The 60,948-nt window shown below is 50.4% G+C and overlaps 5 protein-coding genes and 1 long non-coding RNA gene across 8 annotated transcripts; 5 read left to right on the top strand and 1 right to left on the bottom strand.

Moving 5' to 3' along the window:
• Positions 1 to 223: 223 nt before the first annotated feature.
• On the bottom strand, positions 224 to 2,682 carry LOC100821627. The gene is made up of 3 exons (XR_731575.3): positions 2,336 to 2,682; positions 2,070 to 2,254; positions 224 to 717 (listed from the first exon to the last, which is right to left on the bottom strand). It is a non-coding gene; the product is annotated as an uncharacterized LOC100821627 (long non-coding RNA).
• A 24,188-nt stretch (positions 2,683 to 26,870) lies between these two features.
• LOC100821325 (trafficking protein particle complex subunit 6B) lies at positions 26,871 to 31,694 on the top strand. The gene is made up of 4 exons (XM_003574033.4): positions 26,871 to 27,254; positions 28,914 to 29,031; positions 29,109 to 29,337; positions 31,278 to 31,694. The coding sequence occupies exons 1-4, from the start codon at positions 27,103 to 27,105 to the stop codon at positions 31,304 to 31,306; spliced, it is 528 nt and encodes a 175-aa protein (XP_003574081.1). The 5' UTR covers positions 26,871 to 27,102; the 3' UTR covers positions 31,307 to 31,694.
• A 2,486-nt stretch (positions 31,695 to 34,180) lies between these two features.
• On the top strand, positions 34,181 to 37,882 carry LOC100821024. 3 transcript variants are annotated; one of them, XM_003574032.4, is made up of 3 exons: positions 34,181 to 34,500; positions 35,371 to 36,107; positions 37,211 to 37,882. In XM_003574032.4, exons 2-3 carry the CDS (start codon positions 35,502 to 35,504, stop codon positions 37,670 to 37,672), a joined length of 1,068 nt encoding a protein of 355 aa, XP_003574080.1. In that variant the 5' UTR covers positions 34,181 to 34,500; positions 35,371 to 35,501; the 3' UTR covers positions 37,673 to 37,882. The 3 variants fall into 3 exon arrangements, with proteins under 3 accessions (XP_003574080.1, XP_010234833.1, XP_010234834.1); XM_010236531.3 differs by having other exon boundaries at positions 34,182 to 34,375; XM_010236532.3 differs by having other exon boundaries at positions 34,372 to 34,496.
• Positions 37,883 to 44,563: 6,681 nt separating this feature from the next.
• LOC100846627 (basic transcription factor 3) lies at positions 44,564 to 47,368 on the top strand. Its single transcript, XM_003574030.4, has 6 exons — positions 44,564 to 44,716; positions 45,669 to 45,736; positions 46,214 to 46,362; positions 46,448 to 46,504; positions 46,769 to 46,807; positions 46,979 to 47,368. The coding sequence occupies exons 2-6, from the start codon at positions 45,669 to 45,671 to the stop codon at positions 47,182 to 47,184; spliced, it is 519 nt and encodes a 172-aa protein (XP_003574078.1). The 5' UTR covers positions 44,564 to 44,716; the 3' UTR covers positions 47,185 to 47,368.
• A 2,387-nt stretch (positions 47,369 to 49,755) lies between these two features.
• Positions 49,756 to 54,431, top strand: LOC100833593. The gene is made up of 5 exons (XM_003571847.4): positions 49,756 to 51,053; positions 52,767 to 52,822; positions 52,977 to 53,520; positions 53,625 to 53,821; positions 53,939 to 54,431. Exons 1-5 carry the CDS (start codon positions 49,905 to 49,907, stop codon positions 54,093 to 54,095), a joined length of 2,103 nt encoding a protein of 700 aa, XP_003571895.1. The 5' UTR covers positions 49,756 to 49,904; the 3' UTR covers positions 54,096 to 54,431.
• A 5,065-nt stretch (positions 54,432 to 59,496) lies between these two features.
• LOC100846322 (40S ribosomal protein S17-2) lies at positions 59,497 to 60,267 on the top strand. The gene has a single exon (XM_003574029.3). The coding sequence runs from the start codon at positions 59,611 to 59,613 to the stop codon at positions 60,046 to 60,048; it is 438 nt and encodes a 145-aa protein (XP_003574077.1). The 5' UTR covers positions 59,497 to 59,610; the 3' UTR covers positions 60,049 to 60,267.
• Positions 60,268 to 60,948: the final 681 nt, after the last annotated feature.

The raw sequence follows: 60,948 nt of genomic DNA, 5'->3' as shown, positions 1-60,948 counted from the left end.
ATGCATAAAAATGTTAGATGTGATTCATCTGTGTCTCTCTTAAACAAAAAATCATTGTCCACATGGAAATAGATCATGATAAAAGAGATTAGAGTACCTAGACATCTTCGACCTGAGAAAGCTCCATTGCATGATTCAGGCACTTTGTCAGCACATTAATCCCCAGGCATCTGCAGCTACAATCTGAAAGTGTCAAATATTTTGGTTAAAAATATTTATGAGATTTTTTTTCTTCCTTACGATCAGCGAACTGATCGGGTTCCACTATCCAAGGATAACGGAACAACACAAAAGAGTTCACGCCCCACAGAGTTTGACACACACTTGCCGCCTACGGCTAACAAGAGACTCATAGTCTTAGCAACATGAAAGAAAAGAACAGGAACTGAAAGGCAAGTTCAAACGATATACAAACGATATCCACTATCGCCAGCCAAAATCTCAGAGCAGCAAGTTATCAACCAGCGTGCAGGCAACCAGCCAACGATTACTTTTCAACCAACACAGTGCTTCAACTTGACGATGCAGCACGTAGCACTTTCACAAAACATCAGATCTCCAGACCAGCCTCCCTTTACTTGCTCATGTCCTTGCCATTCTTGTCCAAGATGCGCTTCGTGTCCAGCGACGCTTGAACTAGGTGGTTCCTCAAGGCCTCCTGTTGCAGCATTCTAGCTCCTTCTATCAGCATCTCCCGATCGCCCTCAGCTTGTAGCCCTGCCCAGTATTTTAGAAATGCACAGGCATAGCAAATTAGCTCCGCAGGCGACCTGATCAGTCGATGTTCAAAGCAAGCCCTGTTTTTCAGTTTCCAGATGGCCCAACATATCCCAGCCAACCCAACTATTTGAATATTACTGCTTACCTTAGCATGTTTCGTAATCCAATCAAAATATTGCAAGAAAAAAGTTGGTCTGGTAAAAGCCCCAATGGCAACCCCCACTATTCCCCAGGTGTATCTTGCAGCAGAACAAGTAAAGAACAAATGATGTATAGATTCATGTGCAGAACAGAAACGGCAGGTAACATCTCCTTTCCAATTTCTACGAACCATGTTATTTTTTAGTAGCAATAGCATTATGCCAAATCAACCAGAGCCAGATTTTAATTTTCAGTGGGAGTTTGGCCTTCCATAACTGCCTAAAAGATCTATTGGTGCCTTGACTGGTTAATAAGTTGTACAGGGATTTAACAGTATATCTACCACTTTTGGACCATTTCCATATGGGTCTGTCCTCTTCATCATTCACCCCCATCCCCATTAGTTTGGAGTTTAACCTAGTATAGTCATACTGGCATTCCTCCTCTAGCCATCTTCTAAATGTAAGGCGCCACCTCCTACTTGCAATATCAGCAACAGAGCACCCAATATCATTGGAAGTTTCATATAACCTGTGGAATTGATCTTTCAATGGAGTATGCCCACACCATGAATCTCCCTAAAAGTCAGTTCTCCTCCCATTCCCCACAACCATGGCCCTCCCGTGTAGGTATAACTCTCTTAAGTGGAGTAAGTCCTTCCAACAAGCAGAGTCAGATTGCTGATTCTTTGCCAGATTTGCCAGATTTCATTTATGTTATGGATTCCCTCCCCTTTCAAATATTTCCAATCCATGATTCTTTGCCAGATTTGCCAGATTTCCAATTCTGCCTCCAATTTCCACCACCATTTACAGAGCAGACTGATGTTAAAAAGTTCAAGGTTCTTAACTCCCAATCCACCCTTAAGTTTTGGCTTACAGATCAAATATTATGAGATTAACACCGTAACTTCATCGATCTGTATTCTTCAATTCAACTAAGCTATCTAATTTCACACGCAAAACACCTAGATCATCATAGAAACCCACATGAACGTCCATCAAATCGTTAATGGCAAGCAAAGCCTATCAAGTACCAAAAGTTTTTCCCTCAAAAAAAAAGTACCAAAAGTTCAGACTTCAGAAACTTTTTTTTTGCGAGTCAAAAGTTCAGAAACTTGAGTGTGGGTTGTCCAAATCGGATCAAGGAAAGATGAATTTAACACAAACATAAATCAGAAATAAGTATTACCAGTAGGCGTGGCATACCTGTGACAGAGATTTATGGTGGAATTGGCTCTGTTGGAGTGGATGGAAGGGTGCCGTTACCGATAGGGGCAGATTTGGGGATGAGATTCTGGTCGCGGGGAAGTCATTGTTCCAGCGGTTTTCATACATCACCCGCCACCACACTGTAGGATCCATTGTTCCAGGGGTTTTCATACTCCACCCGCCTGGGAGAGAGGGGATGAAAGAGCGTATAGGGACGGGAGGCGGCGGATAGCGCACCAGAGGGCATAGCAAAGAGACCGTACCCGGATCTACGCTGAGGACATGATAAGAGCACCATCTCCCCATAATTCTCCGTGTTCAGATGAATTCCCGCCTTGCCTATGCTGCTGCACCTGCACGTGAAGGTGGGAAGGCAACCGCCTCCCGTCGCAAAACATTCATCAAATTAAGGCGATACATAATAATAATAAAAAAACTAGTCGTTTAGGTGTTCCATCCACGAGTCGCCCACGCTGTCGTCGCCGCCGCCGTTGTGGACGGAGCTGTCGAAGTTGAAGCCGGAGTCATCGTCGGAGTCGATGCGGATGACTCCCAGCTCCTGCTTCACCGGCACGAGTGCCGGCGCAGCCACCTTCTTCTCCTCCTTGGCAGCCTCGGCCTCGGAGGCGTACCCGACTTGCCGGCGCCGCTCCTTCGTCTGCCGCTCCGCCTCCTCCCTGCTATCGCGCTCGGCGGCGCGCTGACCCGGGAACTCCTCCGGGTTAGAGTTGCCGCGGTGGTTGATGGCGGCGCTCTCGTACTCCGGAGGAGGTGCTCACTCCTCCGGCTCTGGCTTCGACCGATGATGACCTTTGATGAGCCGGCGGGGGGGGGGGGGGGGGGGGCGCGAGGACGAGCCGAAGTCATCACCCAGGTAGCGGTGGCGTTCGGCCGGTGGAGAAGGGGGAAGGAGTGCCGGTGGAGGAGGGTGCGAGGCGCCTGCCGGCGCTGATGTCTTGGACGGCGCGGTTGTGCTCGTCGGCGAAGTAGCTGGCCCAGGCGGTGCCGGTCTCCCGGTCCCACTCCGTCGACGTTTGCTGCGCCGGCGTTAGGGCGACCCAGCGCTCCCAGATGCGCTGGTGTAGGCGAGCGCCCGTCGGCACCGGTGGGACAGGCCTACCGCCCCGACTGAGCTGCTAGCCATGGGGCAGGCGGCAGTCCGGCGGCGAGAGGCAGCCCCGCCCGAATCGCTTCAGCGTCGTCCCAGCGGAGCCACCGACGCTCGTCCCAATGGGCCATGGCGTCGGGCGAGGGAGAGAGAGGAGAGGAGGCGAGGGAGGAGACGGCCGAGGGTGTGGCAAGGGAGGTCAACGGCGCTGCCTTTTATAGGCCGTCGGGGTTGTGAACGCGGCGGGAAACGGCGTTGGGAATGCACGGGGGCGCTCCGCGTGGAAGCCGACGGGACTGGGCGGCGGTTTGACCCGGCAACCACCATAAACTCGCCTGGGAAGCCGATGGAGATTAATGGCGAAGCCGTTGAGGGCAGTAAATGGGCGCTGACAAGGCAGGCCCATGCCATAAAACGCGATGCCGGCTCCCCCGCTCGCCTTCCCTTGGGCTGGTTTCGGTCTGGGGGCGCCGGCTAACTTTTTGGGCCGCGCCAGCTAAGAAACAAATTGGGGAGGCTGGCTGGGTCCAAATTTTCACGCCGGCGCCCCGCAAGCCCGTTTAGGGGACCTTTAGGAGGGGCGGCTGGAGATGCTCTCACGCAACATCACCCGCATCCTCTGACCCTCACTGCTGCCGATTAGGGTTTCTCGAGGCATTGCTGTGCAGTAAGTGTTGCTGTGTGTAAGAGAGAGAAAGAGAGAGAGTAAGGGAGGGGATATGGGAGGAGACGGGAGGGCAGAAGGCTAAGCCTGATATCCGGTAGGTGGCGCGTACACCCAGATTAACCACAATCGAGGAGCAGTACCCACATGCGAGGTGATGAGGATGGGGAGATAAGACGGTGAGTAGAGGGGAAGGCAGGAGAGGGGTGTGTCAGTACTGCATCCTTTCTTCAGTTCAAGTGTCACTTTCTTCACTTATCTCTTCTCAAGCTGTGCACTCAGAAGCGAAGCGGTATCTTGCAATCTCAGGCGTTCATTTCAAAGCTGATGGTCCAGGCGGAGTTACTTTCCCGGGAAATTACTGTCTCTGTCACTTTTTATCACTGAAGCTTTACCTTTTAGCTTTTTACTGTTTTCCTGCCTATATAAGGCGACGTAAGCTCTGTTTGGGACATCTTTGATTCCCCTGTGAACACTAGCCGCCATAGCTGCGAGCTAAGATATATATAAAATACCAAAAACACCAAAATATCCCCCAAAAATTACCAAAAATAGCTATGTGTGTGTGAGTTCTGTTCTTGTTGCCCTGTTCTATTCTTTGATTCTATCTTAGATCATAACAGTGGTATCAGAGCCAACGATTCTCGGCCTTAGATCTGTTCTTGTGGTAGATTTGGGCAAGGGTTTGAGCACATGTTGTTCTGTAAAACTCCGGAGCCAAATCTATCCAGGAAAGATTTAGGGGCTTTGGTGTTGGAGTGCAACGGAGAAGGTTAGATTAGCACACTGCTTTTCATGTAAAATCCCCTATATTTTGAACCCACCCTCCCTTCCCATGACGAAGACCACATCTCCGATGGAGGCGATTGCTGAAGCTCTGGAGAAACTTACTACTTCCATAGATGACCTCAAGAAACAGCAAGCAGAGCATGAACAGAAGCAGGAAGCCAAGCTGCAGGTACAGCAAAATTTCAATCATTCCATCACTAATATTTTCAAGCACCAACAGGAGAATTTGGACTTGATCACTGCTCGTCTGAATCGATTGGAACTGCCTCCAGAAACACCACCACCACAGTAGATGATGAAGATGAACCTAGGATTCCATATCCTCACAATGGTAGAAACAACAAGAACTGGCATATTCCACATGATCAAACCAGATTACAAACTGTGTTGAAAGCCCCTAAGTTGAATTTCTTGAGTTTGAAGGGGATGATCCTAATCATTGGATACAAGTTTTAGAGCGGTACTTTGATGCTGCCAACTTACCTATATACCAGGGAACTGAGTTTGCCATCACACATTTGAAAGGAAGAACAGCCCATTGGTGGAGAGGTACAGGATTTAGAGCTCATAGACTTCCCTGGCAGAGGTTTTGCAGAGTTATTGAGGACAGATTTGCAGAAACTTCCACAATTGACAATGTCAGAACTTTCCATTCCCTCAATCAAACCACTACTGTTACCTCTTATATTGACCAGTTTGAATCAGCTGTTGGGCTGATGAGATGGGACAACCCAGCTATACCTGATGATTATTATGTCAAAAGCTTTGTAGCTGGTCTGACTAAATATATATACACAACATCATCTTCAATGCCACAAACCAAGAGACATACATGAGGCCATGTGGATGGCAAGAAGGATTGAGCAGTCAAATCCTATAAAAAGAATTCCTTATGGACATCATGGTCAGCAGTACAGAAGGAATTATCAACAGCAGGGAGCCCAACCTCTTCAACAGACAACTGAAGCTGCAGTAGCTCAACCTTTGACTACTAATCAACAGTTTCAAAATGCCAAGCAGAAAGGCATTTGCTAAAAATGCCATCTTATCACCCTGGCCATAAGCAAATTTGCAAGTTTCAGAAACAGATCCCTGCTTTAGTAATTGGTGAAGATGAAAATGGGGAACCTGAGATCATTTATACTGATGAAAATCTTGAACAACAACCAGACAATCCTGAACCAGAACAAGTCTTGCAACTCTCTGTGCATGCAGCTACCGGCATGAACACAACAAGCCATACCTTTACACTGAAGTTTCAGTTAGGCAACATGATGGTAATTGCGCTAGTTGAGATAGTGGCAGTTGTGGTACCTTTCTGGATGTTGACACTGCAATTAAAGCAAATTGTCAACTGACAAATTGTAAACCTGTTAAGGTGAGAGTGGCCAATGGAAATATACTCCGGAGCAATGCCAAGTGTCTGAATTGTCTTTATAATATCCAAGGTGTTGACTTGATAGTGGATTTCAGAATTCTGACATTAACTGGTTATGACATCATATTTGGTGCAGATTGGCTGCATAAATACAAGCCCATATTCATGGACTTTGTCACAAGACACCTAGCTATTACCTTAGCTTCAGGTGACATAGTTCATTTTTCTGAAGAAATTATTCCAGCAAAGTACTGCTTGTTAACAATACAGAAATTGCAGAAACTGTTGAAACAGGGAGCTAGTGGAGCAATCATCTATGCATGCCCATGAAATTGAGGCATTAACTGACACACTTCCTGTCAGTACACCTACTCTGCAGCCTATCATTGAGGAATTTAAGGACATATTCTAGGAACCTACTCAACTGCCTCCACAAAGAGATATTGATCACACAATTCCTATATAGAAGGACATAAAGCAGTAAATCAGAGATCTTATAGACTGCCACACCATCAGAAAAATGCTATGGAAACAATAGTAGATCAGTTGTTGAAAAATACTGTCATTAGACCTAGCCCCGGCCCATTCTCTTCTCCTGCAATTTTGGTGAAAAAGAAGGATGACACATGGAGAATGTGTGTGGACTACAGAAAAATGATCAGACCATCAAGAACAACGTATCCAATTCTTGTAATTGAAGACTTACTAGATGTCGGATTACGGGAGTCCCGCACCGGGGATGTTGGACACCCCCTTTTTGGTTCGGTGGAGGGCGAGGAGATTGCTCCGGCGATCATCGGCGTGACTAAAGACACTAAGTGTCGACAGCTAGGTTTACCCAGGTTCAGGCCACCCGGAGGTGTAACACTCTATGTCCTGCTTTTAGTTGTATTCACGAATTAGAGTGCTTACAGATCGCCCGGGGGGTTCCCGGGTTGGCTACTTAGGTGAATGCTACGCTATGTTCTAATAACTAAAGTTGGAACCCTTTGACCGGAGGCATTGGTCCTCCTTTTATAGACAAGGGGCAGGTGCCCATGCATGCCGCTTGACACGTTCCCATCCGCGTGTCCTCACCACAAGCTTTACATTACTGTTGATTCACGCTCAGCGTCATGCAGCGCCCAGGCCACTGTACACGGTAAATAAAATGAATTGTAGGGTAGCCGCTCTAGCCTTGCTGAGGAAGACTAGCCCTGCTGATGTGACCCATGTCGGTGCATTAAATGCACTGCGTCCGATGTCTCGTCATGTCTTCACTGCTCCGCAGGCCCCATTTGCGGGCCCGGACGTAAGTTGCTGGGAGCCCCTTCCCGGTGAGGGTGCCCAGTCCGTTGCCGGGGCGGTATGCTTTCCACTTCCCGGGACCAGGGTTCCCGGGTACCCGCCGAAGCAGGTGTTTCTCCTGTTCTGGTTCTCGACTTTGACTTCGCCAATGATTGCCGACTTTGACTTCGTCAATGATTGCCTCTTTGGGGGTGAGCTTCCAGCGCTTATCCGTCCCGGGAGGCCAACCTGGCGAGGTTTCGTCAGTTGCGACCCACGCGTCCCGTATCAGTGGGACCCCATGGGCCACTGGTACAACAGTAGCCCCAAGTGTGGGCCGGCAACCTTGAGTCCTCGAGTAGTGCTGTCCTCGGTTGGTTGCCGGGCCACGCCCTATCCGACGCGTGGGTCCCAGGAGAGTGTCCCGATCCCCGTCCTCGTGGGCCGCATCTTTAGTTCCACTCTTCCGAGCGAAACGGTCGGGCGCATGATCCCGTGCCTCATCCCCCATAATTACCAGGGAGTTAAGGCCACGTCGTGCACCCCCATCTTGATTCCCGATACTTTAGGGCACTTTATTGCTGATCGTGGGGGTGTCCGTTGCAGCCCGCCAGCCCCCGATAAATACCCAAGGCTGGCGGCGGGCACCCCCCACTGTTCCTTGCTTCTGCCATTGCCTCCCAAGCTCTCCACGCCCCAACTCTAGCCAAGCACACTCCCCACTCCCACCAATGTCTTCTAGGGGCCAGAGCCGACCCAAGGGGAGCACCAGCAAGGGAGAGAAGCGCGAGAAGGCCTCCAAGAAGGAGCTGTCGGAACGAGCGCGGAAGGATAAGGAGATGCGAGCCAAGTTCGCCTCCCCCCCCCCCCCCCCGGGTACAACGGCGAGGGGGTGGAGAAGTTGGTCTTGGCGCTCGCCACCAAGCACAACTAGCATGGGCTGACGCGGGTTCTTCCCGTCAGCACGGAGCCAAGGTATTCGCGAGGTTCATCCTAGCCGGGTTCGTGCCGCCTCACTCCTTCTTCCTTTCTGCCATCATGGAGTCGTACGGGCTCATCATGGCTCAGGTTCACCCCACATCCTTCTTCACTTTTGTTGTATTCCAACACCTCTGTGAAGCGTTCATGGGGGTGATGCCGTCGGTGGCATTGTTTCGTCACTACTACTACCCGAGGACGGAGGCGAAAGCTCCCCTGTCCTCAGGAATGGTATTTCAGTTTCGCGACAAGCTCAAGTCGGAGTTCATCTAGCTGGGGAAGAAGAAGATCGAGAATGAGTGGCGCCGCGACTAGTGCTGGATGCGCTCCGACGAGCTCCAGGACTTCCACGAGGAGCCCCTCAGGCCCCCAAAGGGCTCCGACGACCCGAAGGACAAGGAGCTGGCCCCGATCTGCGCCAAGATCAAGGCGCTCCGTGATGTCGGGCTCACAGACACGAACGTGGCACGCCACTTCATCGGGAGGCGCGTGGCTCCCCTGTAGTGGCGCTCACATCCGGTATGGATGTACACCGGGTCGAACGACCGAACCTAGCTGCAGCGTAAAGAACTCACGCCAGACGAGATTCAATTCTGGGTGAGGGGCATCACCGGCGAGGACAAGACCTTCCAGCTGCTGCCACTTGGAGCGCATGCGCTCCACGCGGGGATCCCGAACCCGGGAGCCCGGGATCTCCCACTCTGCGATGAGTGAGGGATCATGGAGGACCCCTCGTCACAGCTCTCCCCCCAGTAACCCACGTCTCGCGCCGGCAAGGAGCCAGCTGCCAAGTCGGGGGAGGGTGACTAGGACCGGGGTTCCGCCAGGCCGGAGGACTCGGACTCCGATGATTCCTCGGTGGGCTTCGGAGGAGACTCCGACAACGACGACGCTCCCTCGGAAGCCGACGGGGGTGCGCCGGAGGAGGACGACGATGAAGACGACATCCCCCTGGTGAGGCGGTCCGCTGCGGAGCGGGCAAGCAGGCGGGGAAGCCAACCCGCAGCCCCAGGCACCTCGGCTGGACGCAGGGACCGGGGTCTCCGCCAGGAGCGGGGCGGCTACGGCAGCCGTCCCTACTACTCCGGCGGCTCCGCCGGTTCCCCCCGCACGAAGTGGACCCCGGCGAGGAGCATCTTGGCAGACAGGATGCTCAAGCTCAACCCGCCGAGGTAAATTCAATGTCACTTTAACTATTTCAGTTTCCGCGAATTTTGCATACTCTGCTAATTTGCTTCTGCATTTTTCCCAGATCTTCAAGGAAGAGGGGGTAGTCCAGCACTTCGCCAGCAGCCCCGGCCAAGAAACGCCACCCGACAACAGGCGGTGATAACAAGGACGCTGCTGACGCGGTTGATACATCGGCGGCAGCTGCCGCTGGGGACGCACGAGTCCCCGACCCAAACATGCAGGGCACCGGCCCGGTAGCAGGTATCCCCGGGACCGAGCACCACTTATTCTAACTGAATTTCACTACTGCTTTCTAACACTGAGTTCCCCGCAGGATCCACGGTAGCCGGCGGGAGCATCCCGGCAACTAGCAGGAATGCGGCTGACGGAGCCGCACACTAGGCCAGTGACGGAACACAGCAAGGTATTACTTCGTTCTTTGTAATGCTTCTTACGTCAATCTGCATCATTTCCTGGGCTGACGCAGGTGTTCATGTGCAGTCGCCAGGGATGATCCAACTGCACCCGCGCCCACCGAGGTGAGGGTGATCGACCTCACCGGCGAGGCCGCCGCCGACGCCCCGGAGGAGGTTTCCTCCGCCGGAGCCCTTCAACAAACCGCCCCGGAGCTTGCCAGGGACGCAACGGTCACCGCAGGTGACGCCGCGTGGACTGCGCTGCCTGCGGTGGGTAACGTGGGACAGCCTCTGCCTGCCGAGGCAAGCAACGGCGCCTTGGAGAAGCCCCCGAGCCCCCGGCCTGCCCCCTCGGGCAGACAGGGAGCTGTGGGGCTCGGACAAGTCGGAGGCGCGTCGCCGAGCCCTGATGTAGCCTCGGGGTCGCAGACGGTCATGGCGGGGTCCTCCTCCTCCGCTAGAGCCGCCTTAAGCCTAGGAGCAGGGGAGCTCGCAGGGCGATCGTGGGGTCGAAGGTAATACCTTCGACCCCAGCGTGTTCCTGCAAGGGCACCAGGTGATAGACAACATCCAGCAGCAGCAGCGGACATTCGTCGCCTTCTTCAGCGACATGCAGCAGCATCATGCTCGCGTGATGGCGCAGCTGGGCACCGCACGCCGAGAGGTGGAGGAGCAGCGCACCGAGCTGCAACGGCTCCGGGAGGAGCTCCAGCAGGTGCAGCAAGCAAGGGCGGCGCCCACCGTGCAAGGAGTCTCGGAGGCCGTGGTTCTCCGGCAACTGTGGGACCTGTAGCAAGAGCACCAGCGGGAGCTCGAACTGCTGAAGGCTACAGACGGCAAGGGTGAGGAAGAGCACCAGGCGGCCCTGGATTCGTTCAGGAGCGTCTCCGAGAGAAGTCGGACTTGCTATCCAACTACTCCCTGGAGATCCAGCGCCTCCGGCGCGAAGTTGGAGAGCTGGAGATGGCGGCTACAACGGCAGCCGAAGCCTCGGCGCGCCGAGAGAAGGAGCTACAGGAGCAGTCTCGCTCCCGGGAGCGCGAGCTTGCGGGGCAGCTCAAGGCTGCCCAGGAGGCGGGCTCATCCCTTCAGGGCGAGCTCGACATGGCGCGCAAGAGCTTTGGCTTATTGACGAGGACAACACCAAGAAGGCGTTCGAGATCAGTAGGCTGAAGTCGGAATGCGGCGAGCACAAGCTACATGCCCAGGAGGCTCGTGGTGCATGCACCGAGCTGCGGGCCTGCAGGATGGAGGAAGCAGCCAGGCTGAAGAAGCTGGCAGACTCGGCGGTGGAGGCGTTGCAGGGGTTCGACATCCCCGTGACTTCGACGGGGCGAACATCGGCAGCTTCACCTCCTTCTTCGCGGACTACGTTGGCCGGCTACACGGCCAGGAGAACTACGTCATGGCTTTCGAGGATCGGCAAGTCGGATTTCGCAGCCGAGCAAGTCGCCGGGCAAATCCTCACCCGGGTCCACTCTGCCCACCCCGACTTTCCGTTCGAGTCGGTCTTCGACGCCTGGTCAGACGAAGAAGAGGCCAAGACCCACCGGGAAGTAGTAGAAGGCGTCGTGGACGAGATGGTGGCGCGGATGCAGAACAAGGCTGATGAAGCTGAAGCTGCTGACGAAGAAGCCGCCGAAGGGGGTCTCGACGTCGAGGAGGCGCCTGCCGCCGAGACTGCTACTCCGGGAGCACCTCCTGCATAGTTATACCGCTTGTTCCCTTTTTTATTTATTTTCCTGCAAGTGGCGCGAGGCGCCTTACAACTTATTTTGTCTTAGCCCCAATCATTTTATATGTACATCTCACGAACTCGTTTGTTACAACTTCGTTTTTATCCAATGAAAACTTGCTTGTTCTTTGTCTATAATTGGCTCGCCGGGGAGGGGCTCTGTCCTTCACGTCTTATACCTTGTGTACCCGGGGACTTGCCAGCTGCATGCCTAGCCAGACCAGGGACCCGGGACGGACCTGCAGTGCCGACCTGGGGCCAGACAACAGAGGCCAGTCACTCCACCTGGGGACGGACCCGCATGGCACGTGTGGGGAGCGTCCTCCCCCCACAAGTGTACTTCTTACACTCCGGCTACACGGGAACTGAGCTCACCCCGGTTAACCAATGCTGTCAAAGAAAGAACTAAGGACTCGAAGTGAAGTACTTAGCTTTTTGTTCTCTCAACGTTAAGCACCCATTTGAGAGTCGCAGCAAGGACGCGGTGACAATGCATCCTACAGCGGCACACGTCGTGGGATGCACCACCACCGCGTCTTCGCTACGCCTCTCGCCTCTGGTGTTTCCATCTATGGTGTTCTCTTCTAAGTGATGTGGCAAAGCCGTGATGGTGGGAACACCCTCGGCGACAAGCGCAGAGGGATGCACCACCATCGCCTCTCTACGACATCTCTTGCCTTCTTGCCCGTTGTTGGTATCGCGCTTGCCCCGGTCTTTAAATAGCCGAAGCGCTGCCCTCTCCGCCACACCCACTGAACCAGCAGCAAACGCGTGAAGGCACTGGCCTTGTCTCAGTTTCCTGCATCAAGCCTCAAAGTAATTGCCATATATGTACAACTTACTCGCAAGACAACGACACCCGTGACCGCCCCACGAGCATCACAATGTGCCTTCGTCCCATCTCAAAATGCACGAAAAACATCACAAACTGGGTAACTTCCTGCCTCACATCCCCCGGCCACAGAAGAGTCGACCTCAGACTTGGGTGTGAGCACTTTCATACTTCCATGGTGCATCGCTGGCACGTAACAAGTTGCGGACGGGTCCGGCAACTGCTAGGCCTCGTTCCGGGGCGTCCCAGCAACGAGCTTGGTTTTCAGGGTTCCAACAGCCCCCTGCTCACAGCCAAGGAGGAAGAAACAATTCTGTTCACCTAGAGTAGGAGACAGAAGCAAATATTAACAGGAAACACAATATCCATTGAAATAACACTTATCTTTATTCATCTTTGTGCTAGCGGATTACAATTGGGCCTTGCTCGACTACACTAGCTTAAAGAGGCACGCAGCCGCAGCGTCACTCGTGGATAAGGTGCCACCGTTTCACGGGTAGAACTTGCGAAGGTGCTCAATATTCCAACTATTGGCACCGGCAAGCCTTCTTCGATTTCCAGCCGGACAGCCCCCGGTCTGGTTACCTGCACTACCCGGAAAGGGCCTTTCTAGTTTGAAGTCAACTTGTTCCCGGCCTTCGTTTCTTGTATCCGTGCAGGACGAGGTCTCCAACCTCAAGCACCTGGGGACGGACTCTCCTGTCGTGATAACGACGGAGCCCCTTCTGGTAGCCCACAGCTCGCACAGCAGCCAGGCATCGAATCTCCTCGATGAAGCTAAGGTCGTCAATCCTATGCGCGTGTTGGCTGTCGTCGCCGTACGCAACCCGAGGTGACCCATGCTTGAGCTCGTGGTGCAGCATAGCTTCTGCCCCGTAGATGAGGGCAAACGGAGTTTGGCCCGTCGCCCGACTTGGCGTGGTCCTGATCGACCACAGCACGGGCTGGAGTTTTTCGACCCAGTTCTTCCCGTGGCCCTTGAGCTTGTCAAAGGTTCTCGTCTTGAGGCCCCGCAGCACTTCTGCGTTGGCACGCTCCACCTGCACATTGCTCCTTGGATGAGCGATAGAGGCAAAGTGGATCTTAGTGCCCACGTCTTCACAGTATGCTTGGAACACAGCACTAGTGAATTGCGTGCTGTTATCGGTGATGATGTTGTTAGGCACACCAAACCGGCACACAATGACTTTGAAGAACTTGATGGCCGCCTGTGCCATGATAGCTCGCGCAGGCTCCACCTCGACCCATTTCGAGAACCTGTCGATGGTCACAAGAAGGTACTCGTAGCCACCGACGGCTCTCAGCATCTTGCTGATGATGTCCAAGCCCCAGACCGCAAACGGCCACGAGGACAGGATGACTTGCAGGGCTTGAGCTAGCTGGTTGCTCTTCTTTGCGTGAAATTGGCATGCTTCACAGGTCTTGACTAATTGTTCGGCGTCGACTAAGGCTGTTGGCCAGGAGAAGCCGTGCCGAAATGCTTTCCCAGCTAGCGCCCTGGAGGCCACATGGTGCGAGCACGTGCGTCGGTGGATATCCTCCAGCAGCGCGCGCCCCTCGTCTTGGGGCATGAAGAGGACCATGACTCCGTTTGGATGCCTCCGGTAGAGATCCCCATCCACCAGAGCGTACGTCCTTGCTAGCCGGGCTACTTGCTCCGTGGCAATGTCTTCTCCCGGGAGGGTTCCATCCTTGAGGTAGCGAAGGATATTCGTGGCCCAAGGTGGCGGTGCCCGGCTCAAGCATGCCACCAGTTCGGTAGCATGGTGCCCCGCAGCTGCAGGGTCTCCTTGAGTTGCCGGAGGGGCTTCCTCGGCAACTGACTTGGGATCGACAAAAGGCTTTGACTGCCTCTGCACGAATACCCCAGGAGGTACCTTGTTGCGTTCTGCTGCCCACTTGGACAGCTCATCCGCAAACAAAGTTGTCCTTGTGCTTCACGTGCTCAAACCGTAGTCCCTTGAACTTGGACTCCAGCTTTCGCACTTCTTCCACGTACGCAGCCATCTGGGGGCAGTCGTAGTCTTTGTTCACCTGATTGGTCAAGAGTTGAGAATCCCCACGAACAACCAAGCGCTTGATGTCGAGGGCGATCGCCGCGCGCAGCCCGGCTAGCAGTCCCTTGTACTCTGCTGTGTTGTTGGTGGAGTAGGCAAAGTCGACCTGAATCACGAACTTGAGTTGATCTCCAGTGGGTGACTCGATCACTACTCCGGCACCGGCACCCTGCAAGCTGAAGGCGCCGTCGAAGTACATGACCCAATATCCTTCATCTAGCTTGTCAGGAAGGCTTGTTTCCGGCTCTTCTTCTTCTTCTTCTATTTTCGTGGAGGTCCATTCCACGACAAAGTCGGCGAGAGCAGCACTATTGATGCTCTTGGTATTCGCGAAACGCAGCCCGAACTCCGCTAGCTCCATCCTCCATTCGGCACTCTCCCGGTGGCTTCACGGTTGATGAGGGCCCGCTCCAGACAGAACCCGGACACCACTGTGATGTTGTGCGCTTGGAAGTAGTTGCGCAGCTTCCGTGAAGCGAGCAGGATCCCAAGAAAGAGCTTCTGGACATGCGGGTACAATACCCGGGCATTGCGCAACACCGTGTGCTGACGAAGTATACGGGGTGCTGCACTAGCCGCTGGCGGGGGATAGCCTAGGTGGGCTGCCCCTCGGCTCCCGAAGCTGCGGTGGTAGCCGGGGATTCTTCCGGATTTCCGGGAGCCCCCTGCCCCACTGCCTCACCCCCGGGACTTTCTCTTCTCTCTCGACAATGAGCACGGAGCTCACCACCTGATCTGTCACTGCTAAGTTGACTAGGGTTCGATCTCTGTGCTTACTATGCTAGTCCCTGGATCGACTCACTAGCACACACAGTTTCATGATGAAGTATACAGGAACAAAGGTCAAAAATACTTTATTACATCGCATCATCCAGAATAAATAGTACTTACAACCTCGCATGACCTCTTGGGCCAGCATTAAACAAATATTGTTTCATCATCATAAAACAATGTTCAAAACTGTAGCGGAAAAGGGTAGAACATAAGGGCCACACTACTCCAAGGTGAGAGCATGTTGGAATGTAAGCACATGACCCACAACAAAATGACGAACCTCACTCACCGTCGGATCCACCTGCGTTGTTAATTGCAGCCCCTACGTGGTCAATACATTTGAATGTATTGACAAGCTCACTAGAGTTATAAAGGACCTATCAAGTACATGCATAGTTTGGCTAAGTGGGGTTTGGCTATTTTGCATAAAAGCATCATTATTCAAATCCTATCATTTTTAGACAAATAGTTTTGAATTCTATTGGACACGGGGTAGAAACACCCATGCTCCTATTAACCTAGGCACATTGAGTAGAAACATCAATGCTCCTACCCAGTTCAATCCATTCGTTTTATTAGGAAATTGGAATGAGTGAGACTTTTCTTACAGCCCCAATATCCAGTTGCTCATAATTGTCCGTAACCGGGCACACGGCTAAGTACTTAGTTTGACACTCTCGAGAGGTGGTACACTTTACCCACAAGAAATCGACGTGTTAATCCCTTGCTGTCCTCACGGTAGAGTAGCAACGGCATCGATTACAGGAATTTTCAGAACATATTCCCCCAAACCACCTGAGGGACGCGTTCCAACCTACACTACTACATACCGATGTCACCTCAGATACAGGTTCATATTTCTTACATCCATCCTGGCAGAGCCCATAATACCATGTGGTCGTACTGGAAGCTACTAAACAGGAAACTAGTCCCGTCTCTGGTTATCCCGAGTGGCATCCCACATTGTGACGCAGGCGCTCCCCGAATCGCACGGGGAGACGACCATGGACGCTCCCGAATCACACGGAGAGACGACTCAGCGGGCCCCATAGAAATGGACCTAACGTCACGACATCCGAAAACTCAAAGCAGCGCACCCAGGACGATTCATTGAATTACTTGTTTTGCCATACACTAGGAAAATCATATTGTAATTCAATAGTATCACATTGTAATAATACCACCCTCGTATATTATCATAGCATAGCATTTTACTACTACGATGGCAATTGGTGGTAAGGTCATGACAAGGGTATCCTATACTATTAGGACAGATCATAGCTAGCATAGATACAGTAATAATCCTGACAATGTAACTAATAAAATCTCGTGCATAATAAAATAATTGTCCTCAGCGTTTCCCAAGCCAGCTTGGCCGACGACTTGACGGCCAGAGTGCGCATCAACTCCGGCGGCACCCCCTAAAGGATGAACGCCAGGGACCGGCGATCCTCGCGGACCTCGCTAGTGCCGGTGACAACGGCGTCCTAGAGTCCATCTCCCTGCATCTGCACTTTCATGAGTAGTGCCCAGTCAGAATAGTTCGTCCGCGTGAGCATCGGTGGATGCATGCCGCCGCCACCCTCGCGAATCACACGTTCCACCACGCGCAGCTCCGCTCCCTCGTCAGCTGTGAGCCTGGCCATCGGCGTCGATGGGCTCACCCCGCTGTCTCCGAGCTCCGTGCCCTTGTTCTTGTCCTTGTCGCCGTCCTCCGACCCCGGCATCTCCTTCACACGGATCAAACACCGTGCGGCTGTGGCAGGTTGGATCGAACACCAACGCTCTGATACCACTTGTAGTTGCAGGCAATCTGAAACTCACGCGAACACCTGGACTCACACACACACGCGAACTGGAAAAACTCAGAGAGAGTCGCGAGGATTTGCGCTGTGTAAAACGTGCAGCATTTTCTGTTGCTTTCTTCCCTTTTATTTATACCGGCATCGAAGTGATCCGGATATGCAGGAAATTACAGGCTGATCTCGCGAGCTTACCGGCCATGCCATCCCATGACGCTCGACGTGACCTCGCCACTAAACGCGCCACTCCCGGTTGCCATCGTGCCATCCCACGCGACCCGGTCGAAGCGCCTAACTCGCTAGTTAAAAGCTACTGAAACTAACTGACGAAACTGATGGGCGCGAGGTGTGGACATATACACACTGCTCGGCCGATTATTCAGCTAACTCTAACTGAAAGTGCTAACAGAATGGGCAGCGGGATTATTCGACAGGCACCAAGTTACACTTCGCGTCCGTTGCTCATCCGAGAAGTAACGGGCAGGCGGAGCGAGCCAACGCAGAAGTGCTGCGGGGGCTCAAGACGAGAACCTTTGACAAGTTCAAAGGCCACGGGAAACACTGGGTTGAAGAACTCCAGCCCGTGCTATGGTCAACCAATACCACACCTAGTCGAGCAACGGGCGAAACTCCTTTCGTCCTTGTCTACGGGGCAAAAGCGGTCCTGCCCCTCGAGCTCAAGCACGTATCTCCCCGAGTACGTGCGTACGGCAACACCAACCAACACGAGCAAAGGGTGGACGATCTAAACTTCATCAAAGAGCTTCGATGCTGGGCTGCTGTGCGAGCCGCGCGCTACCAGCAGGGATTCCGTCGTTATCACGATAGGCGAGTCCGTCCCCGGGGGCTCAAGAACGGAGACCTTGTCCTGCGCCGGATACAAGGAACGAAGGCCGGGAACAAGTTGACTCCGAAATGGGAGGGGCCCTTCCGGGTAGTGCAGGTGACCAAATCGGGGGCTGTCCGGCAGGAAACCGAAGATGGCTTGCCGGTGCCAAATAGCTGGAATATTGAGCACTTGCGCAAGTTCTACCCGTGAAGCGGCGGACCCCGACCCTCAGGTGATGCCGCCGATGCATACCTCTCGAACTAGTGTAGCCGGGCAGCCCCCGTGTGTAAACCACTAGTTATTGTGAATAAAGATAAGTGTTTCTTTCCTGAACTTCAAAGTTGCCTCGTTTATTTATGTGTTCTCCCCATCTTCTGTCTCCTGCTTTTGGTGCACGGAAGTGTCTTTCCATACTTGATTGTGAGCAGGGGCTGCTGGAGCCTCGAAAACAAAAACCTCATTGCCGGTCGCTCCAACACGGGACATGCAGTTGCCGGGTTCCCCGCAACGTGCATCACGGGACATGCAGTTGACGGGTTCCCCGCAACGTGCATCACGGGACATGCAGTTGACGGGTTTCCCGCAAGGTGCATCACAGGAAATGCAGTTGCCGGGTTGCCCGCAACGTGCATCACGGGACCTACAGTTGTCGGGTTTCCCGCAACGTGCATCACGGGACGTGCAGTTGCCGGGCTCCCCGCAGCCGTTGTGGCTGGGAAATAGAATGCTCACATCCAAGTTTGGCATCAACCCTTCCGTGCCCGGGGGCTGGGAGGCAGGAGGTTACTCGTGTTGCTTTCTGTATTTTCGTGAATTTCGAAAAAAAAATTGCAGCACCTCGGGCCTGGTAAAAATCTAATCTGCAGAAAAAGTGAAATCTTGCACACTGTAATACCCGTGGGCTCGCAGCATGTAGCAGTGCCTGGTGGTGCGGAACTACCGCGCCACGAGGGACTGACCGCACTCCGAGGCTCTTGACTCAGGAGGGGGCCGCCACGTGTGCCACAGCAACTTGGCATGCAAAGTGGCGAAGACTGCACCACACTTCAAGGGGAGGGATGCCACGAGTGCCGCGCTGATCCGTCGCGCGTGGTGGCAAGCCCTTCCCCCGCGCCTATAAAAAGCACGCCCCAGCCATGGAACGGCTCAGAGCGAAGCCAAGAAAGGGGCTGTTAAGGCGGCCGGTGCCGCGGAGGTGCGATGGTGCTGCATACCATCCGCGCCTAGCGCCGACGGGTGCACTGCCATCACGCCCTTGCCGCATCACCACATCGAGCCTACTCCGAGGGGCGTCACAGAGACACGGTGGTAGTGCATGCCATCTGCGCTCCGCGCGCGACGGGTGCACAGCCACCGTGCCCTTGCCGCGCCTCCTCTAGCGAGCGGCTCCTGGGCGAGGGCTGCCGCGACGGCACTCTGGTGGTGCATTCAATCGGTGCCCGGTGTCGACGGGTGCACTACCGCAGTGCGCCTGCCGCATCCCTCCCGAGGACATCTCCGCAAGGAGCAGGGGTTGCCGCGGAGACACTATGGTGGTGCATGCCATCGGCGCCCAGCGCCGACGGGTGCACTACCATAGTGTCCCTGCCGCCTCCCTCTAGAGAGCGCCTCTATAGGCGGGGGTCGTCGCCAGGACGCTATGATGGCGCCGGTGCCAGCGGTCGCCGCTCGCTCCGGCCCATCATCGCGTCCCTGCTGCGGGCCTCGAGCAGTATCGCTCCCAAGCAGCGAGTAATGCTACGGGGACATCGTGGCATCCTTGCCGCCTGCGCTCGGCGGTGGTGGCGAGGAAGCCACGATGTCCCTGTTGCGCCCCTCAGGCAGATCTTCTCCCAGCAGCGAAGGCTGCTGTGGGGATGCCGTGGCGTCCTCGGCGCCCACGTTCAGCGGTGGTGCCGAGGAAGTCACGGCGTCCCTGCCGCATCCCTTGGAACGAGCCCTTCCAGAGGCAAGGGTTGCCACGGCGGCACGGCGGAGCATCGTTGTCGACGCTTGACGCCGGCGGCTCCCCCGCCGCATCCCTCTATCAGGCGTCTGCAAAGGCGGCGAACCAGAAGTGCACCTTCGACGAACGCTTCGAGCGTAAGACTGAACGAAAAGCTAAATGCTGACACCTAAATGGCCAACCCACTAAGAACTAAACGTAATTGAACGCTGCTTTGCCAAGTGTGGCCCCGGAACCCGCGCGTGGCTGGAGTGTTAGAAGGACGCTTGCGGGGGGAGTGCGCTCCCCGTGTGGCTCCCGAGTCCGTCCCGGGGGAGGGGGGCATGGCTTGGAGTAGTTACCCCACAAGTGGAGTGGCTCGCCACTACCGCTTGGCCCCAGGTCGGCACCGCGGGTCCGTCCCGTGTCCCTGGTCCGGTCAAGGGTGAGGCGCGCGAGTCCCCGGCAACACAAGGCATAGCACGCAAAGGCTAAGGGAGCTGCCCCGCGAGGCAGCCCCAGGAACAAAGAACAAGAATGGAGCAAATTAAAGAGCTTGATCAACTAAGTACTGGACGATTACATGAACTAATGGGAGTGTAATTGTTTAAACGACGCCAAGCGCCACACTTGCAGGAAAAAACAAACAAAAGAAGATGCATCAGAAAGCAGCAAGGACGGCTGGGGGCTACGGCAACTAGTTGCCGGCGTCTTCTGCCGGGGGCTCCGGGGATGGCTCGGGGTCCGGCTTCCGCTGCATCCGCTCGACCACCTCGTCGACGAACCCGCGCACCGCTTGGGTGTGCATGGGCTCGTCCTCGCTATCCGACCATGCGTCTAGCAGGGACTCAAAGGGAAACCCCGGGTCCCGGAGGTGTATCCTCGGGAGGATTGTCCCGGCAATCTCCTGGGCGCAGTTGGTGACCTCGTTGGCGCCGTACTGGGCGATCCAGACGTCGAGATCCCCAAGCTTCCCTATCAGGTCGGAGAAGAAGGGGATCAAGGTTAAGATGTCAGTGCCGTCCACCGCCGCGGCCTGGAGCTCGAACCGGGGCAGCACGTCGCGCAGCACCTTGGCGATCTTGAGCAGCTTCTCGGTCTCTATCTGCCGCTGCCCGATCAGTGTGCCATGGTGGAGCCAGGCATCGTGCGCAGCCTTCTTGGCCTTGCGGAGGTTGTCCCCCAACGCCGAAAGCTCCGCAGTCTTGACCACGATGTCATTGCCAGCCTTGGCAAGCTCTTCCCGGACGGCGGCCAACTCGGTTTCGAGCTTGTCCATCCTGTCCTTGGCGGAGCCAAGCTGGATCTTGTGCGGGCCGCTGCTCCCACCGCGTGCTCGGTGGCCTTGATCTGCACCTCCAGCTTGATGCGAAGGCCCTGAATCTCGCTGCGGTAATTGGCGATCAGGTCGCTCTTCTCATCCAGCAGAGCCTGGGCTGTTGCGAGCACCCCGTCGTGCTCCTTCTTGGTCGCCTCGAGGGTTGCTGCCAGCGAGTCTAGCGCCCCCTGAAGCTCTGTGCACTGGGCCTCCAGCTGCTGGTGGAGTTCAGCCTCCGGGATGACCGGTTCCTCGGCGTCCTCCAGGGCTTGCCAGGCAAGGCGTGCCTCCTCCCTCGCGAGGCGCGTCTCCTCACATAGCCGGGAGAGCTCTTGCCGCTCCCTCTTCACGGCGATGGCGTGGTGCTCCCTCACCTCGTTGAAGGAGGTGACAAAGGCCTGCTGCTGGTCCTTGACGGCGTCCAGGAACTGGTGTCCTCGCTCGAAGACGCTCGGATCCTAGGTGATGGGATTCCAAGCCACCCCGGCAAGTGTGCTGAGGTCGGTGTTGGGGAAGGCCGCCGATGACGACGAAGCCCCCGCCGCCATCGTAGAACGGTGCGGGGCGTCATCTTCTCGCTCCGGGGCGTCCAGTCGCCCTTTCCTGGCAACTTCCCCTTCACCCGTACCCGGGAGCTCCGGGGCTGGAGAAGCCACCGTGCCCCCGGCAAGTGCGGTCCCCTGCTGGGCGGCAGGCAAGTCCCCACCAGCTGCGTCTGCGGCTGCCGGCGTGTCGCCAAGCGCCGTCCCGGCGGTGGTGGCGGTCGCCGCCGCCGCCATGGCCGACGCAATAGGGCTTGGTGCGGGAGCCGATGCCGGCTCCTCCGCCGCCACCGTGATCTCGACGTCAGGGTCAAGATCAACCACGGTAGCGTCCGCTCCCGGTGCGGGCGCGCTTATGCCTACAGCAACAAGGAGTGTGAGGATCGACAAGTAAAAAAGCTATCGGAAGCGGACAAGGGTAGTCGGGGCGGTTACCTTGCAAGGCAGATGGACTTGCGAGGGGGGCTTCCCCCGCCTCACCCGTGCCAGCGGGAGCCTCCGAGAGGCTTCCCGCGGGCGAGCTGCCGCTTGCTGAAAAAGAAGGTACGTTCGTATGGTTAACTGACAACTGAAAAATACAACAAAGGAGGAGTGAAGGAGCCGTACCAGTCGCCGCCCCCGCCCCCGTTGGGGCTGGGTCGTCGGTGGGCGCGATGACGGCACCACTAGCCCCTGTGTCAGTCGGGTCAGCGGCGCCGCCGGTGTTCGCGCGTGCCCTCTTGCTCGGCGTGGCAGGCGGGGAGTCGCTCCTCCCCCTCTTGCTGGCGCCCGCCGGCGAGTCGGTCCTCGAGGGGTTGCGCTGGAGCGCGAAGCCCCGAAAGACCCCCCGAGCGGGCGGCACCGTAGGTGCCCGCAGGGTCACCGCGACCCGGGGCGTCGCGGGAGTGGATGACGAAGCTGCCGCGGTGTCAGGGGCCGACCCCGGGAAGGCTGCCGCTGCGACCCCGGGAAGCTGTTGCCGGGTCGCGGATGGTCCCCGCCGAGTTATCGGCAGGTGCCCCCGGGGCAGCGGCCGTCGCGGTGCTGACGGCCGCTGCTAGGGCGGATTTCGCCGCAGTGGCCCCGGTGACCCCTGCAGACGTGTGCGCTGCCGCGGTACCGGCGGGCGCTCCTGAGGGGGCGGCCGCCGCGGAGGCTCCTGCGACCCCTGCGGACGTGGTTGCCGCCGAGGTACCGACGGGCGCCCCTGAGGCGGCGGCCGCTGCCGGGGCGGATGTCGCCGCTGGGGAAGATACCGCCGCGGCCGCCGAGGAGATAGCCGCAGCCGCTGCATACGCCCTTGATCTCCGAATGACCAGGGGCGCATCGTCGCTGTCCTCATCGTCATCGTCCACGGGGATGACTTTTGAGGACGCTGCAGCCTGGCCCGCCTCATCATCCAGGGACTGGAGGGAGGGCCAACTGATCTTCGACTCGCCCCCGCTCTCCTCGAGCACCTACTTCCCGCGAGGTGCAGGCAGGGGAGCGCGGCGAGTCCGGGTGGGGGTCCATCAACCCCCACTCATTGCAGGGCGGGAAGGCGGAGACGATGTCGTTGAGCGCCGCAACGCCGACATGGAGGGAAAAGACCCCCGGCGGGAACCTCGTTGATTGGAAGGTTTCGCCGGAGATTCCCCTCATCCACACGTTGAGGGTTTCCAAATCCACGCCGTCCTGGTGGAGGTGGGTACATCCACACCGGGAGCGCAGTTGGAGCGGCGCGATGCGCCAGTTGATGAAGGTATGTGCCACGTCCATGTCGGTGAGCCCCGCTAGCCGCAGCGCCTTGATCTTCTCCATGATAGGGAGGAGATCGGCGTCGCGGTGTTACCTGTCCTGCCAGCCACTGTGGGGTTGCGGCAGCTCAATGGGCGAGAGGATGAACTCTTGTGGGTCTTCCACTCGGACCCGGCATCGGTCGCCCCGCCACTCCTTCTCAATCTTCTTCCCCGACCGGATGATGAACGCGGACTTCATCTGGTCGCGGGCGCGGAACACCACCCCCGACGACATCGCTTTCGTGTTGTCGATCCGGGGGTAGAATAGTGACGGAAGAGCGCCACCGACAGCATCACCCCCACGAACACTTCGCAGAGGAATTGGAAGGTGGCAAGGAGGAATAGCGATGTGGGGTGAAGCTGCGCCACCCGCAGCTGGTACGACTCCATCAGTGCGTGGAGGAACAGCGAGAATGGCGACACCAGCCCGGTGACGATGAAGCGCCCGAACACCCGGAAGTCCTTGTCCTGGTGTTCTGCGCCCGCGGGGAAGATCAGGGTCTCCCCGTGCTCGTTGAACTTGGAGGCGACGGCGTGTCGGATCTTGTCCAGCTCCTCGCCGTTGTAGCCAGGCCGGTAGAAGGCGAGCGTGGCCCGCATCTCCCGCTTCCTCCGGTCTTTGTCGGCGGCTGCCTTGGTTGCCGCCTCGCTCCTGCTGGCCGCCGCTCTCTTCGAGACCTGCACCTCTTTTCCCTTCCTGGTGGTGGGGGGCGCCATGGGGAACGGAGGTGGAAGCTAGCAAGAGCACTTGGATGCGAGATGCGAAGGAGGTTGAAGGTGAAGGCCGTGGGGAGCAGACTGCTTTCCCCTTTTGGCAACAGTAAAAATTTTATAGCGCCCGGCCGTTTGGCAACGGCCGGTTCCGTACCCTACGGATGCACGGGGATAACTCCTAATCAAAAGGAGTAATGTGGAGAGTGGCCTTAACTTCCCTGTTTAAGGGGGAGGTTAGGGCGGAAATCACGCACCCACTACTCCATCAGCAACGGCAAGGTGCCAGGGGCAGCGAAGAGATGCGGGCCCGAGCCGAGTCGGGACCCACGCGTCAGTTGGGGCGTAGCCCGGCAACCGGCCAGGGGAAGAACTCATTGGGGAACAGGTGTTGCCGGCCCACGCCCGAGGGATACTGTCGCACCAGTGGCACCCGGGGTACCACCGTTGCGCGACGCGTGGGTCGCATCACCGAGTTCCCGGGAAGGCATCATCCCGAGAAGCAGTTAACGTGCTACCCGGCAAGCCACCAGCCCAGGAGGGCTAGCGGGGCTCCGGGGAATATTCCCGCCTGGCATCCCCTTCAGTATAAAAGGAGGACCCCCGCCAACGGTCAAAGGGGTTGGACCAGCGCATAGTTCACTACTAGCGATAGCCCAAAATAGCTGGCAGTACTTAGCCGAAAAGAGAGAGGACCCGGGGACACCCCCCCCCCCCACAGCAACCTGTAAACCCCAATTCTTTGGCTAATAAAAACTCAGAAGCAGGACGTAGGGTTTTACACCTCAGGATGGCCCGAACCTGGGTAAAAAGTGTTCTTGCATTCATCGTGCTCGTGCCCTTCGCATTGGTCCCATCGGCGATCGCCGGAGCGATCCCCGTAGCCCACTGTCGAACCTAAAAGGGGGTGCCCACGCATCCCCGGTGTCAAAGCCCCGTGCTATGACATAAACCGTGTTTCGGTTAAATGCGAACTTCTCGAATTCGCAATCCTTGATGTACGATATTTTTTGTACCACACACTTACGGCATGGACATGGGCAATGTGTTTGGAGCTTTGATTGGGCCAAAACTGCAATAACCTGGGCCAAATACAGTTAAAATTAATTGTAGTGTTGTTGCACAGTTTTTCTCATGCACATGGTGTTAGTGTTTTCATAAGTAGTACCAAGTGTGACTATCGAATATTTAGGATTCTAAATCTGCATTAGTTTGAAACTTCGGGGTATATCTATATGAGATTTTGTCATACGATTGCAATACGACATTGAACCATCTGTTATACTCCCCCCCCCCCCTTTTCTATACCAATATATTAAATTGCAGTTGGTGGTGAGAACCGTGGGCGTTACCCGTACGTCTTCATCGTCCAAATCCTTGATTTCTTCATCTCGCCCCCTCTCTGCCTCCGCCTCACATCCCATCCAAGTCAAACACGAACTCCCCTTCTCTGCCTCCTCACGTCCCGTCTCCAACACAAACTCAAGCAATTAGATCCAAATCCAATACTCGATCTCTTCCTCACCCCGCCTCCTCGCACGCCCGCACCAATCCGCCGCCTCCTCGCACGCCCGCACCAATCCGCCTCCTCCTCGCACACGGCACTCGTCACGATCCACCTCATCACCGATCCGCCACCTCCTCCCACACGGCGTGTTGTTCGCCCCGTACCACCACGCCACCACCAGCCCAATACGAGATGAACTCGAGCAATGGGGTGCCAGTAAAGCAGCAGCCACCGCGGCCGCGGAGCAGCGCTGGTCAGCACGTCTAGAGGCGAGACAGCATAGCACGTGGAGGGAACCGAGGGAGGGGGAGAGTATGGGAGAGGGTGGAGGGGCGAGAGACTGCAGGAGCTTGGCGAGAATATGGGAAGAGGATCGAGGAGGCTGCGAGCCTACGACAGTTACCGACGGATGGGAGGCGATGGACTGGGCCGAGAAAGAGAATCCAGGATGGGAGGCGGACTGGGCTGGAATTGTTTCCGGGCTTTGTCAACCAGCCCGAGCCGAGCTGGGCTCAACCCGAAAAAAACACGAACCATTGGGTGAGGTGGCAAGATATTTTGTTTTTGAAGATAAACTTCTCATTAAAAAATAAAACAGCTACAAGTTCAGCGGGCACGTGATCATCTGACCGTGGCAGTGCCCACGGGCATTTTCACTAGTCAAACTAGATGATGCCCCGCACGTTGTTGCGGACATTTTTAGTTAACACACGTAAGCTGTCGAGGAAATTTTTAGTTAACATACATGCGTGAAAAGTAGTAACAAAAAAATATCATGTGAAAATGTATAATGAAATTATATGATAGACTATAGATTTTTTACTTAGTGTAAATACGTTGATGAAAAATAGCATGCATGCATGTGAAAAACAATATGAGTGTTCTACTAAATAGATGCGAACAAATTAATGATATGAATATAACATGATTGCATGTTGAGAGAAATTAAGCAGTGGGTTACTACTTATAGATATATAAAAAATAAGTAATTTGGATTTATATATAAATCTATACGCGGTCACTTGTTTCGGAACGGGAGGGAGTAAGAAAAACCGCAGCACACCCACATAGTTGACCATAATATAAAACCGTAAAATCAAATGTCATGTTCTTACACTTTTACAGTAGTTTTGATCGGTAAAAATGTAAACGGACCGGGATCCCTTAGTGCGTCATGGTGACGTGTAGCTACTGACATGTGGGCCCTATCATCTCCAAAACTGCTGCTCACTAAAAATTCTACTCCTAAAAAACAAAAATACTCCACCACGCGCCTCGCATGTTCTGCCGCCGTCCGGTCGTCTCCTCGATCTCCTTCGCCGGTGCCTCGTCCGATCTCGCCCATCAGGACCAAGCTACTGCTGCCGACTCCTAACTGAATCTCTCGGTCTTTTTGGCTCCACCCCCATAGGCCATAGCGAGATCTCTCACGCAGAGCCGACGAGGAGGAAGAGGAGATCGAGCTGCGAGGAGATGGGCCGGGAGGTGGCGGAGAGCTGCCTAGATGGGGTGGTGATGGAGATGGTGTCCGCCTACTGCTCCCGATTCTATGCCGCCAAGCCGGAACTTGCCGCCGGCCGCATCGAGGCCATCGGCTTCCAGGTCGGCCACCAGCTTTCCGAGAGGTGCGTTCCTTTCGCTCGTTCATTTATCTATTTCAGTTATTCGTTGGTATCCATCCCTGTGATTCGTGGGAGCTATGTGTGAATTTGTATGAAGGCGTTCTGCGTAGATCTAGCTCCCAAATCCAATGCAGCTTTGAACCGATCACCGGCCTCTTGTTTATGCAGATAATTCAGAGTGGGGAATCAAGGATGTGTAAAACGCTACATGCCACATTTTATGACAATGTTGAGCATTGACCTTGTGCTGCTTTGTTTTTGGAACCTTGCCTACTATTTCGCTCCACCTTATTTTGCAAATTTTCAAAGAATCGATTTGCATCATAATTGAAAGAGTAAATTTCACACAACTACAGGTTTTGAGGCAGCCTTGTTAAATGCTAATCTGTCCACAGAACCACAATTTTTGTGTCCAATTGTCTCGGTCCACCCAAAACACGGGTTTAACCTCGTTTGACACTATTTCTTACAGGTGGGGTCCGCACGTCAGGTGCCACATCTTTTTCATGAGACCCCTCGTCTTTTTCTTTTTTTTCCTCATTGCTCTTCTTCTACGGTGGGAGTTTCTTGAACTGGCCATGGATGCTGCCCGCCCTGCCGCCTGCCGCGCCGCGCTGCTGCCTCGCCCGGCCGCCCGCCATGACGGCCTGCTGCCCCGCTGCTCTGCCCGGTCGCCGCCCTGCTGCCCGACGCGCGCCAGCCCCCACAGCCGCCCGCCCCGCTGGCCTGCTGCCCGCCGCGCGCCCGCCCCCACCGCCCCCCGCCCTGGTTCCCACCGCCGCCTGCCTCGTCACCCTGCGGCCCGCCTTGCCGCCCTGCTGCCCGCCGCGCGCCCGCCCCCACCGCCGCCCGCCCCGTCGCCCTGCGGCCCGCCCCCACCGCTGCCCGCCTCGTCGCCCTGCTGCCCGCCCCCATCGCCGCCCGCCCCGACGGCCTGCTGCCCCGCCACCCGCCGTCAGCGGGCGCGCACCACCTGCTGCCTCGCCCGGCCGCCGCCGTGCTTCCCTGCTGCCCGCCGCGCGCCCGCCCCCACCACCGCCCGCCCCCACCGCCGCCCGCCCTGCCGGCCTGCTGCCCTGCACGGGGATGGTCCGCCTGCTGCCTCGCCGCCCGCGCCACCGCCTGGGTCAATTTTCATGGCCAGTTCAAGAAAACTCCCACCGTAGAAGAAGAAGAGCAATGAGGAAAAAAAAAGAAAAAGACGAGGGGTCTCATGAAAAAGATGTGGCACCTGACGTGCGGGCCCCACCTGTAAGAAATAGTGTCAAACGAGGTTAAACCCGTGTTTTGGGTGGACTGAGACAATTGGACACAAAAGTTGTGATTCTGTGGACAGATTAGCATATAACAGTGCTCCGTGAAAAGGCTGCCTCAAAACCTGTGGTTCTGTGAAATTTACTCTAATTGAAAGAAATTGCTGCTCATTGTTACAGTCAGGGTCTTGGTTACAGTTCTCATCCAAGTTGGCCACTCTTCAACACAATCATGGATTTCCAAAAGAATTTACAGAAAAGATCTTGACAGAAATATTAATTGCCATTGCTTTAATGCTAACAGATTTACGTACTTAATTTGGTGCATTTCTCTTAGCTTGGCTCCTTCATTATTTTTTCTTAAAGCTCGGACACTGATAATCATAACAAAATTTATGTTCATATTCAGATATACAATGGATCGCCCTCGATTTAGTGATCATCTGGAAGCAATTAAATTTATCTGCAAAGACTTTTGGTCAGAGCTATTCAAGAAACAGATTGACAATCTGAAGACTAATCACAGGGTAATGAGCAGAAAACTTGTGTTTCATCATGTCTTCAAGTTAGTTCGATGACTTTACCCAACTTCCACCATATGCAGGGTACCTTTGTTCTTCAAGACAACCATTTCCCATGGCTAACTCGTGTTTCTCTAGACCCATCTATGGAGAGCACAGATGCAACTGAGAGTGACTCTGCATCATTAGGTGATACTGCAGCCCAAACTACAACTATGCTTTTGTATTTCCCATGTGGGATCATCAGAGGGGCCTTGACCAACTTGGGAATTACATGTGCTGTCTCCGCAGACATGTCAAACCTTCCAGCATGTGAGTGAAGCTTTTCTTCATCACAACCTTTTATCAATCATTAATTTGATGAACCCAGCAATGTGTTCGATGATATTTCTAAGGTTGTACAAGCAAATTAAGTACATGTAACTAACTAAGGACGTTTAGTCTTTTAGGTAATTGTCGGTTTTAAATATACCAACATAATTTTTTTTGTGGTAGCACATGATTATGTATATTTGTAGAACATTTGAAAAACCATCATCTTCTATTTTGTTTCCAACTTTATTTTATGGTACTTCAATTTGTATGTAAGTTCTGCAGTGTTATATGGTAAGAGTATTTCCATTGTACAATAAAAATCGAAAAAAGAACTAATTTTCATCTGTCAAAATTTCCAAGAAAAGTTGAAACATGTTTGTAATTTATGACATAAAAATCATTTTTGCACGTTATGCAAAAGAACACTTGATGCTCTAGTTTTTGCGTCTTATGCAAAAGAACACTTGGTGCTCTAAATAAAAATAACCTAGGATCATGTGTTCCCCTTTGCATTTATTTATTATAGTGCTCTGTAGAGTGTAGACTGTAGTAGATATCCACCCATAGTTAAGTTATATCATGCGTTTTAGTTTAGACCAACCAATGAAGTCAGACAAACCTGACTTGTCTCGTAGGTTAGAGAGCTTGTGGAGGCATCAGTTTGTTCCATAAGGCAATGTATCTTCTGACAATGACGAGGTGAATTCAGTCACACGGATTCAAGACTAGGAAACTAGATCAATCAAGGCCAAGGAGTGCATTTACAACCATTGGTCATTCGGAGGATATTGTTTTAAATTGTAACCATATCGTTAGCCATTAGTGCACTGGACTGCTGATCTGGATAATCTCTGCTCCCACACAGCTAATATATTCGGCACCATGGAAAATTATTTCTCAGAGTGCATACTATTCTGGACATTTTCCTTTTGGTATGCTATACAGTATGTTAAGTATTGGATCATTTAGCTCATTTGTAGAATCATAAAGTTTGAAATGTTTCTATCATTGAACATATTTTCTATCTATGATCCTCTGTCAAACATATTTCCACAATCAAACCCTTTCGACCAGTGGCATGGCCAATCCACACTTCCATACTATTTTGGCATTGTTAGGCTCAGTGGCATGGCAAAAGAAGGCCATTTGGCACAGGGCTTAACTCACTCTTTGGGTTTGTTTTACCACGCCATGATCATTACAAAGGCTGAATCTGTCAGATATCAATAACTGTTGGCCAGGGGTTGTTAATAATTTTTTTTGAAAGGATGGTTAACTAATAATAAAAAATCATGTGCTTGTGGATTGTTCTGTTTGCTTTGCCTTTTTTAGGTACTGGTATATTGGGATATAACATTAATGACTGAACTGAAAAATGATTTTTGTCATGTTCATTGAAATTTGAAAGTAAGGGACCTTGGTGGCTTGGTAAATTATTCCAAACTCTTCTGGCTTCTAGGGAGCATATGTCATATTACATACTACTCCCTCCGTCACATATTAAGTGTCTCAAATTTGCCCAAATATTCATGTATCTATACCTAAAAAGCGTCTAGATACATGTAATATTTCGACACTTAATATGGGACGGAGGGAGTATTATCTTATTAGCAGAAATTAACTTGTTATTCGTAGTTTTCACAACAACGTAGAAGGATTACTCCGTTCCTGTTTTGGGAGGTAATTGGTCAGGTCCCTACAATGTAAACATCGAGAGGTTACAACAAAAACGAAAAGGAGATGGCATGAGCACTTGACTAGCTTAAACGGCAGCCATCACTACTCTAGTTATTTAACATCGTTTTTTCTGCATTTTCGAAGAGTATGTCACATTTGTCCTTACAGTACTTAGATCATACTGATATATGCTATTTTCACAACACATTCCATGCAATCCAAAGTCCGGTGAACTCCTGACAGTTTGTTATGCCATGCAGGTTCTTTTGTTGTGCGCATCAAAACCTGAACTATGACCAACATGCACAATATGGATTACTTGCTTGTGAGTTTGCTACTTGGATAGAAGTGGCCCAGGTATAAATATGTGATCCGTGATTATGATCACAAGAGATGAGGAAGTATAATGTTACTTCTGTAGCTATCTGGTTTCTTATCAGTTTGGTGAAAAACATATCCTGTATTCTCGTTAGTTGTTGCCTAGTCACTGTAACAGTTCATATGATCACAAGAGATGAGAGGTATAATATTACGTCTGGAGCTATCTGGTTTCTTAGCAGTTTGGTGAAAAACATATCCTGTATTTCCATTAGTTGTTGCCTAGTCACTGTAACAGTTCTTTTAACAATGCCACTATGACACCATGATTTTTGTGTAGATCATTTTAAGCTTATAAATCTGTCTTACAAAATGAAAGCCATCTGAAACCTTTGGTGTCAGACAGAAGCATAACCATGCTATTTCAAAAGAAATGATTGATAAAAAATAAACAAAGGGATATTTGAGGAATTTTCACTATATTTAGTGCGGATCTCTCACTAATTTCATTATAATGGAGGATTTAAACAATGAAAGGCGGTGCATAACAGCTGAGCATAGACTCTGGACATGATGCAAGTCTCTTCCTCGGTTGAGTTTTATCATACAAAGCTCATTTGCTATATCATACATATTCTACTTCCTCTGTTCCAACATACATGGTGTTGTAGATCGAACTCAGGCCCCTATTTTTTATGAACATGTTACTAAAATTTACAAAATTCTTATGGTAATTTATATTTTTTGCATTTGATAATCTCAATAATAATTTTACATACCAACAGCCTAAGTTATAGAATTTTAGTTGCATGCTAGTCTCTAGAGCGTCATAAATTTTGCGATGTATTTTATCATACATGCGGATCTTATCTCAGCATGTTGACTTAATCATACCATGTTTTGAATAGAGCTATTTGGTTTGTATATGGTGTAGACTTAGTAGAGGTTAATCTTTGAATTTTAGGCTCGCTTTTCTAGGATCTTTAGACTTCTTGCGCCTGGACTGTTGGCTGCGATGCGGATCCTATGGGTTGACGAGGAGTTATTTCTTGGATCTCTCCTTTTCAGCCATCCCCATAATTTCACTGAGCACATAGAGCATTTTTTTTCTATTGTGCCAGACTGCTTGCAGTTCATAGTTATGTTCTGGATGCAATGCTGCTCAAGAGCGGAAGCAAGTTAGGCCTAGTTTTTTTTTATTTTTTGAGGAATAGGCCTAGAAATATTTATTTCATTGTCAACGGTAGTTTGCTACCCCTACGTTATAATTAGTAGGTCCTTGATGAACTTTTGTGGTCATGTAGTTCAAATGCTATTCGTCAGATCCCAACATAGTCTTAGGCAGCACCTCAGGGCCGGGCCAGCCCAGAAGTTGTGTGCCTATCTGACGGCGTACCACAGCGATGATACAGGTTCAATGGGTTCGCGTGTTGTTACTGCTATGCTAATTGGATCCATTTAATTAGTAGTTGATCCAACACCTTTAGAATCACGGTACTGAAGTGATCGACAGAAGGCCAAAGAACAGTATAGGATAGTGTTAGAAATTAGTTTGCTGGCAACCCTACTTTGTCTGTTTGTAAACTCAAATTGGTGCTATCTGTTTGAATAGAAATTGGTTCTGGTATCTCACTTCGCCAACTTCAGGCAGTCAGGCTGATTTTAATTTTACTAACATCCCCTCTGCAGTGGTGTGATTTCCCGATGAACTGTTATTGTTTGTTGTTACCTTTTTATGCTTATTGGATTTCTTTCATCCATTAGCAGGATCTGTAAGCGACTGCTTGCTTGTTGTTATCGATGGAATTTTTATAGTGGTATTGCTCTACTTGTCAAATTGTTATAGTCCATTTCAAATTGGAACCTCTTCACTGACGCACTGAGACTGAAGTCCTAGAAAGCCATACATGCTTGGATAGTATGCGTCTAGCATTGTAGTATGATTAGTGCTCACTCCGTTTCATAAAGGTTGGCACGGTTTTGAACTAGCTCAGTTCAAATCCGTGCCGATCTTTATGGAACGGATGAATAGTTAATAATAAAGATTGCTGCCATGTACAGTATGAATGGTCTGGATTTTCTCTTCAAGGTGTGTAACTGCTCTTGTCCCGTTTGTTTTAAGATTGTGTTAATGCACAATTTGATGGGATGATAACCTCATCATATACTCCCTCGTCACATAATTATTGTCGAAATATTACATGTATCACGGGCAAATGCGAGACAACGTCTGCGGGCAAGCGTCAAGGGAGTCGGAGAGAGGTCGAGAGAGTAAGAGAGAGCACACCGAGCGCCGCCGACGTCCCCCGTGCTGGGGACCCCGGTACTGGCTGCTGCCGCCCCGCTGACCTCCTCCTCCTCTGGCTGGCCCCGCACCGGGTAGATCAGGAACGCTGTCCGGCCGTCGCCCGACTCACTTATTTGGGCTGGAGGGAGTAGTTCATTTGCTGCGCCCCCAGAGTGTTGTCTTCTTCCTTTTGTCTTGCTTTTCTCGTTTTAGCCTGTCTAGCAGTGTTGTTTCTTGTTCAATTGTTTTTCTTCTTCAGTTGCTAGCCTCCCATGGATGCTGGATGCTGTTTGTTTGTACTAATTATTTTGCTCTTCTTAATCAATGAATGCAGCGCCCCTGTGTTTCGTTTAAAAAAATTGTATTCCTTCGATCCCTCTAATCTTCACCAATCCAAATGGAATTGCAGTGAACTGAATATGAAAAAAGAGAAGAGAAAGAGAGACTGACCAACGTGGTCGTTGAGAATCGTTCCATGGAAAGTTTGAACCGTTAGAAAACAAGTTTTGCGAACAATGGAAAAGCGAACCGTTTTGTCAATCGATCCCTTTCCTACCTCTAAAGTTTCTGAACAAGGAAACCTAAACAGCTTCCAAAAATCCAAATCCCTAACCGTCATCTCTCGTCCGCCGGCCTTGAACAAGTCACAGGCCACAGCTCCTGCCTCTGCCTGCCGTAGACCCGCACCGTTCGGAGCTCCTATCACCGTGGGAACCCATCCACCTCGTCGTGCCACCGTGTTGGCTCCTTGAGGTACCCCGTTGACCGCTTGACCCCCACCCCTTCCTTTCATCTCTTCTCCCTCCCCTCAACCCCCAAGGAGAAGACGAGAAGGGGCCAGATGTGGGTGAGGCCTCCGGCGTCAATCCGTCGAGTAGGTTGGAACTTGTGACCTCCGGTGCTTCTTGTGTATAGAATTAGATCAGGCTAGGCCTCCCTTCTGTTTCACTTTTTTTACCTTGGTTGCGCGTTGTAGTTCCAAGCTGGGAGAATTGATGGATTTCCCCCCAAATTCGTTTGCCCTGGATAATATTACGGTATTACCTAGTCAACTTTGATCTTTTCCCCATGAAAGGTATTTGTTTACAAGAGGGCGCTAATTGATGAACTCCCGCTGCTCTTTGGAAAACAAGAAAAATGCAGCAACAAAAAAGAGAGTAAAAAAATTTGATTTTTTCTTCCCCCTTCCTCATGGCCTCCTTCTCATGGAACTTGAAAGCGGATCCAAAAGGAAGCGGCTAGAATTTGCTTTTTGTGGAATTGAATTGATTCTTTGTTGATGTAATTGCAATTCAAACCAAAACGATCTTTCTTTACTCTATAAAAAAGTTTTAAAGATCTGAGTTGATGGCAGTCCATTCCGCCTCATCAAGATTACCTCTTGCTTTGCTAGCAAATTACCACAATTTTCGTCCATTCTATGTAATAGACATATATCATGATCTTTCAGTGTGCTGATTGAATTGATGTATGTTTTCAAACAACTTATTATATTGCTCGAAGTTAGGAACTATGATGGCACAAGCTGTAAACAACTCATGCAATACAAAGAACATCTATTGCACACAATCATTTAGGAGTAGCTATTATAGGCGTAAGTCTTCCTCTCCCCACCTCTCGCCTTCTTTTTTGGATATGCATCCTTTTATTTCTAGTCACGGTTGGTAATTTTATTTGTTGTGGTTCTATATTCTTAGTGAAGTATTAATCCTCGAACCCATGAGTGATTAATTGCTAATCTTGTGTAGGTGGTTGATGGTTTCACGCCATCTTTTTGTGAAGGAAGATCAATTGCCTGATTTCTTCTGCTACTGAGACTGAGTAGTTGAAATCTAGGGGCTTGCGCCGGGTGTCTATACTCTTTGGCCTGTCCTAGAATATGGCTGAAGCATGTCGTGATGGTAGGCGCTGTCTCCCGGCATGGATGACGAAAGCATGCTCAAGTAATGAAATGTCAAAGACTGAGCACCAGAATAAACATGTGGTGGAATCTGATAAGCAATCAGTGGCTCTGGATCAGATCAAACCCGTCAGGAGGAAGAGTAGAGGGAAGATAAAAGCTGTGGATACTGAGGAGACTGGTGAGCTGATAACTTTGCAGCGATGTCAGGGTAGAGAAAACACCAAGAGAAAGAGCAAGGATGCTGCTGCTCTGAAGAATAGCAGGAAACGTAAGCTGGGGAATTTCGGATCAGAAGCATCGTCATCAGAAATAACTGATGATGAGATAGAGCTTACTGCTGGTGGTCCAAGAGCTTTGCATCGATGTCAGGGTATAGGGAAGGCCAGGAGGAAGTGCGAAGATGCTGATTATACTGCCAAAGTCGAACTTAAAGAAGTTGAGAAAATAAATAGCAAGAAAGTGAGGGGCAGAGCCGCTCCGAAGAATAGCAGGAAAGAAAGACTGGAGAATCTCGGATCAGAAGCAACAAGTGATGATGAGATAGAGCTAACTGTTGAAGATGTTGTGAGTATAGCCGAAGAGGTAAACCATAATTCTTATTGCATTTTGTATTGTACTCTGCTTCACATTTGACATATCTTAGGTTCTGTTATGCAACGCCCTTAAATATCCCCCTCCAAACTAAAGTCCACCTTAAAGAATGTTGTAACATCATTTCTGTGGCTATTTCTTTTTATAATTCTGACTCGGTATTATCTAATATGACGATGTGAACATCCAACTTGGTTACATGATAATTGTCTCGGTAGATCTTTATTACCCTGCCAATGCTCTAGTGGCTAATGCTGCCGTAAAGCTTGCTGTTTTTCCTGCCACAACATTCAACTGTTGTGAGAATTATTCCGTGAATGTCATTTTTGTGCAAGTTGATAATAGTGCATGACAAGTTGACAGACGTAGGAAATTCTTTTGTACTCATTTAAGAGGTGTACATAGGCAGCATGTAAGCTGCATACCAGAAATGGAAAAATTTACGAGTTTCGTTACTATATTATCACATATTCATTTGATTGTGTTCTGGTGACTTAATCTGGCCCAGGGGTGGATCCATTAACCGTTGGGGTCATGTGAACCAAAATATTTTTTGCTAGCATAATACTACTTATTACCCATTACTCATCTTTAGAAGCAAGGAGTGACGTCTGTAAATAGGCATTGGCACCGTATGCTTAGAGTGATCCCGATGAGATTTTTCCCCTGGATCCACCTGGCTTGTGACAGCATTTGTGCATGCAAGCCTCTGATACAAGCACGCACAATGTAGATGAACCCCTTTTTAGTACAGTTCTGTCATTAGTTTAGAGACATGGTTAGTAAGGTCAAACTTTTCTGGCAAACTGAAGCTTAAAATGAGATTTGATTGTAGTGCTAGTGATATTTTGCACTGGCTTTAGACCCTTCTTTTCATTTGCTGTCAGTGTCTCGTAAACTTGTAATCCTGCTCAAGGTTTGTTTTTAATAACTAAGTACCACTATTGATTGTCTGGTAAATTTGTAATCCTGCTCAAGGTTTGTTTTTAATAACTAAGCACCACTATTGATTGTCTGGTAAACTTGTAATCCTGCTCAAGGTTTGTTTTTAATAAGTACCACTATTGATTTGCTTATACATTTACATGTTGCAGATAGTAAATTCTGATAAAGAGAAACAGCAGAAGATACGAACGATGAAAACAGCCCAATATGAAGAGCGTCCTCCAGAGTCTATCTTCACTCCAAAGGATACAGGAGGATCAGTATCGAACACTGGACCATCGAAAGGACTGATGCGATGCACAAAAACTACCACAGATAGAACTCCAAGCGAGAGCAGAGTAGAGAAGAACAACGGACATGAAGAACCATATCGTCCGCCAAATATCCAAATGACAGGAGATATTGCTCAGGACATGATAAACATGTTTCTCGCCCCACTTTTGAGTAAACCTGCAGTCTGTGAAGATAGATCCAGGCCTGTAGAGACATCGATCACGAGCACCAACCATGCGCCGAGGAAGAAAGACTTCCAGGACGTAGCACGAGTACAGATGGCGCCTGTGGTGAAAAAGAAGAGCAGCTTGAGGGATAAGGTGGACTTGTTTCTTTGACTATGTGACTGAGCTGCTGACGGAAGATTCTACTCTGCTAGTTGCCTAGGAGCATTGGTCTGTCATACTATCTGATTCCATGGTTGTATATAATCACCTGTAACTATATCCCACAGGGTTTCAGTTCGCATGTGTTAATATAAGTTAGGTTTTGTTTTGGATGGAGAGTGAGATTTGATGATGATGTGAAATGCTTGTTTGGCCTGCTAACCCCACTTCGTGTCCGTGGTTTTTCTGTACAGTACGGTTCTGTTCGAATGCAAGCAATTCACAGAAATGGTTACTCCCTCCAACCCATAATAAGTGTCTACTATAAAGTTAGTACAATATTATACTAAATCCCAGACACTCATTATGGATCTAGGGAGTAGGTAACAAGGTATTTAGAAAACTAAAGTATTGACAAACTACAGTATATTTTACTCTACATACCAAATAGTGCAGTTTTGGCAAACTTGATTATTTTGGAGTATTTGAAATACTTTCGAGCTGTTTGGTAACAAAGTATTAAACCACAATACTCTTCTTCTCCCACCTTCTCCTATTCTTCTTCTTGCGCTTCAGTAACAGCAAGGGATGAGCATCTTGGGCACATGGAAGAGAAGGCCGTCCACTCTCTTTGTTCGGATCTGGATGCCATCAGATCCACGAGCATGATGCGCTAATTAACTTGCTCATGGTTAAATCAATCTCAGTCCTTGAGGGTGGAGGCTGCCATTGATGCCAGCGGCACAAACTAGGGATGTGCTCACCGCGGAGTAGCCCCTCGCCGTGGCTCCGCGTTCGCCGCCTCCAATCCGCCCCGCATCGCGCGCCGCTTGCGTCCGCCGCCTCCCACCCACCCCGACCTGCCCCGCGTCGCGCCCGCCTTCTCCAACCCGCCCTGCCCTGTGTTGCGCCCGCCCCTCGGCGCGGCTCGGCGTCCGCCGTCTCCAACCTGGCCAGCCACGTTCCGCTACAGCTGCAATCGCCAATTTCTCCGACCATGCATCCCCGGCCCCGCCGCCCCCTGCTCATAGATCGCCGGGATGGAGAGAAAGGAAAGGGGTTAGCTGTACTCAACGGTTTCATCTCCTTTCACATCTCTTCCATCCATCTCCGTTGTGGAGACGATAGGCAGCGGCGGCTCGAGAACAGCAGTGATGCTCGCTCATAGCTAGGCGGAGACGTTTTTCTCGCGTGCTCGGTAAAAAATAAAGCGGTGGGTTCTGTATTTTATACAGAGAAAATACCACAGTTTTGCAAATACTGTGGTATTAATACTGCAGTTTTTAGGGGTAACCAAACATGTCACAGTAATTAAAACTCTGGTAATTATAAAAACCGTAGTATCACTAAAATACAGAGAAAATAATGTGCTACCAAACGCAGCCTTAATGAGTTCATGAACAGATAGTCGTCGTAGTCTACTACATGGAAGCATGGAACTAGTGCTTCTCATGGCTCGTTTGTTTGTTCCGTTCGTATTCTCCAATCCTTTTTGTGACGGTGGGCTGCTTGGTAGGATGCATTCAACAATATGAGGTTCTTTTGAGGTGGAAGGCTCATGCAATTTTTTAAAAATTATAAGATTGGTCCAACTTTTGCTAGTCTGACCTTCTCACCTTCAGCTTACCGGATGCATAGAAGAATATAGAGATACCGACGGTGTCATACCAGTGGCCCACGGGGTCCCACTGATACGGAACGCGTGGGTCGTCAGTGACAAAGCCCCGCCAGGTTGGCCTCCCAGGAATGATAGGCCCGGGAAGTCTGCCCAAGGAGACGGTCCTTGGTGAAGGAAAAGCCAAGGGCCGAAATAGAAAAAGCGCCCGGGAAACCTGGTCCCAGGAAGTGAAGGGAGCGCCTCCCCGGCAACTAGCCGGGTGCGCTGGCCAGGAAGGGGCTCCCCAGCAACCCGCGCTCGGGCATGCAGGCGGGGCCCGCAAAACAGTGAAGACGGGACGAGACAGTGGACACAGTGCATTTAATGCACCGACAGGAGTCACATCGGCAGGGCTAGTCTTGCTCAGCAAGGCTAGGACGCCTACTCTACAATTCCTTTTTTCTACCGTGTACAGTGGCCTGGGCGCTACATGGCACACAGCGTGGATCAACGGCAGTGTAATTCTTGTGGCAATGACACGCGTATAGCAGACGTGTCGCGCTGCATGCATTGGCACCTGTGGTATCCCCTTGACTATAAAAGAAGGACCAATGCCACCGGTCAGATGGTTCCGTTCGGTTCTATTCTAGTCTTAGCCAGTAGTAGCAAGGAGTATCACTCCTGTAGGCAGAAAACTCTCGAAGGAGAGCAAGTAGCTCCCCGAGAACCCCGGAGGCACCTTGTAAGCCATACACATATTCGTGAATACAACTCCAAGCAGAACGTAGAGTGTTACACCTCCAGGTGGCCCGAGCCTGGGTAAGTTCACGTGTCGACACTTCGTGTCTCTCGTCACGCCGACGATCGCCGGAGCAATCGCCTCGCCCTCCACCGAACCAAAAAGGGGCTACTCGGCATCCCCGGTGCCGGAGACTCGTGCTCCGACAGACGGCGAGAGTAGAACTATTGAATTCAAATAATCTTTGATGTAATTTTTATTATTGAAGATCTCCTGAATTATTAAAGCCAATTCATAATTTCTAGAAAAATGGGTAGACAAGATTCAAGATTCACGCGCAGGGCAATATGTTCGTCATTCCATTTCAATTTGTAGCGGCGGTTTTTTTACTCTTTTCTTCCCGGATGCGAAACAAAGGGCAATCAACGCCGCAATTTCTCAATGAGAAAAGTCCATTTTAAACCTTGAACTCGTACGGATCGTCTGAATCAAACCCTGATCTCTTAATCCCTGATTTTCGGACCCTGATCAATCTAATCTCGGTTAATTAACCCCCTAATCCCGGTTTAAGCCGTTTGGACGCGCCTGGATTTTGACGTGGCATGGGATTCGCCGAGTCAGCTCTGCATGTGGGTCCCCCGCGGCCCATTAGTAATTTCAGCCCATCTAAACACCTGAACCCTTCGTTGCTGTCGCCTCTTTCTCACTCCCGCGACCCTTCGTGCTCCACCGAAACCTCACAGCGGCAATGGCGACCGGCGGATGATCGCCGTCGATTCGAGACGATCGAGGCACAGGCGAACATAAAAGTAAGTGCCTTACCTGATCCTCGTTGATTCGCGTCGGATTATCAGCGTTTTTTTGTTTGGTTTTTAGGGTTTTCTCGCCATAAAATTGGTTTTTTTTTCGAACAACTAGGGCTAATGTGTGGGCGATTTGTAGAATTTTTGTGCACCTGGTCGGCTGTACATACGATTCTAAACATGAAATTCCTCTGCATTGTAGGCTCGTGTGTCACAATGGATCCTGCGAAAATGTTAACAGTGAGGTTTCACTTTGGGGGGGAGTTCATCGGTAGCGGACATGGAAAGCGACTGCATTATGTGGGTGGGGATGAAGGAATTTCTGTCATTGAGAGAGACAAGATGTCATTTCCAGAGCTGAAAGGGCATCTAGGTGATCATTTTACAGTTAAAGAAAACCTGAAAATCCACTGGCATCTTCCTGGGAAGGAGTTGAAAGATGGTTTGCTTTTTTTACATGATGATAGTGGATGCTTAAGGATGTCTCAGAACATAACAGATGGAGGAGTTGCTGATGTCTATGTGGAGTGCAATACTGATGAGCCAGATTCTAGCACAAATGGTGGCAGCAACTACGAGCAGGACAATGTAGAAAGCAGTGATTTCCATAGCAGTGAAGAAATTGAAGATTTTCCAGAGCAAAATTCTGTCATTACAGCAGATTCAGATGGAGGTGGTGTTATGGAGGTTATTGATCTGACAGAAAGCAATGATCAAGTATTAGTGCCAAATGATGATGGGGTGATTACACAGGTTTTTAGAAGCCCCTCAAAGAAGGTACCATCTGTGGCAGAGACAGAGAGAAGAAGAAGAGGACATACATTGACCACTTCAAGTTCTCAACTTAGCAATGCACTGATCACTGGATATTCTCAAGTTCTGGATTCAGAAGCACTGCCAGAAGTGCAATTTGTTGCTGCTGGTCCATCAGTAGTACAAGGAGAAGTAGAAGAAGAAGTAGATGAAATGGCAGCAGAGGGAGACACTGACAGCAGCAGTTCTGACAGTGAGTACCAACCACTTTCAGATGACAGTGATGAATTTTCAGAAACAATAGAGCTAAGAAGGCATGCAAAGATGTACAAGAAGAAGATTAGAGCATCTCAGAGATTTGTTGCTACCAGGTCCAGTGGAGCAGTGCCTATTGATCTGGTGGCCAATGTAGAGGAGGTGGTCATGGATGCTGAATTTGATTCAGATGATGAAGCTTACTCCTATGATGATGACACTGATGCAGAAGATGGCCAATATGTCAGAAGAAAAAGCAAATATCCTAGATATAGCAGCAAGTCAGATGTGCCACACTTTAGTTTGTCAATGGTGTTTAGTAGCAAACAACAGGTGAGGAAAGCATTGCAGAAATATGGGCTGGTGACTAAGAGGAGTATATTGTTCTTGAAATCAGAGGACGATGCAAAATGATGGTTAGAATCCAAGAGCAAAGGGAGAAATGTGAGAAGTGGCATGGAATAATCTGCCCCAACATTTTCAAGAAACTGAAAGTCAGTATCAAAATGACTGCATTCTGTGATGTCCTGTGGAATGGCAAAGATGGATTTGAGGTCAAACACACTAGTGGTAGAGGCAGAAGGTACACTGTTCATTTGGAGAATAGAACATGCTCTTGTGGATATTTTCAATTGGCAGGTTTGCCTTGTTGTCATGCCATTGCAGCTATATACAAATGTGGCAGACAAGTAGATGACTTCATTGACAAATCTTTTTACATTGAAGAGTTCAAGAAGACATATGAGCATTGTATGGAACCTGTAGAAGGAGAAGACAAGTGGCCCATTTCTCAAAACCCAAGGCCAAAGGCACCATCTTATGTTAGGATGCCTGGCAGGCCTAAGAAGAATAACAGGAAGAGGGAAGACCATGAGAAACCCAAAGGAAGAAAAATGACCAGGGTTGGCATACAAATGAGGTGTACAGTTTGCCATAAAACTGGACACAATAAGGTTTCATGCTTAAAGAATAAGGAAAAGGGAAGGAACACCAATGCTTTCATTGCCAAAGCTGGTCAAAAGATTAAGGCAACAGAGGTATTTTCAATTTTCTTCTTCTATTTGTCACCAATTCTGTATATATTGCAGATTAGATGATTATTAAACTATTGATTGTTTTATGTCTTTTCAGCAAGCACAAACAGCTCTAGCCACTAGTGGCAGCCAATCATCACATGCTAGAGGGAAGAAGGAAGTTGCTAGTACAAGTGGCAGGAAGAGAAAGAATCAAGAAAATTCAAATGTGGTGAAGGAGAAGAAGGCAAAAAAGAAGTGATCTGTGTGAACCTGAGACTTGATGTGTGCTGGAATGGTTGTTTGCTGATACCTGGTTTTATGTGTCCTGATTTAGTGTGTGCTGGTTGTCATGCAAGGACAAACATGCTGCTTTTGGTTTTATGTGTGCTGCTTGTTATGCAAGGAGATAAATGAGTTCAATGCCATTCTGTCATGTCTTTCTAGGATATATATATATATATATATATATATATATCTATGTGTGTGTGTGTGTGTGTGTGTGTGTGTGTGTGCGCGCTCTGTCAAAATTCAGATAAAAGCAAACAAAATTATGCAACCGAGAACCATATAAACATCAGTGCATTATACATATAGAGATCTCTTATATATAAACTTATAGCAATGCATTTCATTACAACTTGAATCTGCATCAGTGCATCGGAAATGCAAGTAGATAACCTGACACAAATATGGCCATTGCATACATCAGTGCATCACATGACCTATTTTTCTCTAATTTTTAATAAGGCATCAATTGCACAATCCTTTTCATACACAAGCTTCTGCAATGCATCTATTTCTGCATCCTTCAGCGCTAGACTCTCAGTATTCGGTCCATTTTCTCTGCATTCTTCTTGAAGACGGCATCACAGAGATCAACAAGCAATTTGTGGAGAAATGGTGTGCTTGCTTCATCATGCCAATCATAATACGCACATCCATCCGGCCATCTGTTCCCTGTAAAAAAGAACAGAGCATAAAGACAGAGATAAGAACAGAGATAAGAACACAAAATAAGAACAGAGAATAATAACTCTTGTGAACAATGGACGGAGGAAAGATCAGAACTTACCAGTGCATCCACGCAGGCGTACCTCCTCCCAGGGTTCTGCGGGCTCCATGATATCCATCGCAGAGCTTTACTCCCGCAGTAGCAGAACCTGGCGGTCTCGTATGCCATCGGATTCTCGCGATACGGCACCGGCGACCTTCTCCCTCAATCCCGGCTACTCTTTTCCACCGGCTACCACCCTGCGGCGAGGCAGCAACGGACGAGGTCGACATCGCCTTCTCCTGTAGGCGGTTGCCTCCTGCCGCGAACCCTAGTTTTAATCCCCATTTTCCTTCAGGATGAACGGGTATGAAGGAAAGGGGCCGCGTAGGACCCACATGCAGAGCTGATTCAGCGAATCCCATGCCACGTCATAATCCAGGCGCGTCCAAACGGCTTAAATCGGGATTAGAGGGTTAATTAACCGGGATTAGATAGATCAGGTTTCGAAAATCAGGAATTAAAAGGTCAGGGTTTGATTCAGCGAATCCGTACGAGTTTAAGGTTTAAAATGAACTTTTCTCTTCCTCAATCGGCTAGGCTGTCGATCGGAACGACCGTGACGCAGCACAGGCGCACCCGCACTGGCTCACGCACCGGAAGTCCGAACGCCGAGCCCAAACCCCTTCAATCACCCCGCCGCCGCACCCGCCCGTCGCGGATCCGACGGCCAGGATTTCCCTGGGGTTAAAACCCTAAAACTAAAAAGGGCTCGCAGCGAGCACCCACCCAGGCAGCCTCCCGTCCCGAGTCCTATCCGTTCCCCCTCTCCAAGGGTCTCCCCTTCCTAATCCCCTCCTCCCCACGCGCCGCCGCGGGCGCCGCCGCCGACCCCAGCCAAGGTGAGCTGCTCCCGTCTGCCACTAGCGGCTTCACCTTCCTCGCGTCAGGTAGCTGTGTTTTGCGCGGTTTTGTTTGGTCTAGGAGCGACTGGATCTGTGCTTTTGCTAGCTTGGCTTAGGTAGGTGCGCGCCGCCCTCGTGAGATTTGGGTCGTGCGATGCGACCCGAACCGATGGGCTGTTTTCGTTGATGGATTTATGATCGAATCTAGAAGTGGCGCTTCCGCGGTATCTGTTTAGCAACTTCGTTACTTTTAGTGATGTCATTCTTTTTTCTGTTAGATATTTAACGTGTCATATTAAGGCGCGTGCTGGATGGGCTTAGTCTGGTACTGATTTTCTGATGGTGAGGTGTTAGAGGACTGGAGCTGTATTACAATTGTGTTCTTATCAGAAATGGGTCAATAGGTTTGATTATTAGACTTTTCTACCGTAACAAGTATCAGCTAAATCGAGAGTTTTGCTTGTTGGAGCTGGCTATTATTTGCTTCAGCAGAGTAGTGATATTACCATATTAACAATATATGTGCCTGGTTCTGCCGTGTCAGCTGGAGTTTGTATTGGTATTTAGTGAGGAAGCATTCGTTACTTGTTTGAACCTGATGTGGTTAGCCTGTTTACTTGTTTGCGCTATTCATGCTAGTTATTAATTTCCATATTTTCTGTTACTTGCTCTATGTAATGTTAGGATGGCCTGTCTGTTGCATAACTTAGGGCCTGTTTGGTTGGGGTTAAAACTGCCTTTTGACTTTCGGCTTATAAGCCACGAAAGCATCTAAATAGGTGCTTTTCACTTTGGTTTTTGCTTATACCATCATCCGACAATATCAAGTCAAATGCCAAAAGCCAAAGCCGATTTGTGGCTTATAAGCCAAAAGTCAGAAAGCAGTTTTAAGCCCAACCAAACAAGGCCTTAAAGAACTTGTAGTGATTTTTATTTGTCTCCCATGCAGATGAATGTTGAAAAGCTCAAGAAGATGGCAGGTGCCGTACGCACTGGGGGAAAGGGTAGCATGCGCAGGTGCTTGTTCTTTTCTTCTACATGTTCGAGATGATATGTTCACGGTTATGTGTTGATGATCCTTAATGTTTTTGCTGTATGTTTACATCACTCTTAAGCTCTCTGCATTTTGACATATATTTCGTAACAGTGCTATGCACAGTATTCCTTCTTCCTTTGTTCTTGCCATACTGTCCATGCTAAACATTTATGCGATACTGTGTGATTGTAAGTTCCTTCTATAAATTCATATACCCTGCCTTTTTCATTCACTATGTTCTAGTCAGAAAACTTGAGGCGGTATAACCTGACAATTAAAGCATTACACAAGTGATGTTAGATACTCTCACTTGTGGACTCCTTAGGGAGCAAGTTAGCATCTAAGCGTACTCCTAATGTCATATCATATGTGCTACTGATGATATTTAGACCAGCATGATGCTTGCAAACTTTAAACCTCGTTGGTATATTGTTATATCGAGCTTTGCATTGGTGCAGGAAGAAGAAGGCTGTCCACAAGACTACGACCACAGATGACAAAAGGCTCCAGAGCACCCTGAAAAGAGTAGGAGTGAACACTATCCCTGGTATTGAAGAGGTCAACATCTTTAAGGATGATGTGGTTATTCAGTTTCTGAATCCTAAAGGTGAGTTTCTTTGACAATAAAGTGTAAACAATCACTGTTCGGGATTACTTTTCCGCTTCTTACATTCTGTTTGGTTTCCTTCCAGTGCAAGCTTCAATTGGTGCTAATACATGGGTGGTCAGTGGAACTCCACAGACAAAAAGTATGTTTTTTCCTTCAATATGCCATTTATCTTTTGGCTTTGATCATTATATTGGCTCTCTGATCTCTCAAAAAATTGTGCTTTGTACTTGAATTCGATAATGATGCGTGTTTTAATATCGGCTGACATATCTGCAGCATTTTTGTGGTTCACATATCTTTATCCATAGGAATAATGGAATGTTCTCCAAATTAGTTACTCCGTATCTTTTTCTTCACATGTGAGCAACAGTATTCTTATGCTAACTTTTTTTAATTTGGACAGAACTGCAAGATCTGCTGCCGTCAATTATCAATCAACTTGGTATGTCTATTTAGTGTTCATAAACAGATCAGATTCAAAGTTAAGAGTAGGAAAGTAATATGTCACCTGTTGTCTTTTACCCTTGGCACCTCTAGCATTATACTATTTACTACAAATTGAATCTTCTCAAATAAATAACATTTGCTTGCTAAAACTGATCCTCCTGTCCAGGTCCTGACAACTTGGACAACCTGCGGAGGCTTGCAGAGCAATTCCAAAAGCAGGTCCCTGGTGGTGTTTCTGGCATTGAGGCTGGTGCCAGTGCAGGTGCTGCTCAGGCTGATGATGATGATGATGTTCCTGAGCTTGTCCCTGGAGAGACATTTGAAGAGGCCGCAGAAGAGAAGAAGGCAGAAGAGAAGAAGATAGAGTCGTGATTTTTGCTGCATGTTTACTGTTGTGAAGGGTTATAAGTTAAGTGGTGCCATTAGAGACGTCCCCTTTTAAGAACTCTGACCTACCTTATTCAAGCCAGTGGTCCGGTTTTGTCATGTCCGCGAATGTCATCCGATATGTTGGTGGAATTTTGCATCAATTACATGCCTCTTTTGGTTGCCCTCATTTTCTCGTGTTTTTATGTTAAATGCCCACGCTTTGTACTTGTGATATGACTGCCATCATTTTGTGTGGGTCTCTTTTAAATCTTGCTAGCCAGGAAAGGAAGATGTGTTTATTAAAAACTGAATTGTATAGGAAGGTACCAACGGTACCATAAAGATGAGATAGTAGATCAACATAATGTTGAATATGAGACGTGGCTCGTACTTTATTTATCTCACTTAGAAATGAGATAGCAGATCCACATATCCTTCACTGCTGAGTGCTGAGCATGACATACCGACTCGTGCTGATACTCGTATAGCTTCTGGGTTCGTGCTGCTGTCTTATGAGCATCCATTACTTGTTACGAGTCTTGTGGGTACCCATTACACGTTACGATCGTTTTCGCGGGTGTATCCGAACATTATTGATGTGCTTGGCCATGTCTTTCGAAGTCTCTGCATATGATTTTTGGTTGATAAAGATATGGTCCAAGTACATGGGAATACACCACGGATTTTATTTTCTTTTTAAAAGAGAGAATAAATAGGTGACAATAAAGTGTCTTCAGCTTGACCCACGATCTCGATCACCGTAACTTTGTACTCTTTTGTTCAAGTACAACGAAGATGTGTACACGTACACGTTTCGAAACCATACCAGTGAGCTTGCCAATCAGCACACATGTACAATAGACAACGATTCGTGATAAATCTGCGAATTTACCAGGTTATAACGAAGCGCTTCTTGTCAAAAGGACGGACCATACTAATATTTGTGGACCATATTTTGCTTCATCAGTCCAGCAGCCTTCCTAATGTCATACTCTCGGGACAAGTATCGCCAATATCGCCGTGTGGAAAGAGTTCCGACGCATCATCGTACACAAAACTTCCACTTGGCAACTGAAACCAAATCAAAACGGTCCTCTCATTGGTAAGCAAAAAGAAATCATCACGAAACATGGAAACCCCAAGTAAAATGCGGAGATCACAGAGCTGTTTCCATTTGGTTAATCACATGCGCGTTGAACCAGCAGCCACACATGTGTAATGGTGACGTCGAAACCAGGTGTGAAACTTGAACCGTTCTTGCGCACGCATGCAAAGCAGGTCAGGTCAGGCCTCAGGCGATTGTGCAACTTTTTTCTGTCTTTCCGTTGAAATGGTCCCGAAAACGCTTCTATTTTCCAACAACTCTTAGCTTACAAACCGGGTAAAAGTTTCTTATAAAAATGCTGTGAAAAATGTGAATCCTTGTCATTCCTGAAAATGGGACGGTTCGACGAAGCAGCTGGCTTTTGCTGGGTGATCACCGGTCGGTATCATCAGGTCAGATCTAACAGGGAGCATGCATGCGCGCGAGTACGTAACTGTTAGACTTTTGTACGTGACAAGTGAGTCAGCCGGAAGTCATGAGTTCCGTGGGTGGATAATTCTTGGAACTATTCGTTCGTCTGTGAGACGGATAGGGATTAGATTGGTGGAAGTAAAGAAAATTCCCCATGATGCCACGATGGTTAGCGATATAAAATGCGACTCTTGAAAGGGTCAAGCTGTCAGTAGCGTTTAACCTGGATCTGGATGGGAACCCAATGGCACGAGCACCTGGACACGGTCGTTGCAGCCGTGTATCTACTGACGTGTCAGAGAAGACTTTTTTAATCACTTCTCGCGCTATGCGTCCAGGGCTTCGATGAGGCCGATAGAGGAGGAGGATCGGATGCCGGCGATTTCTTCAATGTTTCGACGATGGAAATCCGTCGCTTTCGCCGGATATACCACGGCGCACATGTGTCCTACGCCTTTGGCGGTACGCTGTTCGCCGCGGCTGGCCTTCGGGTAACCGCCGGATCAAGCGTCCAACTGTGCCGATCGGGGACGGTCAGGAAACGGACGGTAGTTCGCAGGAACCTGATGTCCTATGTTCTGAGTGGTGAGGCAAGGCAGCGGCGCTGAGCAGTCAGGACCTCAAGTGTGATCCGGTCCAAACTCCAATGGACGCTCGTCTAGTCGTGCCTAAACTAGCTTTCCTTTTTTTCTGTCTTCCACAGACAGCTCACTTGACTCGTGTGCCTGGCGCGAGGTCAACTCGAGTGGATTCCACCGGGCACGACGGCCGGAGAAGCTCGTGCCGATCGTACACGGCAGAACGAAAACCCACCGGAAAACGAAAGAAACCAACCCAAATCGGCAAAACGGACGGTGGCTGGCTCGGTCTCTCTCCATCCATCACCCCGACCTGACTTCTTCTTCTGCATGCTCTCCCCTTGGCACTTTGAACCCTTCCCGCACTTCACGGCTGCCCCACGGGCCCACGTGTCATCCATCGACCGTCCCGTGTCACCCGGTCCGTCGCGATCCGCTGATACGTACATAGCCCGACCGTTCTTAAACCCCCTTCCTCCCTCCTCGCTCCCCTCGCACTCACGACGAGATCCCAAATCCCGATCCCGTTGCGGAGCAGAGGAAAAGGAAAAAAAGATACCGTTGCCTTCTCGTTCCGTTCGGCTCGGCTCGGCTCATCCCCCTTCGTAAAACCCAGACCACCACGAGGCATGGGAGAGGAGACCCTCGTGGCCATGCCGCTCGCGCCCCACCACCACGGCGTCCGCCTCGATGCCGCGCCCCCCCACCTCGCTGCCGCCCCGCCGGAGGATCTGGCGGACGACGGGGTCGTCCAGGCGCGCGCTCTGCCGCAGGAGATCCGAGGCCTGCAGCCCCGGCCAGCGGCGGCGGCGGACGGCGGCGAGGAGGAGGAGGACGTGTACTACGCGCGGAAGATGATGCAAGGAGTGGTGCTCCGGCCGCCGCCGCACCTGCCGCAGCCGGAGGCGCCGCCGGGTCTGACCCGGGCTGTCTCGACGCCCGCGGCGCCCCACCGCGGGTATGCCGATGACGAAGAAGAAGAGCGGACGCCCACGCCCATCCCCATCGAGCGGTCCGCCTCCGCAAACTCCGCCTCGGCGGGCGTCGTGGACGTGGCGTCCATCGGGCGGTTCTTCCGCGATCGGCGCGACGTGCTGTCCTCGGCCATCAACCGCCGCATCTCCTCGCTCAAGGAAACCTCGGCGCCGCCGGCGGACAAGGAAAACAGCTACGGCGTGCAGGAGATCCACCTGCCCAACGTGAAGGTCACCGTCCGCCTCAAGGAGGCCATCGCGGCCGACGCGGACGAGGACGACGGGTACTCCTCCTTCCCGGCGGCGGGCATCAGCCACATCAAGGGCCGGGTCAGCTTCTTCTCCCGGTCCGGCTGCCGCGACTGCGCCGCCGTGCGCGCCTTCTTCCGCCAGTCCGGCCTGCCCTACGTGGAGATCAACCTCGACGTGTTCCCGGAGCGGGAGCCCGATCTCGCGTCCCGGGCCGGCGCCGCGGCGCGCGTGCCCCAGATCTTCCTCAACGAGAAGCTCCTCGGCGGGCTGGTCGTGCTCAACTCGCTGCGCAACAGCGGCCAGTTCGAGCGCCGCGTGCGCGACCTCGCCGGGAGGCGGTGCCCCGACGCGGCGCCGCGGGTGCCCGTGTACGGGTTCGATGTGGAGAGAGAGGAGGAGAGGGAGGACGCCATGGTGGGCATCGTCAGGGTGCTCCGGCACCGGCTGCCTATACAGGACCGGTTCGTCAGGGTGAAGCTCGTCAAGAACTGCTTCTCCGGCGCCGACATGGTCGACGGCATAGTGAACCACTTGGAATGCAGCAGGAAGAAGGTAAGTCGTGCTAGATTATTATTACTGCTTCTACGTTTGACTTTGCGCTTCTTATTAGGATCGTAACATTTATCTGCGCAAGAATGGTTACAGTAGTTTTGGACTAAATTGGCTTGATTCGAAATAGTCAAGGAAAGTTGGGGAAGAATGTCATTTCGGTGTCAACGAGTTACTGCTAGTAGTAGTTTTGTTTATGGGGCATGCACATCGATCGGTGCTCGCATCATGGTCGACGGGTAATAAACTTAGGCAAAACTTGATCTTGCACATCGATCGGCGTTTTTCTTTTTTCAAACCATCTTCACTAAATCTACATCTACAATCAGCTCGAATCCTCGCATTGCATTAACCATGTTATTTGTAGAAAACTTACTAAGGAGTACATTTAAGTCATGCTTAATTAAAAGAGGAGAAATTGAATTTGTACATTGATTTAGGTGAGGAAATGCCAAAGCTGCCATGTTTGCCAGCAATGCCGTCCCTAAACTGCAGCACGGGTGGTACTTACATCCTAAAGACGGTACATAAAGCATATCTCCAGAGGCGGGCTTAGGTTTGGAACCATGGACGGGGAAATAATAGATATTGCAGCGAAAGCGAGGGCCCGGATGCAACCGCTCCTAGGATCACGCGCGCCCGGCGTGTCTGTGGCCGTGGGGGAGCGTTGTGTGCTGCCTTGCCGGATCGGCCCTCGCTATTTTTCCCGCGCCGCAAACGACCTCACCTGCCGTCTCGGTCCCGAGGCCGGCTCGTCGTTGCACAGACGCATATGTTGGCGCTCGCTGCCACGTGTTGGTTTCGTTTTGTTCTCGGCGATGAGCTCACGAGATGGCGGCGGTTGACGAGTTCGTCCGTAGCCGGGTGCGCCGTAAACTAATAATCCGATCGATCGGCGTCGAAAGCTATGTGCACGCAAGACACTTGCAAATGGGCCCTGACACGTTCTCCACTTGACGGTTCTGGCTCGGATAATTGAACTCGTCGTGCTTAAATTCCCCAGAGCGAGATTTTGTGCCGACCACGTTTGCTGACCATCGGACGACGCTACTCAGTGCCTTCTCTTAGTGCAATGTTCGCGAGTAGTTCGTGGGTACTAGTAGTACTTCCCTGATTGGCCTGCGTGCTGGAAGATAAGATCTTGATCGGTCGTGGACTCGTGGTGTGGTGGAGATTTAATGTCGGGTCGCGATTAGTGGAGTGAACGACCGAAAGAAGTCGTGTGATCCACTGGTTCTTGGTGGTTAACGACCGACCCAACTGGAGCAGGATCTAGTGCATGCGTTCCCCTGATTTCCTCGCCCAATTTTTGACTAGTGCCAGCGTATCTGTCGCCGTCGTACGTAGTCTTCGTCGCACCTTGGAGAAACCTTGATGCATATTCGGTACGTAGAATATTTCGTGTTTTGTCTTATGGATTTGGATAGGAACGGCTGGTCCTTCACGCGCAAGCGATCGATTCAACGGTCTAAGCTTGTGCAGTTTAGTTAGCGTTGGAGTATGACATAATTATGTCCTGCTACTTGTTTAAGCACTACTACGAGTAGAATACTTGTTTTCGCGTTGGAGTAAAACATAGGAGTAATTCATTTGCGCAGCATGCCAATGTCCGGACCAGATTATCCATTCATTTTCCCTGCCTCCAGTGTTAAGATGTGCAACTTTATTTTATTACCTGTGTTGTATTAGAAAATTATTTTTATTACCTGTATGTAGGCTGTGGAAATCGGCAAAGAACTTGCGAGAAAGCACTTCATCCACCATGTCTTCAGGTAATTACTGCGTCCGCATCATCAACCATCTACTCCCATTCCACCTTCAGTAGTTCAGTACACAGTTCTGCCTGTAATCGCAAATTCACAATGCGGTGTTTCTTCATGGATGGATTCACCAATAAATTCCTGGATGTGCCTTGTTGGCGTGCAGAGAGAACGACTTCGAGGACGGCGGGCAGAACCTGTACCGGTTCCTGGAGCACGACCCGGCCGTGCCCAAGTACTACAACTTCAGGGGCGCCACCAACGACGGCGAGCCGAAGCCGGCGGCCGGCGTGGGCCAGAGGATGACCAAGATCATGGTGGCCATCCTCGAGGCCTACGGCTCCGACGACCGGCGCCGCCTAGACTACGGCCGCGTGGCCGCCAGCGAGGAGTTCAGGAGGTACGCCAACCTGGCGCAGGACCTCCAGCGCGCCGACGTGTTCGCGCTCCCGGCCGGCGAGCGGCTGTCGTTCTTCCTCAACCTGCACAACGCCATGGCCATCCACGCCGCCGTCGTCGCCAGGGCCGGCGGCGCGCAGACGGCGGCGCCGGGGATCGGGGACCGGCGGTCCTTCTTCGCCGACTTCCTGTACGTCGTCGGCGGGTACCCTTACTCCCTGACGACCATCACCAACGGCGTCCTCCGGGCCAACCGCAGGCAGCCCTACTCCATCGTCAAGCCCTTGGCATCCTCCGACAAGAGGCTCGAGGTACGTCACGTCTCAGCAGCTCCTCAGTGGCCATTCCATATCAGTTGGCGTATGAAATGTGAATACATTACTGAAGAATGCTCGTGCCCGCGCTGGATTTGCAGCTGGCTGAGGGGAAGGTGAACCCGCTGGTGCATTTCGCGCTGTGCACCGCGACGCGGTCGAGCCCGACGGTGCGGTTCTACTCCACGCAGGGCGTGGAGCCGGAGCTTAGGCACGCGGCGCGGGAGTTCCTCCTCGACGGCGGCGCGGAGGTCGACCTCGAGACCCGCACCGTGTACCTCACCAGGATCATCAAATGGTGAGTTCCATCGGTTCAGTCCTCCATCCCTCTGGCTGCTGCTGCTTCACGATGGAGTGGTTCCTCGTGGCAATCACACGGATTTTTAATTTTTTGGGCTTTGTGTCTGTTCTGCAGGTACAGCGCTGATTTCGGGCAGGACAGGGACATACTCAGGTGGATCCTCAACTACCTGGACCCTGCCAAGGCCGGGCTCCTGACGCACCTCCTCAACGACGGCGGGCCGATCAGCATCGCGTACCAGGACTACGACTGGTCCTTCAACGCCTCCTGAGCTGATCAAATTTATATTCGTCCCAACTCTTGAAGAAATCTGCTTTACGCGTGCAGCGTTGGTACGCGCCAGATCGAGTTGCAGCCGCGGGTTTTTCTCTCTGGAGATGGATGTCTGGAGATGGCGAGACATGTTCAGAGAATTAGCGGCCAACAGTGCGTGCGTGGAGCTTGAATGCTTGATTAGTACGTAAACTAGTAACAGAAATACAGAAGTGTGATGGTGTAAATATATAGTATCTATTATATACTAAAAGGAATACGAAGGGTACCGAGTGGAGCCTCCACGTTGATCCACGCCATCCTAATTATTTTCAACCGTTGGATATGAGATTAAGAGTCCATGTTAACATTTTACGTTGGGTTCCAAAAAAAAATGTTACGTTGGCAAACAAAACTGCTAAAACGGAACCATCGTTTCGTACACAGGGATCGAATCCCACGCCTCCCAGGCTCCCACGGACATTAGCTTTTTTTTTTGCTGCACTTACGTTAGATTTTGGCCTTAGTTCTTTATATGGGATTCAATACCAGATCGATCCCGCGTCCCACAAATCAGCAGATCGACTAACAAGCAATCTTCCCAGTAATTCCAATTGATGAAAATAACTAAAATGATGATTATAATTTTGAATAAACCGAAAACTACATAAAAATCTTTGAAGCAAACTTCTCTAACTGCCCCATTCGCATCTTGATATCTATTATATATACTAAATAAAAGCAATATGATTTTCTCCAAATATCACGTTAGAAGATCAAACATGCATAAGCTGGACTATCCTTTTAAGTTTTAGTAAGCCGCATGAGCCGCCCACACTAGCAAAAGAGAACTTGAGATCGTTGAACACATGGTGGCCAGACACACCCCTCGCAAGAAAGGTTGTCATGCCATTGAATCGTCGCCGAACCGATGAGCAAGAGGACAAAAAGCACAAAATGACGAGCCGTGAGATCCACAATCTTCATGTAACATACGATGATAGCCACGCCAGAACAGGGATGGAGTCGGAAGACCTTCAATCTGTGCATCGTTGCTTCCACCGTAGACCACCGCCGCTAAGAACACACAAAACCTTACAAAAAAGATACTACTAATGCAATGGCCATACGTGGATCCGTGGTTTCCCACACCTCCAGGCGCCCCAATAGGCTATAAAAGACGTGGGGAACCGACGAAAATGGAAACCTGGTCAAGATTTAATGAGGATGACATATTTGATTTGATTGATGAGCTAGAAATAAACATCACGGGATGACATATTTGATTTCATTGATGGCTAGAAATAAACATCGCGTAGGGCCATTACAAATTAATAAAAGGGTGCAAGGTAGCTGCCAGACGTGATTTGCAACTGGAGCTATATGCTTACGTGAATCATATCTGACATGATTTCCAAGATAATTTTTCTTTCTGAAAAATAAATTTACACAATCAATAACAATTTGTGTTTTAAATATGCATTTTTTTCACGACCATGATTTATGCCAGGGAAACATTATGTTTGATCGATAAAAGGAAACATTCGGATTTATAAATAAAAGTTTATTTTCTTTACACTACCAGAAACAAAATTACACGGTAGCAAAAACAACGTTTTGGTGTAATAAATAAAGGTTCATCGATACAAATTCATTCGACGGGTGTTCTGGCAACCGTATTTATGTTTGCTAAAGGAAATTGTCATATATTAAAGCAACTAGCTCTTACAGTACTATATTCAATTCACCAAAAATAAAATTACACAACTCCTTGAGGAAAAATGACTTCAGACTTCCAAACCACGTCGAAGCTATGACAGTGTTTTTGACGTACGAGCTGGGATATAACCGATTTGAGCCAGAAGACACCCGCGATATTGATCTGAGAAGCAGACCATCATTCCAAAAGGCGATGACGAGGGTTGGATGACCATCGTAGATTCAGCCAATCAGATCAGCCGAGACCTAACCTTACTAGCTCCGAGGCGAAGCCGAAGTTTGACGAACCTCGCCAATCAGAAAAAATGCACACATACAAAACACGAACACACGGAAATGAATCGACTATTTCAAAAGAGTCGCCACCAACGAGATCTTCACTGACGAGGTGGATCTTAGTCAAGGAAACCTAATTCTTAAACCGCACGGCGCCACGATATCCACCATAGCGTCACAGCCGAGGAACCAAACCTAACTCTAAGAAACCTAACTACCAACCCTTAAGCAGGTTGGAGTCCCACCCCTCCTGCTGTAGCGGCAAACGGGGAGGAGGGGACGTCCACAACGCTTGCGGGAAGCAGTGGAGCGGAAATGCTTTTTTGGAACAGAAGCGGATAGGGTTTCTGGAGATAAATACCTTTTTATTTTGACGAGTTATGGAAACCTTAGGCAAGACGTCAACGACATATGATAAAGAGTTCGCCGAAATGCATGGAGGATATGGCTATTGTGAGTTCACACATGAGTGAGAGACATCTACATTGATAACTACCATCCCTCCTGCCTAGCGGCAAATGGGGGAAGCAGTGGAGCGGAAATGCTTTTTTGGAAAAGAAACGGTTTCGGGAGATAGATATCTTTTTATTTTGATGAGTTATGTAAACCTTATGCAAGACACGTCATCGACATATGGTGAAGAGTTCACCTAAATGCACGGAAGATATGGCTATTGTGATTTCACGCATGAGTGAGAGACACCTATAAATAAATATAAAAATATGTAAATACCAAAATTACTAATTGCGCGGGACACCTTGCTAGTTGTGAGAATATTGAGTGGTTCCCTATACATAGGTTGTGAGGGGAATGCATCATGTTTCGGCCACATCAAGTTTTTGGCAGCGAAGAAGTTTGACTTCTATGCATTTTGGCAATAAGTTAAGTTGTAGCTGGAAGCAGCGTCATCGCGTCATACATCAGCTGAAGTTGTTGCTGGAAACCCCGCCCTTGGATGCAACATAGAGCCATGCGTACCTATTTGACAGGTAGATGAAATCCGAAGGAAAAGTTGCTACACGCCGGCTCCGATGCATGATCACTTGCTGCTTCCATAGAAGGGAAATGCATAATACTTTCTTGGATCTTAAATTCGTGTCATTGTTTTAGTTCAGATTTGAACTAAAACAACGACAACAATTTAGAATTGAAAAAAGTAATTACTTTGTAAAAAATTTGTTTGGCTGGAGCTGCTTTGACAAAGGGAAAATCCGTATATCTACAAACTAGACTAACCAGGTTTTGAAAAGTCACAAAAGTCATCTATCTCAAAAGAAAGAAAGAATTTCCGTAGTACCTACAAAAAATATAAAGTTCCAAAACATTACTGAACTAACAAGGCTTTCCAAAATATCACTTCAGTTCAGTTGTAACGTGCCAAAATAGCACCGCCCGTTAAATGTCGACCCGATTCTGTTAGTGAAACTATCAAGCAGTTTGTCAGTATTTTTGGTATTCCGAAATGACCCCTTCTCTCTTCTGAAAAGAAAGAGAAAAAACCCTCCACAACTCTATCCCAATTGCTCTACGTTCACACAAAAATATATGCAATTTCAACCAAACATTAACGTGTTGGACGCTTGGGCAGCCTGGCCTGGTGGCACACTCCCTAATAATCCCTGGTGCACCTGCTAATTGCAGTGTATAATTAGCATTGGAAATATTTGTTGACCCTGGTGCATGTGCCTAAAGGAGCCAACAAGTAGCTCCGCTTCTGGTTGAACGCATCGTGGCTGGGACACACCCCTCGCAAATCAGGTTGCCAAACCGTTGAATGATCGCCGAACCGATAAGGAAGACGATCAAAATCATGAAATTACAAGCGATGAGATGAGATCCACAAGCTTCATGGAGTAGATCGTAATAATCAATCCTGAACGAGGATGGAGCTGGGTGACTATCAATCAGTACGCCGCCGCCTCCACGTCAGTACGCCATCGCCAAGGACACACAACTTTTTAGGAGGATACTAATACATTATGACATTATGACAGATGTTGATCTGTGGTTGCCCTCATCCCTCGATGCATCGGCAAACCACCGGAGATTGGAACGGTGACGGCTAGGGTTTCGTCCTCCTCTCCTTGCGCAAGAACTGCGATGTGTGTGTTTTCCGTGTCAGATCACGATCACGTGCACGTTTACTTCCTTCTGTATCTTTTTTTTTGGAAAACAGGATATATTGAAGTTAAAGCCCAGAAAATGGGGTTACAAAGCTCTCACAAAGAGAGTAGATACAGATAGTGCCTCGTTGCACAATATGAAAACAAGAAGAACGACAAACAGTTCGAGGACGAGGAAGCCAACAGCTGGAGTCTGATGGCGAGTCGACACAACGCCACAGTTGGAGTCTTCAAGGACCTCAAACGTGCTTGCCAGCCGTAGAGCATCACGGAGCATACCGAAAAGCCATCTGGGGTTACCTTGGACCACTGAAGCACCCTGTCCAAAAAACTCCTGCATCATGGCCATAAAGGCCATGGCCGCCGGAGCTGCGACGACGAAGACCATCCTCAACGCACGCACAACATTGCACGCCTTCAGCAGCTTCCCGGAAGGGTCCGGCGTGCCCATTAGTAGCACCGCCCTCGCAAGCTGGCCCAAAGGGCCAGGCCCGCAAGATCCACGGACGAAGCCCACCAGAAGCCAGTCTCAGTTGGAACCATGGAAGCAAATTGATTCCATGGCTGCCTGGCTGTGGAGTGCGCCCTTAGAGGCTGATTGCAAAAAATGGGGCATCGGAGAGGGCCATGGACGAACCAGCCATGGCCGCTGCTCCCATCAACAACACAGCTACTACAGGGATTTGTAGCCTCCATGACGCGATATTTGGACAGCAAACAAGGAAGGAACCAAACAGGGCTAGATTTATTGGAAATATGAACAGACGGAGAAAGGGGAAGAGCCGCATGGGCTCATGGCAGCCAGGAGCAGACAAGTAACTACAATTATACACACACATACCTCCCTTCTCCTTCCACTCCGGCCACCGGCGCCGGCGGAGAGGAGGGAAAGGGAGGCAGGCGAAGCTAACGGCACGTGGCCAAGCACGAAGACTCTAGAGAGCTCAGGAGATGGGAGCGGTGGGAACGAAGCGGTCCGGCTGTATCGACTCCTTTCTTCTGTATCTAGGCAACTAGGAAGGAACAAAGGCTATGTCGATATCAGCCCATGTTTTTTTTTTTAGAATCCGATATCAGCCCATGCATACTCCTTCCTATTCGACCTAAATAAAATGAGTAAAGGGAAAGAGGCCCAGAACGATGTAAAGCCCAACAAGGCTGATCGCCAAAACAAAAAGCCCAACAAGGCTATGTCGATCTTGTGCGCCCATCGCCAAGCGAACGGTTGAAATCGGCCCTCCACCTCGAAACCCTAGCTCGCACGAGGCCGATTCCCTTATAAGAGGTTCCCCTCTCCCGTCGCCCCCAAACCCTACCAGTATTCGCGCCGCCGCCACCTCCTCCGCTTACTAGCGCCCAGCCGCCGCCGCCGCCGCCGCCGCCGCCGGAGAAGAGGAGGGAGCAGCACCCGCAGCCATGGGTCGCGTCCGCACCAAGACCGTGAAGAAGACCTCCAGGCAGGTGATCGAGAAGTACTACTCGCGCATGACCCTGGACTTCCACACCAACAAGAAGGTGCTGGAGGAGGTCTCCATCCTCCCGTCCAAGCGTCTGAGGAACAAGGTTGCCGGCTTCACCACCCATCTCATGCGCCGCATCCAGCGCGGACCCGTCCGCGGCATCTCCCTCAAGCTGCAGGAGGAGGAGCGCGAGCGCCGCATGGACTTCGTCCCGGAGAAGTCCGCCCTGGAGGTCGACGAGATCCGCGTCGACAAGGAGACCATGGAGATGCTCACCGCCCTCGGCATGGCCGACCTCCCCGGGGTCGATCGCGCCCCAGAGGTCACTTCCTCCGCCCCTGCCTTCGGAGGCCGCCAGCCGTTCAACGGCCCCCGCGGCGGCAACCGCTCCTAGGTTCCTCGCCACATCGTCAATCATCTTATCGCATCGCCTAGTTCTGCTCCTATGTTTTATCTGTTTTAGATCTGCTGTTCGTTATGTGGCAAGTAAGGTTTTGAACTTGATACTTTGAATTTGAGGTGTTTTGATCTGCGTATGGTGGACATGTGATCTGTTTATTGCACCGTTAAATCTTAAGTAATCCGATATATTACTATTGAGTGTTAATGTTCATCTGATTTCTGTCACGCTCATTCTACTGGTTGCTGGTATGGCCGAATTATTCATATGGGTTTATGCATGTCTGTAATTTTCATGTTGATCAAGGAGGCCATGTAAGACGTTTGTCTATCTAGGCAGATAAGTTTGCCAATGATGTTTTGGTATAAAATTGGTTGATTGCATTAGGCTTGGCGTCATGGTTAGTACTCTTATTGTGTTGTTCAGGTTTATTTGATCAAATCTGGCTTTTATGTATGTTCTTTTGCTTGGAAAGCAAGGTGCTAGTAGTGTTCGCACATGTGTTTAGTTTGCTTAAGTTACTATGCCCTATTATCTTTTAAATTTACGTGGGTACTTCAGGATTTGTCTGGATTTGCTTAATGTGGTCATGATAGTATTCAAACCAAGATAGGAATTCGTTTTAGAGTTGTCTTGTTAATGAGAACTATGTTTGTATTGTTGTCTCGCCAGTAGTGTATTTTGTCTGTGTTGATTGAATTACAATCGGAGAAGTGTGGGCTTGTTTACCTTTTGCAGCAGCGATATTGTGATACTTAAGAGCACTTATGTGACTGGTTTATTGTGTTAGTGTGGAAACGATTTTCACCTGTGTTAAGTAGAAACTGCTTCACTGGTATGTAGTCTGTGTTTTGACTTAAGAAGGGTGCTAATTTGTCACTGGTATGTAGTCTG

The sequence above is a fragment of the Brachypodium distachyon genome, chromosome 3, assembly GCF_000005505.3.
Source record: "Brachypodium distachyon strain Bd21 chromosome 3, Brachypodium_distachyon_v3.0, whole genome shotgun sequence".
NCBI lineage: Eukaryota > Viridiplantae > Streptophyta > Magnoliopsida > Poales > Poaceae > Brachypodium > Brachypodium distachyon.
Note: the sequence above shows the minus strand (reverse complement) of the source record. Positions and strands in the feature narration are given on the sequence as shown.

Excerpts from the sequence above, each read along its gene's own strand:
- LOC100821325 (XM_003574033.4), top strand. The coding sequence starts at position 27,103 with ATGGGCCGGGAGGTGGCGGAGAGCTGCCTAGATGGGGTGGTGATGGAG. Across the intron at positions 27,255-28,913 it reads GGCCACCAGCTTTCCGAGAG|ATATACAATGGATCGCCCTC; the intron begins GTGCGTTCCTTT and ends GTTCATATTCAG. Across the intron at positions 29,032-29,108 it reads ATCTGAAGACTAATCACAGG|GGTACCTTTGTTCTTCAAGA; the intron begins GTAATGAGCAGA and ends CACCATATGCAG.
- LOC100821024 (XM_003574032.4), top strand. The coding sequence starts at position 35,502 with ATGGCTGAAGCATGTCGTGATGGTAGGCGCTGTCTCCCGGCATGGATG. Across the intron at positions 36,108-37,210 it reads TTGTGAGTATAGCCGAAGAG|ATAGTAAATTCTGATAAAGA; the intron begins GTAAACCATAAT and ends TACATGTTGCAG.
- LOC100846627 (XM_003574030.4), top strand. The coding sequence starts at position 45,669 with ATGAATGTTGAAAAGCTCAAGAAGATGGCAGGTGCCGTACGCACTGGG. Across the intron at positions 46,505-46,768 it reads TGGAACTCCACAGACAAAAA|AACTGCAAGATCTGCTGCCG; the intron begins GTATGTTTTTTC and ends TAATTTGGACAG. Across the intron at positions 46,808-46,978 it reads GTCAATTATCAATCAACTTG|GTCCTGACAACTTGGACAAC; the intron begins GTATGTCTATTT and ends CCTCCTGTCCAG.
- LOC100833593 (XM_003571847.4), top strand. The coding sequence starts at position 49,905 with ATGGGAGAGGAGACCCTCGTGGCCATGCCGCTCGCGCCCCACCACCAC. Across the intron at positions 51,054-52,766 it reads TGGAATGCAGCAGGAAGAAG|GCTGTGGAAATCGGCAAAGA; the intron begins GTAAGTCGTGCT and ends ACCTGTATGTAG. Across the intron at positions 52,823-52,976 it reads TTCATCCACCATGTCTTCAG|AGAGAACGACTTCGAGGACG; the intron begins GTAATTACTGCG and ends GTTGGCGTGCAG.
- LOC100846322 (XM_003574029.3), top strand. The coding sequence starts at position 59,611 with ATGGGTCGCGTCCGCACCAAGACCGTGAAGAAGACCTCCAGGCAGGTG.